Source organism: Curcuma longa, chromosome 10 (genome assembly GCF_044706935.1).
Source record: "Curcuma longa cultivar G26 ecotype Majalengka, Jawa Barat chromosome 10, ITB_CL_G26_1.1, whole genome shotgun sequence".
NCBI lineage: Eukaryota > Viridiplantae > Streptophyta > Magnoliopsida > Zingiberales > Zingiberaceae > Curcuma > Curcuma longa.
This window is the reverse complement of record NC_133870.1, coordinates 3727295-3799383: the sequence shown is the minus strand read 5'-3', so window position 1 is coordinate 3799383 and position 72089 is coordinate 3727295. Positions and strand designations below refer to the sequence as shown.

Here is a 72089-nt window from a genome sequence, read left to right as displayed (position 1 = left end):
TGTGTGTTTATTGTAGAAAGCTCTAATGATCAATCAAGTTTTTTGTATGCTTAAAATCCTACCAACATTTTTTTTCATAATTTGTTTGTTTACATGACAAAAGAGAAACATAATTTTGTTTCATAGACTAAATGGATCATGGAGCATAGGCAACATGAATAAGTGGGCCTCAATAGTGCATGGAGTCGTGGTAACATAGGCCTTTGTATGGTTCTTTAGGGAAAGCTAATGGCTCAAGTAAACATCTAACTCTCAGGTTAGTTTTCATGTCTTGGGGCATCCCAATGAAGGTGTGGGATAGATGGGGAGTTTGGAAATTGTGTTAATTGTTGATGATGATCGAGGGAAGAAATTGAGGAAAACAAGTGCAGGGAAAGCCTTTCGTGAATAAGGATATGTCGATTAAGAGATTTATGCTTGGAGGAAGCCGATAGAGAATGGAATGAGTAAACAAAAAGGTGAGTTCCTTTTAATTCTAACAAAGGATAATAGAGGATGTTGTTCGCGATATTAGAAACAATATGATACAATCAAACTTAATCAATAATGCATCTAGATCTAGTTATCAATCATCAATAAGGCTAAAAGCTAAAAATTGAAATAATGGCTAACCAAATGGCTCCTGAATCGAAAGCCAATGCCATTGTGTGTTTTCCTTGTCGTCGGAGATTCCTACAAGCGTGGAATGATCTTCTACAAGAATGGACAACAACCAAAGTCATTCTCAATGAGAAAGAGAGGAGGAGGAAGAAGGGTCAAACCTTCATCAAGATCATGCCCAAATCAATTTGACTGCTCCCTTTTATACTTGGCCCATCATGTCAGGACCAACCATATGAAGTCCATTTCTCATTAACAACCCACTAATGCTAATGAACTGAGTCAATAGATCTACACATTTAATCCACATCCATTTAATTTAAAGCTCCCTTCATGCTACAAGTATTAGATCACTTAATTAAGGTTTAATTCCTTAATGACAATTAGTTGTGTATGTGTTAATCAAGTGTAAGCCCATCTTATGGATATTTAAGCCCATCAGTGTGGACTTAATCATTCAATCTTCCACTTGAGTTATACTTGATTTCTTATACACCACACAACCCCTTAAATGAGTTCAACATGTCAAAATTTTATTGGTTAAATATCCTTTTAAACAATCTGGTCCATTAATTTAATTAGTATAGGACTGAATAAGTCAGAATTACTATAACTGTAACAAGACACAATAGTAATCACAATTCTATCATAATTTGACCATTCTGAATTCTTTTTTAATCGTCAGAAATTTTATGTCGATATGTTTAAACTTTGATGAACTGTGATTATTCTTGAATTATAATTCTACAGCTTTATTATTACAGTTGATCGTCAATGATCTGTCAATGCTCCTAATAATCTGTGACCCTATGATAAAGTTTCGCATCCATATCTCATGGTTGGAAACTTCATACCAGGCTATAAATTTTACCTCTATAGTGGAAGTAACTATTAGTGTCTGTTTGACGCTTTTCCATGACATAGTCCCTCCCAATAATATGAAGACATAACCTGAGGTGGACCTTCTACTATCTAAGCATCCACAAAATCGGAGTCTAAATATCCAATAATCTCTAGATGACTTGATCTCTGATAGATGAGTATGTAATCCTTTGTTCTTTGTAAATATCACATAACCCTCTTTACAACTTTCCAATGCTATGGTCCAGGTTACTCAAATAACTGCCTAACATCCTCATAATGTATGTAAGATCTAGACGTGTACATACCTAAGTATACATCAAACTCGCTACTGCCGATGCATAATGGAATTACTATATTTTTTAAGCTCAAGTTCATGATGCGGACATTGTTGTAAGTTAAATCTATCACCCTTTGACATATGAGTATCTCTAGGAGTGCAATTTTGCATGTTATACAGAAACGAGCACCTTTTCTATATAAGTCTTTTGTGAAAGTCCAAGTATGCACCTTGAATAATCACGAATAATCGTATGCCCAAGACAAATGATGTATCACCAAGATCCTTCATTTCAAATTCACTTGATAGAAATGACTTAGTTTTTAACAGTAGAACTCTTATTATTGCTTGCCAATAACATATCGTCCACATACAGAACAAGTATAATAAACTTGCTTCCACTGAACTTGATATACAAACATTGATCAATTGGATTCTCCTTGAAACAGTATGAAGAAATCACTTGATCAAACTTTCAGTACCATTGACAAGATGTCTGCTTTAACTCATAAATGGGCTTTCTTAATTTACATACTAGGTGCTTTGAATCTCCCAATTCAAAGTTTTTCAGTTGCACCATGTATATAGTTTCCTCAATGCTTCCATTGAGAAATGCAGTCTTTATGTCCATTTGATGGAGCTCTAAGTCATTATGAGTTACAAGTGTCATGATTATTCTAAGGAAGTCTTTCATTGAAATTGATGAAAAAGTCTCTTTGTAATCAATATCCTCCTTCTAAGTGAATCCCTTGGTGACAAGGTGAGCCTTATACTTTTCGACATTATCATGTGAATCCTGTTTGATTTTAAATATCTATTTGCAACTAACAAGTTTCACTCCTTTAGGCAATTCAACAAGTTCTCAAACATCGTTGTCCATCGTAGACTTCATCTCTTCCCTCATGGCTTCGACCCATTTATTTGGATGAAGACATTGTTTGACTTCTTGGAAAGATGTAGGATCATCTTCCAATCCAATGTCAAACTCATGCTCTTGGAGATAAACATAGTCATGTGACATCGTAGATCTCCTTTCTTTAATGGATCTCCTTCGTGGCACTTATCCTCGAGATGATTGGGAGTCGTGCTCAACTGTAAGAGGAAATACTATTAGAACCTTGCAAGCTAGAAGGGGGTGGTGGGGGGTTGAATAGCTCAAATCTCTTCGTCTTGAACTCAGACAATGAAAAACTTGAAGTGACATAAGCACGACACAAGCATAATGCTAACTCAGGTAATTTTACTTGGTATCTGCTTCCTTGAGGCAACTAATTCAAGGGTTCACTCCTAGCTATCTACTTCCACTAAACTTTCTTCTTCTCGGACAAAAATCGAAGGCGGAGAAACCTTCTTATAACATGATTACACAACCTTCACAGACCTCAGCAAATGAAAGAAACAACAAGAGAGAAGAAAAGAAAGAGATTATAGGTTTAGCTTAGTTCTCCTTCTCTTGGTTGCTTGAAGATGTTGCGAATGAAAGCTTCAAGTTGATGTTGAGAAGGAAAAGTGCAATGGAATAGTAACTTAGTTTGGTTGAAGAAACACCCTTTTAAACAGTGCTGAATCGATTGATATAACTCATTAATCGATTGCTGGTCGTTGACTATCTATTGAACGGTCATTGACTCCAGATCAACAATTGAGAGTTTCTTGATTTTGAATCCAAATCGATTGATGGTCATCACCAATCGATTGGTAGAGCCCAGTCGAATTGGCCAATCGATTTAGTAGGCTTCTGTTCGCTCGACAAACACTACCAATCGATTGCTAATGCATAATCGATCGGACAATCGATTGCTAATGCCTAATTGATTGGCCAATCGATTTGGCAAACTTTTATTCGCTTGAGAAAACTCTACCAATCGATTGAGACTCTGCCAATTGATTGCAACAATCGATTGGCAATGGCCAATCAACCTGCCTATCGATTTGGCAAGCCTCTATTCACTTGACATACTTTGCCAATAGATTGTTGGCAACCCTCAATCGAACATACCAATCGATTCGAGCACCTTCTGTTTGCTTGTAATTTCTTTTCAATTGATTGACATAACTTATCAATCGATTGATATAACAATTGAGTAAATCCAGAATTCTAGGTTTAACCCAATTGATTGTGCAAATCGATTGGTGTTGCAAAACTCAGAATTTGGATTTAGGGATTATCAATCGATTGCTATACCATAATAATCGATTGGTGAACCCTAAAATAGGATTTTTATTCCTAAACTCTCTAACCTAAACTTCTCTAACTTCGTTTCCCAATTATCTCATATCAGATGAACCTCATGTTCCCTGAACTTGTGTGCCTAGAGCTTCCTTGCATCTAGGTCTTCATCTACCTTTGCATCTGATCCTACAATCTGCTTGGGTTCTCATCTTTTTTCAAGAATCCATTCCTTGACCTTCTTGGACTTCCCTTACCTTACATCCAATCTTTCGACTTGTGAGGACTTCACTTATCCTGCCAAATCGATTGTCCAATGGCAAGCCTCTGTTCACTTGACATTCTTTATCAATTGATTGGTGGCAACCCTGAATCGAATAGACCAATCCATTCGAGCACCTTCTGTTTGCTCGTAATTTCTTTTTAATTGATTGACACAACTTACCAGTCGATTGATACAACAATTGAGAAAATCTAGAATTATGGGTTTAACCCAATCGTTTGGTGTTGCAAAACTCGAAATTTGGGTTTAGGGCTCACCCATCAATTGCTATACTATAACAATCGATTGGTGAACCCTAAAATATATTTTTTTATACCTAAACTCTCTAGCATAAGCTTCTCTAACCTCGTTTCCTAATTACCTCATGCCAGATGAACCTCATGTTCCCTAAATTTGAGTGCCTAGAGCTTCCTTAAGTCCGGGTCTTCATTTACCTTTGCATTTGATCCCGCAATCTGCTGGAGTTCTTATCTTTTGTCAAAAATCTGATCCTCGACCTTCTTGGACTTCTCTTATCTTGCATCCAATCTTCTGACCCGCAAGGACTTCACTTATCCTGCACACTCACGACACAAGTGAGATCCACCTTGTTAACCTAAACTTAAATAGTTGTTAATCATTGAAACTTCATGATTGCACCAACTCTCCCTTTTTGAAGTTTGACAACCTATTTAACTTTAGGCTAATTTTCAATATATTATAATATCAATATTATCAAAAAGTGTTAAGCAACAATATCAAACATGATAACAAGTATTAAAACAACAAAGTCATGTCATGATATCAACATAATAAGCATAAACTTAAATGCTCTATTCCTCCCCCTTTGCCAAATATCAAAATGAGGATAACAAGAAGGGGTGAGCAATACAATAATGATGGGGCACTCTCCCTTAACTTATGCATGCTTAAGATATAGGGTACACCCTTATAATTCATAAACACCAACACATTATCAAAGAAGGGGCACTCCCTCCTTAACTTATGCAATGATAGGGCACACCCCTAGAAATTACAAAAACAACCAAATAATCAACAATGGGGCACTCCCCTAGAAAAATATAAACTAACAAAGATAAAACCACAATGTAGTCAACAAACACAATGTATCCAAATAAACACTCAAAAACTAGAAACATCACATAATACTGATGTCAAGCATACAAAATGTGCCTACTACGAGGCAAGAATGGTTAGGTACAATATATCAAATGTCATAATAAAATCCACCATGTCGAACAACAAAATATAACAATAAACACACAATGTCCACCTCATAGTTGAGATCTAAAATGCACTAAACTATATCATCATCCATTGGAGGATCATCATCCGCTAGAGGAGGTGGCTGAGGAGGAGGTTAGGTAGTCCATGAGCACATCATATCAAGCAAGGAAGTAATACTCGTCTAGATGTCAATCTATCTTTGCTTAATATCCTCAAACTTTGTACGCATCTCAGCCCTCTGATGGTCACTATCCAGGCGCATCTCCTCAAATCGCATATCCATAGTTTCCTTGAGCTCAAGGATTTGAGACTGAAGATCATCAAATCGATTGTAAGAATCAAACTCAACATCACCCTCCCGATTAGCATTGGGTGTCGGTTCCTCATTCCTAAGTCGTTGTTTCACTCCCTCACCCAATTGACAACCATCAATCTACCTCATGATACCTCTATTTGGCTCCATTCTGGCTAAAGAAAATGGTTGTATAGTAATTTTGGTATACTTGGATGTCATTGGCTACAACTTGCTATGGGAAACGTCAATACCCAAGGATGCTAGCCACTCCGTGATAAGATTTCCAAATTATGGCATATGAATAATGCCTTGTATTGGTTTGATGAAATGAATTATGCAATTGTTCTTGATTGAGATTGCGATTTGGTGAGTCAGCAGGATAGAACAGTAGAGGTGATGAATGTTGAGTGTCTTGGAGAGACGAAAGACCCTAAAGGTACCTATGACACTTCGATGATAGTTAAGATGGGCACCAAGGGAGCTCAGCGTGGCCACTCCGACTCTCAAGTAAGAATAAGGATTTTGGAAAGATGAATAAACAATAGCTATAAACTGGAGAAAGAAGAAAGAAGAATTGAATCACCTCCCCTTTTGCATCTTGTTCCAGGGTTTATATAATTGCCTAAAAGAGCATCTCCACATCTACAATCCAGGGAGACCAAATCCGACAGCTGTTATCTGCTCCTCCATCAATTGCATGCCACATGTATGTAGAAGAGTATCAAGGGGATAAAGTCTGACATCCTTATGATTGTTCCTATATTTGCTCGTGGTGTCATGCTCCGGACTATTCACAATAACTGTCAATGAGTTCCTATAGGATGGCTAGGTTATGAAGGAATCATGAAGTCTGCATCTTTCATAATCAGGATGAATGAGTTGATGAAGGAGTCAAGGAGGTTGTGTCCTTTGTAGTTGGGGTGGCCAAGTCAATGAGGGAGTTGAGGAGGTTGTATCCTCTGAAGTTGGGATAGTTGATTCGATGATGGAGTGATCAAAGTATCTCGAATCAAACTGATGAGGTCGAGATTAACTATTGGATTTCCACGAGTCTCGACTATTGACTTACACTTAGGCTTGACTGTTGACTTGACTTTGCCATGTATGATTTCCTCTTCTTACTCTATCATCAATGAAACATATTTAATGCTACATTTATGTCAACAACGTGGCAAAATGTAGATAGCATAAAAGATGTGGAGGTTGAATAATAGCTAATGCATGAGTCACAATGGCAAGAATGTAATTCACAATAATTTTGTAGAGAGCATTGTCAACCACTAACATTTCAAGAGCAAAAAATGAGGTGATAGAAGCATTAGGTCCATCTGGTTGAGATCTTTTATAGAAATGCTTATACATGGAAGATTTGAAGATGTGCTCAAAAGGTGGAGATAATATATCATGCAACATATGATAGAAAACAAAGTCATTTGTAGAAGGAGGACATTCTAAATTTTTTTAGAAGATCTCAGGAGTAAAGTTCAAATTGCATTTAGCAATGCAAGTTCGATATTGTAAATCATTCCCATATGAATGTAAATTATTATGGAACTCAGACATTGACCTCTTATTTATGTCACTTTCATAATAAATAATTGACTCCAACTTATAGTATTGAATAATTCTGATGACATCCAAACAATTATCATGGAAGAACTTTTGGTCAATCGACCGAGTTGGAATGAGTTTGAATTTATACGTGTTGAATGCATGTTAAAGAGATGCATTCGAAAAGTGAGAATCAGTTAGCGGTTAAGGTCACCCTCACCAGATTTAACTTGCTTTTGCTTCTTTCTAAGGGTAATGAATGATAATGCACCAACAATGCATGAATATATATATATCCGTCGCTAATTCATAGATTTTTTTATTTTTTATTTTAAAATAGCGATGAAAATTTATAATTTTGTCGCTAATTAGCGACGGACATTTAAATTTATGTTGCTATTTTACGACGAAATTATAAATTTCTGTCGCAAAATTTAAATTTTCATGTCTGCCTGAACAGTGTAACCTAGATGGATTTTAGCGACGGAAATTTATTCTTCTGTCGCTATTTAGCGACAGATCCGTCGCAAATTAATTTATAGCGACGAAAATATATGTTGCATTGCAAACAATAGCGACAGAAATTTAAATATTGTTGGACTTTCCGAGCCGCAAAAATCGCTTTTGCGTTGCGGAAACCCCGGAAGTCCATGCCACCGGATCCGTGCGAAAAATATAAAACTATTTTTCTTGTACATATTTAGTTTACTCTACATCTACATGAAGAGATTTACCTTTGGTGCGTGCCCTTCGCGTATCCCGCTCGTCCAAAACGGTGCCGGATCTCAAGAACGTCAAGCGCCGCTCCTCTATTGGTATCCACACGGACAATATGGTGGAAAAATCGAAACACAAGGTGTGCTAGCACCTCTAGCAAGTTCCGACCAGTAGAGGATGAAGGAGAGGGAGAGAAGAAAAACTCTAAGGAGAGGAAGAAGAGCAAGTGAAAGAATGAATCAAAAACAACTCTTTCACCCCTAAAGAGTGGCCGGCCACTTTTCCTCATCAAAGCCATTTAATCCTAATTAAATGGCATCAATTGCCATGAGTTACAAACCACATTTGTAACCCCTATGAGGTGGCAACCTTTGATGATGTGGAGCATCATCATTGGCCACCACTTATGCCACCTCACCTCAAAGTCAAATGGTCAAGTCAAGCATTGACCATGAGGTGGCATAAGTCAAGTCAACATGGATGATGACATGGCAAAAGTCAAGTCAAACTTGATGATGATGTGGCACAAAGTCAAGTCAAACTTGACTCCCAAGTCAAGTCAAACTTGATTATAAAGTCCTCCTTCTCAAGTCAAGTCAAACTTGACTTCTAATCTCCCAAGGTTGATCAAATCAACTCAACTAGTCTAGTTTGGATTACACTTAACCCAACTTGATTCATCACATGAATCTAATCCTCTTGGTTCATCATATGAACCTTATCTCCACCTAATTGTCCTTTGTGTGTGACCCTATAGGTTCTTGTAACGTTGGCAATGCTCCTAAACTCATTTAGAAGCATAAGTAGTGAGCGGTATCTAGCAATACATCACTACTACCCAAGTTACAAGAATGTTGAGATCCAACATCACCTTTGTGACTATTAATTGTGACTCTTCACAATATGTGACAATGTCCTTCTATCCTTGATATCATGATTGATCAAACCGAGGCATAGACCGTGTCATCCTCTAATCAATCTATGTCTTGAACTCCAAGTAGACTCACTACAATCAAACGAGCTCAACATCACATGTTGACTCATTTGGGCATGGCCATGCACTTTAGTGGTCTCACTCTATCAAGAACTATGATATCACTCCCGTTATATGGGAGGGATAGATCCCATCTACATCACTCACATCCCTCCGCATAATTTGTTACATACCCAGTAATCGCCTTTATAGTCCACCCAGTTACGGGTGACGTTTGACGAAGCCAAAGTAAGTAACTCCTTATGTAGGGAACCATGGTGACTTCAGGTCCAAGGACTAATAGTCATACTAATAGCCACATGAGAAAGTATATGACACTCATATAACGATCCATGATACTTTCTCATGGCGGGTCATTCAGTATACATTCTCCAATGCATACCCATGTGTCAACTTGATATCTCATATCCATGACTTGTGAGATCAAGTCATCGTGTTGACCTACATGCTAGTCTCGTCGCATTAACATTGTCCTTGAATGTTAATACTTGACTAGGAATCATTTAGAGTAGTGTTCTCTATATCATCTCACTATCGATTCAACCAATCGATTGATATAGATATGAACGATCTACTCAAGGACATTATTATACTTAGTTATATGGCACGAATATCAAGTAAGTATAATAACCACAATAAAATACCTTTATAAAATGTAGAAATATGATACAATGAGTTCATACAACAATCATCAAATGATTAATTCTAGGGCTCTCACTAACATGGATGTCCTATCCGAATCTATCTCAAGGATCCATTGCGAAGTTGAGCTCCTTCAATGATTGGTCTTTTGACTTGTTGATATTTGAGGGCTCTAAATTTTAACTTCTTCTTTTCTCTAGCTCGTGCTTCTTCTGGTGGTTAATTTGATGAAAGGTAATCTCGCTATGATACCACTTGTCAGGACTCATATAAGCTAGAGGGGGGAGAAGATGAATAACTCTGATTGCTTCGTCTCAATCTCGTGTATGTAAATTTGAATGCACAGCGAACAACTTGAATTAAACTTGACATCACATGCACAGTACCCATATTTTACTTGGTTCGGCGCCTTGCAAGACAACTACTCCAAGGCCTAATCCTAGCGATGTATTCTACTAAACTTTCTCCTTCTTGGAAATCTCCCGAAGGTAGATAAGCCTTTTACAATAAATTTTCACAACAATAAAATAAGAATATGAAATACAAAAGTAAACTATTTTATAAGAATTTTGCTTTGGATGCTTTGTTGTTATTTGAAATTGTCTTTTGATGGTTCAGAAATGCAATAACACTTCATACTCAAATCTCCAAGAACCGACTCTAAAAATCTCCTCGAAATCCTTCTTTTATAGCCTTCAGGTCGGGACTGATTTTCACCTATCAGTTAATTGATCTACCCATCAGTCGATTGATTAACTGTAGATTCGAACATTACTTGATCTGTCAGTCCAACAATTCCATCTACCTTAGCATCAATTGATTATCCGTTATCATCAGTCGACTGTTACATAATTAATCAAATCTCACAGTCAAATTCAGAATTCTCTATTTGCTTGAATAGTGATATCAATCAATTGATACATTCTATCAGTCGATTGATTATAATCAATTGAGTTTTCCAGTCGAGTTCTGAAGATTTTGTTCACTGTCATAGTGCATTAGTCGACTAATCCAATCAATTAGTCAATTGTTACTGTAGCAAATTATTGTCCACATTTATTGTAGCAAATTACTATTCATAGGTATTGTAACTCAATTACTGTAGCAACCACCAAAAAAACACCTCGAACCCCAAATTTAAAATTTAGAGTCTATCGGTCGATCGATATACCCTATCAATTGACTAATACTTATGTTTCAGCTTTACCAAGGTTGAATTCTCATCTTATTTGGTATCCAATATAATTGACCCCAATCTACCAAGACTTCTTTTGCTTAGCATTGGGTCAATCTTGACCTGTCGAGACTTCTCGTTGCCTAGTATTCGGTCAACCTTGACCTATCGGAACTTCATCGTTGCTTAGCATTCGATCAACCTTGATCTGTCAGAACTTCATGCCTCATGTCAACTCTCTATTGGATTTCCGACCGTCAAGTGTTCTATTAACCGTGACTCACTTGGATTTTCTTCTTGCCAACTAACATATTGATCAAACATCAAAATTCGAACTCAAGTCACACTGAGCTTGGTCAATCAAACTTAGTCAACTTTAATCAGAAATCGATTACACTAATAATTATAAGTGATATAATTATGGTCAAATTTCAAGGAGAGTGAAAGTGAAACTGGATGACATTTGAAAGTTTTATACAACCAACCATCTCATATTTCAATGGTCATAATGACCATTATAGTATGCTCACGAAGAGGTTCTTAAGGTCCAAAAAATAGTGAATAATTGTGATTTTTGCAGTAGCAAAATTAACAGAAAGATTTGTGTTAATCAATGCACAAAAGATGGGGCATAAGAGGCTGAAATTGGAGGATCTTTCTCTTTCAAACTATTGATTAGTCTTTTTGAAAATCATTCTCTATAAAAATACCACCAAGCATATTTGGGATTCCATGAAGAAGTACCAAGGTACAACAAGGGCTAAAAGGTAGTAACTTCAAGTACTTCATTTGGAGCTTGAAATACTCTAAGTGAAAGTAGTAGAGTCAATGATGACAATTATTAAACAATATGGATCTTAGATGACAAGTCAAAAGATGTTCTCATGATTGATAGTAAAAGTTTCGATAGATCAATATTGACAGAATGTCAGATTAGTCATGGAAGTCCATGTGGATTAAGAAGTAAACACTTAATAAATGAAAAAACCAACAACAAATAGTTGACATAACGATGAAATTCAACTGATTATAAACATCAATTTAAGGGAGAGATTGTTGAGCTATGAGTTAGTGGATTAGTGCATACTCCATAATCAAAGGTTAATGAACTTTGACTTAGCTATGAAGTTAATGGATTAGTGTACATTTTATGAGTAGAATTTAGTGGATTAGTGATTGTGCTTCATACAACTTTTAATTATTTATTAGCTTATATATAGATGATTTATTTTAATAAAATGGAGCAAGAATTTATCTCTTGCTGCATTCTTTATATCCTCTTCTTTATAGTACTGTTATTGTACAATGGTATAAAATTTTATACATTTTTATTATCACCCCCATCTCTAGACTTTCTTCGTGCCACCGGCCAAACTGTGATTTTGATCAATGGTGGCATGCTCAGAAGAAAGAAAAACAAAAAACGGGGACCTTCTATCTATTAGTCAAACTGTTGTCATGTGCATAACCATGACTGTTTGGGTTATATATCTAGAGGGATTTTCAGAAAGTCGAGAACCCATCCTAGCAAACTCGTGCTAAGATTATACCCATCCTGGTTCAAGATTATCCTTGGTGAGACATGTTGGCGGTTTTCGTAACTACTCGGCGGTTTTCGTACCTCTAACCACCCACTACCACCACGCCTCTCTCCTCGCTTCCTCTCCCTATTAATGGGAGAGGAAGGCTCCCGGTGGGCTTACACATTATAGTCATCAAGCAGCATTTGGGCCACTAGACATTGTAGTTCCTCGAAAGCTATGATTTTTGTTTGTGCCCCATCTTTGATAGAACCATTGGAGATAGAATCACTAATGGGGATAACTCACAAAGCGAACATCCTACCAACCTCCATGGTCCATGATAGGGCGACCTCCTCTTCAGAAGTAGAGCTCTTCTTTGTTGCATTGTCTCCATTATATTGACAAATTAAGTTGTCTATCAATCGTTGAATCACCTTTAGGGTTTATCGTTCATCATAGGTATACTCTCTCTCTCTCCCTCTAATATGATATTACCCTATGTCATATGCTTTTGGTTTATCGTCAATTATCTCCTAAGATATATAAAATGACCTTTGACTCACAGTAGGAGCACTCTAAAACTTAAAGCCTGAGGAACTTTGAAAGCCTCAGAATTTTTGAAAGAAAAGAACGGGTGAAGAGATGAGAAAATTTGAGTAAAAGAACTATAGTTCCTTGTAGAAGGGTGAATGATCATATAAGCTAAGCTACTGAGGAGAGAGCAACCAAAGGATCACAAGTACGTTCTTCTGCATAAAATTATTCTAGCTCCTCTCTTTCCTCAGCCACTTGCTCGATCTCATCTCCTTTTTTTGTTTTTTGTTTTTTTATCTTATCAATTTCAGAATTGTTTCTGCATGCGGTTTTAATAATGGTAAAGATCATGCCACTTTATTCTGGATAGCATTGATACTTATTATATAATCTCAAATGAATATAAAGTAATCTATGAAACTCCTCTTTTCTCAGGATCCTCTCCTCTGATTGTCGCGTTGGGGACCGTCTGATTGCCACGGGCGGTGGACGATGAGGAGGGACCAGTACTGCAGCTGCAGCTCGATCGTTACATTTTCCCAGCTCCTTTTTCAGGTTTTCGGCAGCTTTTCTCCATCTCCAAATCTGGCATCCGATGATAACTCATGTGGGTTGCACTGTTGGCATTTTGGATCTTCGTCCCATGTCATGTGAGAAGTATACTCTAACATGCACATCATGTTTTTAATTAACAGATTTTGAATAAAATTTTCACAAAAGTTTGACAAAATTTGTATGTTCACCGGCACCGAATTTAAGAAAATTAAAGTTAATTTGACATTGATACGGTGAATAGGGAGATCTACATGGGGCAAGATCAAGTCAATAATCAAACATATGTGGAGGTCAAAGTCAAATATAAGTGGAGGTTAAAGCAGCCACCCGACTCCTCTTTCAGCTTAGTCACCCGATTTCTCTTTTAGTTCGGTCACCCATGAAACAAATTAAATAACGTCGGCGAATATTCTAGAACATGTGGCACTATGTGGGTAGTGAAGTGGTTATGTTGCTATTAAATCTAGTCTTGTAAATGCATCCCATCAAACATGTGGTGTCTAGTGAATGAAAAAGCAACTAACGGTTGTCGAATCTAGAGTGTTGTAGGCATCCTAAGCATTCCCGTCTACCTTGTCATCTTTAACCTCTCACCTCTAGTAGTTGCTCCTTACTGACTCACCTCGTCACGATCTTAGATAGGAATAAATTGGTGTTATCTGTGGGAAACGCCTGAGCTGAGATGTTGAGATGGTGGAACTAAGGAGAATTGTTGAGGTTCCTAATTCCGTAGAAGATTTAGCTCGTGGCAAGACTATCACCATGGCTAGGGAAGAGTTCCATGTGTGGGTGGATCAGGCCGTACAACGGATTCTATAAATGCTCCCCCCCCCATGAATCCGACTCCTTAAGAAGTACCCAATGCCTCGACTAAGGTGTCACTCATTCCCAATCAAGTGTCGAGGGGTCTAGCAAGCCCTTCCCCTACCGCCTTCACTAAGCAACGGAGTAAGGTCATGATCCCACCAAAAGAACATTCTAATGGATCGATGGTGGGAGAAACATCACCTCCAAACTAGAGTAAGGGCAAAGAAAGTATACCTATTGAGAACACGCCTTTTTTGAGTCACATCTTGAATGATGAACCGCCTCATAACTTTCAAGCACCACAGCTTGGGGATTATAACGGATCATTCGACCTCGAGGATCATTTGGATTGGTTTGAGAAAAATGTCATGCTGCATCAATATACAAATGTCATCAAGTGCAAAGTCTTTCTAACGACTCTATACAACCCCACTCATCGATGGTTTGACCAACTACCATTTGTGTCAATTCGAACATTCACCAACTTCAAGGTAGTATTTCTGCAGCACTTTGCTAGCAACAAGAGGTACCAGAAGACACCACTCAACCTGTTCGCCTTGAAATAGACCACTAAAGAAAGTCTGAGGGATTACATTCATTAGTTCAATAAATGGTCACGGGCGTACCCTCTGCTACCTCTGAAATGCTCATCAACGCTTTCTCTTAAGGTTTGCAAGGAGACTTCTTTCGATCTTTGGTGAAAAAGCCTGAGATAAATTTCAACCTTTTGTTGGGATGTGAACAGAAATATATCAATGTGGAAGAAGACTAAGATGCGAGGAAGAAGGAGGTCGTGGTACCAACATCAATGCTGGTTCGGTCTGAGCACAAGGCTCCTCCTCCACCTCTAAGACACAAGGAGCCATTTATGCCCCATCAATTGGTCCCGGCTCAAATAGGTGGGCGAGATGTTCAAACTATGGAAGCAATCTTGACTCCAAACCATTCCAATAGGTTGGATATCTAGAGGGAACGATATTGTTCTTTTCATTGTTCTCGAGGGCATTTCACCCATAAGTGTCACTAGTATGCCCAAGAACTCCACCATGCAACTGAGGAGTGTCTGCCTGGTCGGGAATCACTCCTAGGTTAGCCCAACAATCACCCATTCATTACTCTCGGGGTGAGAATGTAGGATTGTAAGAGCGATAGAGGGGGTAAATAGTGCGCTTCACTTTTTCACTCATTTTTGAAAATTTATTTTGAGTATGCAGCGAAAACAAAAAGCTCAAACACAAACTAAATAACACTTTTCTTTTTACCTAATTCACAACCTTTCGCTACTACTTAAAGGCTTACAGTTCTTGATTACTTTCGATGGGCAATCCACTAAATTAAAGGACTCTTTCTCACAACAAGAAAGAGTCTCGTCGTTTAGAAGAAGAAGAGCAGTAACATGTTTACCATTCCTAGAGAATGAATGCACAAAAGACGAAACAAAACTTTGCTACTAGTTACTGATTTTACTTGAGAACTTGAGCATAGTGTAAGTGTAGCATCTTAGCGTTGCAGCAGCGTCTTGGGAGTGCAGAGTATGTGAATAGCGGTTGCAGAATCGTTGTGAATGTTATTTCAAATGCTCTATTCGCGGGTGCTTTTATGGAGCAATCCCGCACCTGAATCCCCTTCCGGACGCCCCTACCATGGACTATCCAATATGCTGTAATTGTTAACTTAGCATCCCTGGGCGCATGGATCCTTTCAGACGCCTAGAATGCTGACGTGATGATTACTAGATCAGACTTGGCTTCACTGCATCTTATCCTTCTTCGGGCACCTAAATCTCTTTCAACGCCTGAAAGTTAAGGTGTCCCAGTCAATCGAGACTTGTCACCTCATCCGCCTCACTGGCCTGAAGAAACTCTATCTAGGTGCCCAAATCTGATAGGGGCATCTGGGCGTCTGGATCCAATAGGGGCGCCGAAAATCTAATTTTTTGAATTTCCTTTAAGTTCACTTTCCTACATTAGAGAGTTAGAATAATACAAATACAATGCAGGAATTTAAGTTTAGATAATTTTACAACTATATAGTCTTGACTTTGGATTTCTAATGAAATCCTAAATCAGACCGACATCTATTGTTCCCTTCAAGGGAATATGTCCTCATCTACTCCTCTCAGAAGAGTTTATCTTTTACCAAATATCCAGTTCTCCAAACCTATTTGGACTTCCTGCTCAGCTTTTGATCCTCTGGCCCCAGGACTTCCTTTCGATGTCTGGTCCTCACTGCCCCATTGACTTGCTAGATGTCTGATCCACTGACCCGCCCATGTTAATACCAATGGAATCAAAATATCTCCACAATGGTATGATATTGTCCACTTTGGGCCTAAACCCTCATGACTTTGTTCTTGGGCTCTCCCCAAAAGGCCTCATACCAATGGAGATACTTTCCATCCTTTTAACCCCATGATCTTTTCCATGTACTTTAGATGTGGGACTATGTTTGCACCCTTGCAACCCAACAATCCCCCCTCTCAAACAAAGGACCACAGGCCCCCCTCAACGTCGTTTTTGATGTCTAAATCCTCGATCCACCAGAACTTTTTACCCCTCGGTCCACCCGACCTACTAAGACTTCCCACCTAGCTGTAGCTAGGACTTTTTGCCCCTCGGTCCACCCGACCTACTAGGACTTCCCACCTAGTCGCAACTAGACTTTTTGACCCGACCTACTAGGACTTTTCACCTGGTGTCTGGTCCTCTTGATTCATACACGGGAGCACCCACTTCCTTTGTTTAAGGTTCAAACCACATGGTTATATCTGGATCATGGCTCATCCGGCGGTTAGTCTGGTGAAGAGCGGTCTCACTCTGATACCACTTGTTAGTACCAATGGAATCAAAATATCTCCATAATGGTATGATATTGTCCACTTTGGGCCTAAACCCTCATGGCTTTGTTTTTGGGCTCTCCCCAAAAGGCCTCATACCAATGGAGATACTTTCCATCCTTTTAACCTCATGATCTTTTCCATGTACTTTAGATGTGGGACTATGTTTGCATCCTTGCAACCCAACAGCCCAGACTTCCCACCTAGTGTCCTCGATCTGCCAAGACTTCCTTACCCAGTCCCACTAACCAGGACTTCTTGTCTAGCCTCCAACTAAGACTTGCCTTGCTTAGCCTCCAATCAGGGCTTGCCTTGTCTAGCCTCCAACTAGGACTTTCCTATGCTACCTGCATACTTAGATTAGCTCATGAGTATACACAACATAATCTTAACTTGAACCTTTTACCATTATCAAAATACAAATTCGATTATCTAGTGCTCCCTGCATCAATAATCTTCCCCTTTTTAGTTATGACAATTTGGTTCAAAGTTAAGTATTAAATATGAAAATTATTTCAAAAAATTATTTTAAAGTTTGAACATCCAACAACCACTCCCCCTTAATTCAGTCTCTCCTTCTAAAATTAAGGTGGTCTTGAATTTTAAAAACCACTTAAATTTTGAAATAATGTTACAAGACCTTTTATTTCCCCCTGAAGTTAATGTGGTCCTTAACTTAACTTTTGGAAATCACTTAGCTTTAAAAACTTAGTCTTAGCGTAAGATAATTTTGTGGCTTGAAAAACACTTTAACATTACTTAGAAGAGTAGTAGTTTGGAAAAAATATTTTACTTCGAAAAATACTTATGAAAAATATTTTACTTAACTTAAATGTTTTACTTTGAAAAACACATAAGAAAAATATTTTATTTTAAAAAACACTTATCTTAACTCTGAAGTTACTCTCCTTCTTTGATATAATCAAAAACAAGTTTAGTAGGGAGAATGTTTTATGAAAAAAATGTTTTAAGATATTAAAACAACTGAAAATTTTACACGAAGATTTGAAAAAGTTTTAGGATGCAACACTTGCAGTAATCAGTCAAAATTATGTAAATAACAACACTATCCATAATTAATTATATTGACAGTAAAGAAATTTATAGAGCCTATAATCCAAGCATAATGACTAAGTTTATAAAATATATGAAAATACAACATCTATGAAATTGCCCTTATCGGCATATCTAACTTGTGTTACTAGCTGACTATCAGAAGATAGTAATTTTTACTAAGTTAGTCAGGTTAAGTATAAGTTTCCAGCTAGTCAATTACTATGAAGGAACACTTAACTTGATCTATGTTAATTTATATTTTTAGCCCAAATTTATGGTGATACACTGACATAAACATCTAAAATTTAGACTTAACCCTATGCATTTTACACTATTTTAAGTGGCTCAGTACACAAGCAAGTTAATCCTAAGATACTTGTGAGATATTGACTACCTAAATATATAGGTTCATGCTTTTTATTGGAAGACCTAAGCTAAGTCCAGATTTCACTTAATTTTGAAAACATAGGTTTTGAAAATTAGGTTAAAAAAATATAAGTTTTGAAAACTCGATTTGAAAAACATAAGATAAAACAAAGAAAGAGTCTCGTATTTTACAAGAAGAGGAATTGTAACACGTTTATCGTTCCTAGAGAATGAATGCACAAAAGACAAAACAAAGTTTTGCTACTAGTTACCGACTTTATATGAGAACTTGAGCATAGTGTTGGTGTAGCGTCTTAGCTTTGCAGCAATATCTCGGGAACGTAGAGCACGTGAACAACAATTGCAGAATTGTTGTGAATATTATTTCGAAGGCTCTATTCGCAGGTGCTTTTATGGAGCAATCGTGGCTCCTGGATCCCCTTTCGGGTGCCTTCGCCGTGGGCTATTCAATCAGCTATAATCGCTGGCTTAGCATCTATAGGTGCCTAGATCTCTTCTGGACGTCTAGAATACTGACGTGGCGATTACCAGATTAGACTTGGCTCTGTTGTGTCTTATCCTTCTCCGAGTGTCTGGAAGCTGAGGTATCTCTGCCAATCGGGACTTGTCACCTCATCCACCTCGCTGGCCTGAAGAAATCCTATCCGGGCACTTGAATCTGATAGGGGCTCCCAGACCATCTAGGCGCCTAGATCCAATAGGGGTAATCGAAATTCAATTTTATGGATTTCCTTTAAGCTCACTTTCCTACATCATAGAATTAGAATAATATAAATATAATGTAGAAATTTAAGTTTAGACAGTTTTATAATTGTCTAATCTTGACTTTTAATTTTCAATGAAACTCTAAGTCAGACTGGCACCTACTATTCCCTTCAAGGGAACGCGTCCTTAACTACTCCTCTTAGGAGAGTTTGTCTGTTACCAAACATCCTGTCCTCCAGAACTATTTAGATTTCTTGCTCAGCATCCGATCCTCTGACCTCAAAACTTCCTTTCAATGTCCGATCTTCGCTGACTCATTGACCTGCTAGACGTCCGGTCCACTGACCCCCTAAACTCCCCACCTAGTGTCCTTGATCTATCAAGACATTCTTGCCCGATTTAACTGACCAGGACTTTTTGTCTAGCCTCCAACTAGGGCTTACCTTGCCTAGCCTTCAACTAGGACTTTCTTGTGCTATTTGCACATTTAGATTAGCTCATTAGTACACAACATAATCTTAACTTGAATTCCTTTTCCATGATCAAAATACAAGTTCGATTATTTAGTACTCCCTACACTAACAAAAAACTTGGAACACTAAGTCAACCATCGAAGGGAATCATCGAACCGTTGAATTGATCATCGAAGAGATGCACCTCTCCGCAAGAGGTCTTGGTCACGAGAGTTGGGTCAGCGCCGACAAACAAACGATATCAATAATGCTGGAAGAGATTCCCCTCGTCGAGGAGACACCAATATGATCTCAGGAGGCACGGTTGACGGAGATTCTAATTGAGCTCGGAAGACCCACGGTCGAAGGATCGAAAGTTAAGGGATCTGCACCAAATCTCGAGCAGAGACAAGCCCCTCGATCAACTTCAGCCCCCGAGATCTAGACGGGATAGATACTCCCTATGAGGATGTGCTGGTGATACAAGCTGTTATAGCTAATTACAATGTGGTTCAAGTCTTCATGGGCACCAAGAGCTCGGTCAATGTGCTCTTCAAAAAGACTTTTGACCAGATGCAGATAGACTGACATGAGTTATGACTCATCTCCACTATGTTGTTTGGATTCATAAGACATGAAGTGAAACCACTGGAACAAATTAATCTCTGATTGTTCTTGGGAGAAGAGCCCTTGAGGCGGACTCGGACCATTGTCTTCACAGTAGTCGATGCCCCATTTGGCTACAATATCATCCTAGGATAACCCACCTTGAGCTCATTCCAAGCAATGGTTTACATTTATTACCAGAAGATGAAGTTCCCCATGGACAATCAGGTGGGCAAGGTCAGAGGTGATCAGACGATCTCAAGGAAGTGCTATATTGAGGTAGTATGGGTTGACTCATGAAAAAGTCACAAAACCCAAGGAGCCGAAGTACAACTCATCCACGATGTCCCCGAGCTCGGCCTACTGAGGGTCATGAAGATGTGTCAATAATGTTTGAGCAACCAAACCAGACTACTTAGGTTGCAACCGATCTCCCTTCTAAGTTGAAGCAAAAGGTAATCACTTGTCTTTCTCACAATCAAGACGTCTTTGCATGGTCGTCTAAGGAAATCATAGGAATCTTGTCTACGGTCATGGAACACCGGCTCAACCTAATGCAGCCACCTCTTCTTTTCAAGCCAATCATAGGAGAGACTCTCTAGCTCTACTTAGCTACGACCGAGGGAGCTTGTAGGATCGAGTAAGAGCACTAGAGGGGGTGAATAGTATTATTTCGCATTTTCAAGCTTTTAAGAATTCTTGCGTAAAACACAACTATACGATGTAAGAAAGTGTAGCAGAAGGAATAAATATGAACAAGTTTATTTTTACTTGGTTCACAGCCACAGACTGCTACTCCAAGGCCACGATCAATGATCGTTTCTGATGGGCAATTCACTATAATAACTCCTCTCTTATGAGAAGGAGTTTGCTACAGTAACTTCGGAGTTTGCGATAGTACCAAGCGAACAGAAAGTTCAGAACTCAACTATGAGATTCGACTGATTAGACAACAATCAACTGATGGTAATGGGCAATCGATTGATGTCATTATTCAAGCGAACAAAATGTTTAGAACTCAACTATGAGATTCAACTTATTAGTTAATAGTCGACTGATGGTAATGGGTAGTCGACTGATACTGAGGTGGATGAAGTCGTTAAGCTGATAGGTCAGAGTAACTTTTGAATCTATAGTAGATCAATAGACTGACAGGTAAGTTCAGTCGACTGATATATGAAAATCAACTCAACAACAACCTATAAAAGAGGATTTTAAGGAAGATCAAAGGAGCCGATTTTTGGAGATTTGAGGACGAAGTGCTAGTGCATGTTTCGACTAACAAGAGGCATTTCAAAGCAACCAATAGTGATCAAAACCAATATTTATTAGTTTAATGTATTTTATTTAAATTGCTCATTTCTATTTGTATCTTTCTTTTTGTGTTGGTGTTGCTTGTGTAAAAATAGATTGCAAGAGTCTTTTCCACCTTTAGAAAGTGTTCAAGAAGGAGAAGAATAGTGGTGGTAGTCATTAGGACTAGACCTTGGACGTAATCACCTTAGGAGGTGGTGAACCAAGTAAAACCAACCTTGTCTGTATTGTCGATTTGTTCAAATTTTCGCTATGCAATCAACTCAACGCGATCGAAGTTATTCACACCCTCCTCCCCCTCTAGCTTGCACCAGTCCTAACAAAGGACAATTGACATTAGACGGTTAACGAAGTCATGTAGGCAAAGTCTCTTGGCAAGTGAAAGTATTGATAGGTCAAACTTGAGGAAGTCTCAAAGGGAAGACCTTTTTAGCAAAACAAGGAGGTCATGGGGGGTGTGATCCGTAGGAAAATCTAAGTGAGATGAGAGTTTATCTGACCTGTATTTTAGATTTTGGGAAGACTTAACTTAGGTGAAGATCCAACCTTAGAGTTGATCAAAGTCGATAATTTAGTTGATTGAAGGTTGATTTCAATTGACTATACAAAAAAATGATAAATCCCAGTTAGTCGCATTGACTCAATCCCTGGGGGTGACCGGCCCGGCCCCACGAAAGTTTTCCACCGGCCACCAGGGTAAATCGGGAAGCGCACGCAGCGGCCAACCCAGATGTCCAGCATCCTTTGATTGCGATCTCCATTTGGAGGAAAATTCCTGCAAATACATCGTAGTTGGGGATCGAACCGCGAGTGCCTGGGTGACAACCTGGATGTCCTACCACGGCACCATGGCCCCGGGGACAAAAACTGTAGTGGGTAAACTTTTTATAGTGATCGGTCCCACCGCCGAAACGGCTCCATATCAGAAAACCCCCTAAGGGACTTTTTATAGTGATCGATCCCCATTTGGACTATACAATCAACTTAAGTCAAGTTACCAATAAATAGAATGCTTCTACTTGTATGCAAGATTAATCAATTGATGGAACAACAAGAATCTAGGAAGAAGATTATTGATCTTACAAATTGATAGGATATATAAGCTATAGTAGTTCAATCAATTGGATAAAAAATTAATTGATTTAAATTTTTATCAAGGAGCAGAAATCGAGTGGATGCGGTGCAAATTGACTCAAGCACAAAGTAGCCACGAGATTAATCGATTGGGGTAAATTGACATTTGATTGATTAAGCAAAAAGTAGTAGACAAGGGAAGAAAGTAAGTGATAATAAGTCGAAGAAAAACTTCAATCTTGTAATTGTTTTTCATTATAATTAATTATATTACTCATTTATATCTTCTTGTTCATTTTTATAAAGTAAAAAATTCTAAAAATAACTCGCTGATGAATTATGTCATAGAATAAAAATTGAGAGTTTCTAACACGTAAAAACTAATATTTGTATTATTTGTGTTTATTTTATATATTTTCATTACGTATTAACATGCAAATCAATCAAAAATGATTTTACAAAAAATGTATTTCTCTCTACCCTCTCCTAATTTAGTCTTACTTAGTGATGAATACAACATAAATTTGTACCACTTAGAAAAAAACTTACAGAGAAAAAGGAAATCTTCTAAATAGAGTATCTCTTCAATAAAAAATAAAATTTGTCACTCCAACAATCTCATACGGTTGATTCCACGATCATCTATGATGAGATAAATCGAGAAGTTGCAGTTGACCACGACGGAGAAAGACATAAATCGAGATTCAACTCTTATCCACTTCAGCAAGTCTGTCTCATCATAACCAACTCAACTATGTTCTGGAGACTTCTAATTAAATAGAGTATATCACGTCACGTTAGATTATTAAGAAAAATATAGCAAAAGCATACATGAATATGTAATGACCAATTACTCCTTAGAATTGTGCAATTTGCTTTTGAGACCAACACATTTTCAAAAGAGATATCCTTTGGAAAAGTATATTTATTTGTAGTTGAGTCATTTAAGATTTTATCTTTAAATTTAGGTGTTAAATTATAGTATTAAACATATAAAAAAATATTAGATGCTCACATGATATGCAATATATATATATATATATATATAAATGAATCCACAATACATAAACTTTTATCACAGTGTTGTGCTCCTCTTAGCACTAGCAAGAATGGATATGTACTTTTAGAAAGCACTAATAAGGAAGACTTATAATTCAACAAAGAACTTGTTGCTTATCCACCTTAATAACATTAGATAGTGATATCTACATGCGAGTGACCTAATATACTAAGTAATTGATTATACTTTAACTAACCCAACAAATTGGCATCCTAAAACAAAAAAACAATGGGTTCTCTCCACCACATAAGTCCTAATTGTGTCATCAACGTTGACTCATTGAGTTTTGGGTGCCATTTTCTTATGATTAATGATTAGAAAATAAGAAGGAAACAACATTATGGCACATGTGTTTGGATAATCAAGCAATAGCATCAAATTCTGTTTGATGCATTTCACACTAACAAAACTCTTCCTCTATGAATCCATCTCTTTAAATGTCATCCATCTTTTTCTTTTGTCTATGATAAAACCTACCTGACTTTGGGCCATCATGACATGTATGAGGTGAAAAAACTTAACTCTAATTGATCATCAAGTAAAGGGTTTCTTGTATGTTAGGGTTGTCCCTCTATATCTTTATGGCACACACAAGGGGTGGATGATTTTCAAAAAGATACAATGGCTCTAAAAAGACATTGCTCAAGATCTTTAGGATGTCCTTTTAATTACCAATATGTTGCTTCTATAGACTATGAGAATATTCTTTGGCCAATCTCTTGTTTGAATGTGGTTAACTCTACTTGATTGCCACATATAGGACTATACCTATGGGGAAATCTAAAAGTCTTATAGTCTTTTAGAAAATTCTAAGATAATTTCCTACACATTATTACTCTTATTTCCTCAAATCTTGTAAGTTATCACCATAATTCTAGGTAGATGCGTGGTGTACAAAATCAAGTTGTCTCTCTTGCATTAATGACATTAATACCTTGACTTGACATCCTCTATTCCTCTATTATTGGAGATTGATTGCCACTCTGATCATCCTCATTCTTACGTGTGAAGAGATAGTTCTTATGCCCTCGGAATATAATTGAATTGGTTACGGCGGAGTAAAGTTACAGAAGAGGGCAAGGATTCGAATCTTGACAAAGCCGAGATAATACCCTCCTCCGTCGTTGTCAACTACAGCTTCTTGATTTACCTCCTCACAGATGATTGTGAGATCGATCGTATGAGACCGCTGAGATAATGAATTCCACCTTTAGTAGAAAAAAAGATATAGTTCTTATTAGCGACTTTGTCTTATAAGAGCTCGGTGAGCCCCTCTCAACATTCCGCCTCTTGCTATGGTAAAAGCCTTTCCTCCTACTTATTCTTTAGACGTAGTGAACTTTTGATTGCTTTCTAGAGTCTCTTTGCTTCTGCCGATTCTCTCTTTCTTGATAAATTCTAGTCAGTTTCATGGACTCAATCCCTCGGAGTGGCCAACCCGGTCCCACGGAAGTTTCCTACCACTAGGGTAAATCGGGAAGCGCATACGACGGCCAATCCAAATGTCCAACATCCTTCTGCAATTGGTCACGACGCAGAAGGGTATTGTCTGGCTTCGCCAGGATTCGAACCCTTACCCTCTTCTGCAAGTCTGCTACATCGTAACCAATTTAACTATGCCCCAAAGGCCGATTCTCTCTTTCTTGATATGTCTATGAAGAGCCATAGTGATGCTCATGCACAATTTGATGTCAGTCCATTTATGTATCATAAAAATAAACACAAAATAGGCCATTAAGGCAGACCCGCCCACGGGTCAGGTACTTACAGGTTGGGTCTAAATTGGACTCAGTCCGGATTCATAATTGGATCCAAACCGGACTCAGCCCGGACCCATAATCGAGTCAACGGATTGGTTATCCACTGACCTGATTAAACGGGCCGAAACTGGAATTGATTTGTCTGGGGCTGCGCTAGTTACGGTTCTAGTCCGAAATTAATCGTGAACCGTTGGCTAAGTTTTTTTTTTTTTAAATACTATCGGAAAACGGGAAGGTTCTACCCTTACGTGGCACTACGTGATCGTCTCGTGAGAACAGGTAACACTGTGCGATCGCTCGCACAAGGTGGCCTTGCCTGGAAGGCCAAGCGGCCTATCGCCTCACGCAGGGTAGCATTGTGCGGTCACCCACCTCGCGTAGCCACTATAACCGTCAAGTTGCATTAGGCCCGTTCGATTAGCGCGCCCTGCTAAGTAATTTAGATAGATTGGGTTAAAATTTTAACAATCCATTTTAAGATGGGTTGAGATGGATTGACCCGCCTAGGTCCGCGGCCCGCGTGGGTTAGTCCGTGGCGGACTTGGGTTGGCCCGCGGGTTGAAAAAGTTTATTTATTTATTTTAAATTTTAAAATTAAAGTAGAAAACTTAATAAATTAGTGGTTTTGATCCATTTAAATTATAATTCAAATTTTAAAATTATAATTTAAACTTAAAACTTTCAACTTAATCCATTTAAATTATAATTCAAACTTAAAATTTTTAATATTTTTTTATTTTTTAATAGGTCCGTGGGTTGGCCCGCCTAATCCGCGGCCCGTCCAACTCGCGGCCCGTCTTGAGTTGGGTTGGGTTGTAGATTTCCCAACCCGTCAAGTTGGTGGGTTGGCCCGTCCCGCCCCGTCATATGATGGACCCGTCATAGGTTGGTCCGCCTCGCCATGGATTGACTCGTTTGATAGCTCTAGTAGCCACTGACAAATTTGGTTGTTTTCCCCATCTATTTCTCTTCCTTAATTTCCGCGTGGATTTTTTTTTCTTTCTCTTCGTTCGCTTATAAGGATTTTTTTCCTTTCCTTCCTTAAATGTACCTCCGAGTAAACAACGCATTAGCACCCTCGAGTCGACCGGAGCAATGCAACTAGTCTCTTCGACGCTGGAGCAATTGACGAAAGATGTCGCCCCATAAGCAATCTACCAGCTCTTTTTTATTTTTATAAATTTATAACTTTTAAAATAATAATATAATAATTTTGAACTGTCGTTAACTTTAAATTAAATGATAAGTGATAGTTCTGAATCATGAATCGTAACTATCTTAAATGGCTAAGATTAAAAGTCAGATATTTTTAAAACCGTTGAATCATCAATTTTGAACCGTTGATTCCGAACAGTCATGAATTGAACTATAACTGATAGATCTGAATCATGAATCATAACCATCTTGAATAATTAAAATTAAGAATCAATATTCTTGGAATAGTTGAACCGAACCGACGATTCTAAATCGTTGATTTTAAATCGTGGTCTGGTCTACTGAGGCAAAGAAGGAATGACCGAGCTCTCAGCATCTTGTCTTGAAGTGAGAATTTAATTAATATTAAGCTATAGGGATTATATCTCTCAACACTTTATACCGAAGTGGGACTTCAATATTTATACATAGTTAAAGGCCGGTTGTTGGAAATATTTATGGAAGATAATAAAATTATAAAATTAAAATAATTAAATATATAAATTTAATTTTATATGAAAAGATGATCTGAATTAATAATCACTATCAAATAGAGAAGGATGAATTATTTCGGATGGCTAAATTTAGATTTGATTACGGAAGGTTTGACGGTTCGAAATGACTGAATGTGAGCTTTTAATTTCAACTGTTCAAGATGATTATGATTGATAATTTAGAACTGTCGATTACAGTTCAATTAATAATTGGCGATAGTTCAAAATTATTATTTTATTATTTAAAAATTATAAATTTATAAAAATAAAAAAAAGCCCATAGAATGCTTGTAGGGCGACATCTTTCGTCAATTGATCTAGCATCGGAGATATTAGCTGCATTGCTCCGATCAAGATTGTTAATGCACTGTTTACTCCGAGGTGCGGTTTGAGGAAGGAAAGGAAAAAAAAAAATCCTTAAAAATGAATGAAAAGAAAAGAAAAAAATCCACTCGAAAATTCTGCAGAAAGGAAGAGAAACAGATGGAAAAAAATTAACCAAGTCGGTCGGCAAGCCCTGAATGAGGTGGTAGGGTGGCTGTGCAAGAGAGCGTGACGGATTCATGGTTAACTTCAAGCCAGAATTGTAACTAGCTCGGCTGCAGACGAGTTGGTTTCAGTTTCGACCCATTTAACTTGGTCAACAGGTTGGGTTGAATTTAGACGACCCGACCTGTGGGCAAGTCTAGTTGAGCTGTCTGGAAGTCTGAACTGTCTTGTCTGGCCTAGTTAAACTGTCAAATGTTGAGCGCCGAGCTCGCCCCGAGCTCGTCGAGTGTCGAGCTCGCTGAATGGGAAGTTGAAATGTAGAGGCCTGTGTTTGACGCAGTGTCCATAAAATATATTCGTCTCCTCTGACTATGCTTCGAGGTCATGCTAGCTGGACATTTGTTTCTCAGAATACAACGGCACAACAACGTACACAATCAAACACTGATTCTTCCTGGCATACCAAGTGAGTACCCGAACGTTATTATCAAAAGGGCTATCAAGCAAAGATCACAGCGGATAGAAAGAACGAGGGGAACAAATGAAAGTGGATGTATTTTGCGTCTACCTTTCTGTTCAAGATCATGGCCTCTATATAGGAGCACAACCCATTGGCAATATTAAATGGTCTTTACCTGCTTGGCTTAAAATCTTAGCTACCGGCTATTAATGGTCGGCTGTTACGAATTCACCATTAATTATTTGATACATCCATTGCATACCTGAGTAGGTAGCAAAAGGAGGATTTAAGTGATAAAACATTAATTGATTCAAGTTTGACTAATACATCTCGCACACAAGTCACGTGAGTTAAGTACAATTCAAGCTTTGGATTTGCACCTTCTTTAGGACTGCATATGAAAGAGAATATCTCCTCATACATATTCACAAAATTTATTAATTGTAATTCAATATAAACCAAGGAGAGAAGATACACAAAAATAACAGATAGAAGAATATTTATATCAATGAATTAATCATCCTTTCAAAAAAAAAATTGCCTCAATTTTTTTACTGGATTTTGGGTTGGGCTATAGCCCAATATAGCTCTAGTATAAATCCGCTCTATTTTCAATACTCATTGCAATAAAAGATGAAATCCGTCATCTCAACGGTCTCACATAATCGATCTCATGACCATCTGTAAGAAAATAAATCGAGAAGTTATAGTTGACCACCGTGGGGAAGATATTTATTTCAACTTCGTTGAAATTCAACCCTTGCCCACTTGGAACAATATCTGACCCGCAATAGCCAACTCAATTCTACCCGGGGGCACTCACGATCCAAAGTTTTATGGTATTAATTATAGCATTTTGACATTTGATTGTGTTTAAGTTAGAAGATCTTTAGATCAATGTTTTATTTTAGGACTTGTAAGCATTGTTATAAGTATTTTTTTTCAAGTCCATAAGAGTTTTGTGTTAAGCTTTATTGAAGTGCTTAAAGGGATTATACTGGAAAGTAATGTGAAATTTCTGCCTCAATAAAGACATCAAGCTTAAAGATCACTTGAAGACAAACACAAATATAATTGTATTATTTTGGATTTTTTACTATATATATATATATATATATATATATATATATATATATATATAATATAAATATCTAATTCTTACAATTTGATTAATTTTGAAGGTGACTGACTCGACCTCTAGAAAATTTTCATCGACCACTAAAGTAAATTAAGAAGCACAAATGGATCTTGATAAATGGTTTAACATCATAAATTTTTCAAACTTCTCAAGCATAATATGCACTGGGTGAGATTTAAACCCTCGTTGTTGTTGAAGGAGTCCATCTCACCTCTTACAATCATACCCTTTGGAGGTTTTTTTAAATAGATTTATGTAAAGATGGATAACAATGTATAAATAAAGGTTTGCTACTTAAAAAGATATGCTATTGAGCCTAACTAACGTTTAGTAGTGTGTTGGGTCCAATTCTATTAGTTTAAGACGAACAAAGGCAACAATGAGGATAAAACGATCTTCAAGGATTTAGGTATCCTCAACATTTTGCCTGAGGCTTATAAAGCAACCTACTTCTTGGTAGGATGTCCTAAGCAAGATATTCCAAGTGTCAAACCACCAAGCTAGTTTGTAGGTCAACCTAGATGACAACTCTTGAGTGCATAACCTTTCATTTGAATTAAGAAAGGCTATCTAAGCCTTTTGATAGAAGGTTTTAGGCATCAGACCTTCTAAACTTTTGCTTGGTAGGCCTAGATAAATAGATCGTACAAGCCAATTTTCTATTTGGAATTAGGTTAACCTAGATGTTTGGTAAGTCGACTTAGACAAGCTAGGGTAACCTAGACAAATCTTAGGGTGACCAGAGATTGTAACATAGGATTCCCACACTTATGATTAAAAGAATTAGAGCAGTCTAATTTTTTGTTGGTCAACTTAATTCAATTTTACAAAGTACTTTAAGTAACATCTAGCTAGAGCACTATATAAAAGACTTTTAGTCGTCATTGGGTATACAAGGGAATGTGAAAAACTTATTCTAAGCTCTCATACTATTATGATATGCATCTACAACCAAAGAACTTGAAATTTCAATTCAAGGCTTCAATTGGCTTAAATGGTAGTGTTTAAAGGCAATATACTCTGATTTCTCTTTCATTGTTTTCACTTATATATAGGTTTCTTGGTACAATCGATATCTGATTAAAGTTGATCAGTTTGACTCAGCTTGAATTGACTCGAGTTGAAGTTTAATATTTAATCAATATGTCAATTGGTTGAATGAAAAATCTATATGGATTACAGTTGATCAGACACTTAGCGGTCAGAAGTCTAATAAGGAATTGGCAAGAGAAAAGTCCAAGTAGATCATGGTTGACTGGTCATTTAACGATCGAAAGTCCTACATTGGCAAGAGAAAAGTCCAAGTGAGTTATGGTTGACCGAATACTTGACAGTCGGAAGTCTAACAAGGAGTTGATAAAAGAAAAGTCTAAGTGGGTTGCAGTTGACTAGATATTTGACAGAAGTTCAATAGTCAGTTGACAAGGGTGAAGTTCTAACAGGTCAAGATTAACTGACAGATCTTGGTAGATTTTGATTGATCAGATGCAGTCAATGATAAAGTTTCAATAGGTCAAGGTTGATCAGAAGTTAGATAATAAGAAATTCCTAACAGTTCAAGATTGACCGAATATTGGACAAAAGAAGTTCTGATAGATTGAAGTCAATCAAATACTAGACAAAGATGAAACCCTAGTATGTTGAGGTTAATATGTACCATGAGAGCCCCTCAGCATAAGGGTATTTGGCACAAATAGTATTTTTCGACATCATGAACAATTATTTAAGATTTCTTCTACTGAATGTGGTTTAAGGTCTTTGTTACAGTATAGTCAATTGATAGGTTTGATCAATTGACTTTTCGATGCTGCATCAATGGATAGAAAGTTAGAATTTGATTGTGAATAATATTCTACTTCAGTAACAATCGATTAATCGGTTTAATCAATTGACTAATGGTGTTACTATAACAAATAGAAAGTTAGAAAATAGATTGTTCAACTCGATTAATCAATCAACTGTTAGGGATTAGCAGTCGACTGATGTTACTGTTCAAATGAACAAAGAGTTTAGAACTCGACTACATAATTCAACTGATGGTAATGGAAAATCAACTAATGCTAAGGTGGATGGAGTCGTTGAGCTGACAGGTCAAAACAATCGTCAAAACTGTAGGGGATCAATTGACTGTTGGAAGAAGGTAGTCAATTGATAAACGAAAATCAACCTAACAACAATCTTATAAAATGAGTTTCGAGGAAGATTGAAGGTGCATGTTCTTGAGGGTTTGGGAACTAAATGACTGCATTTTCATATCATCAAGAGATTATCCAAAGTAACAAGAAAGTATCCAAAGTAAATTCTTGTAAAATAGTTTATTTTCATTATATTTATTTTTGTATATTTGTATTCGTATTGTATTGTTTATAAGAACAAAAATTGTAAGAGACTCTTCCGCCTTCAAAAGATATCCGAGAAGGAGAAGAGATTAATTGTGGTAGAATGCTAGGACTAGGCCTTGAATGTAGCAGTCTTGTGAGGCTGTGAACCAAGAAAATCTTAGTGTTATACTTATGTTGTCGATTTGGCTTTAAATTTTCCATTGCACAACCTAACAATCCTAAAAAAGTTATTTACCCCTCCTTTAGTTCACACTGGTCCTAACAACGTTCAATAAAACATTATCAGGAAAGGGCATACCTTATAATAGAAACTTGTAATGATGAAGAGGAATCATTGATCATATCCTATTGTATATTGATACGTCCAAAATCCATCTACTCATTGGGCGTCGGTGACGAAGCTTTCTCCAATGACATGGATAGACCTGTCACAGTGTGAGGCGAACTGAGTAACCTCCATAGTCGACAATAATGCTCCTGCATAAATCAACACAGATCAAAGGGTGTCAAAGTTATTTGATAAAATCCCTCTGATAGTTAAGTTACTATATGTCGTTAGAGAGAATAAAGAAGAAAATGCATAGAAATCTCTCAATCCAAAGTCCGCTAAGGATTTGCTCACCTCAATATTCATACAAGAAATACCTATATAGATCGTGTCTGTCATCTCTTAGAAATCTAGAACTATCCCTTCATTATAGTGTCCAATCTTAGCACAATTATCATTTGCTTGGACATTGCAAGCTAGGGATCAGGATTATGGTCATGCTAGCTTGACCACTGTTGGTGTAACAGTTCGACTTAGGTAGACAAGTTCGAGCTGACTTAGAGTCCGAATGTCAAGTCATACAAGGAACTCAGACAGTCAAGTCACCTGAGTTAATGAGTCGAGGTGCTTAGAATATTGAATACTCCGGGTGCACGAGCTGTCAAGCACCTTGCATATGTGCTAATGCGGTTAGGGACCGCACACGCTTAATTGAGGTTGCCGACCTGGAAGGAACGATGGACTAGATAAAGAAAAATGAAGTTGCCAATATACACTTAGACAGACGGCAAAGAAGAAACCAAGATAGAACATAGATATCCCACCTGCTCACTGATGTCGAAACGAGTGGTACATGTTGATACAACTACTGGCATGAACTATTCTGAAAGTCTGCTGAAAATGATAGAAACCGATTAGAAAACTAAGTTTAATGAATTCAGAAGAACAGGAATGGGAGCACTAAGTTTAAGTGAAGATGAAAACAATACTACACGATTAAGATGAAGATAATTGAGAATGTGTTTTTTTTTTTTTTACTTTTTAAAGTTTTCAAGTGATCGACTGACCGAGCACCAATTGGACAAAAGGTTAATCTCTTCCAGACTCTTCTGGAATTTGCTTTTATTTTTTTACCTAATTATAGTTATATATTGCTAATAATTTATTATTAATAAAAATAATAATATGGATTTGCCAATCATTTAAATTCCTCTATTTTTCTCTCTCTATCTCTAGATGACTTCTTCTATTATTTGAAGCCGCTTCCTCTTCTGTTTCCTTTTCTCATCTGCGTTCTTTCTTTCTTTCTTGCTCCTTACTCTACCATGAGGCCCGGTCCAGCCCCCTTCCGGCCGGCTCAACCCGGCAACGTGAACCGGCCTCGCCGCCGGCCAGACCTAACGCTGCCCCTCCCGCAGCGCGACTCCTTCCTAGCGGTTCCCCTTCCCCTACCGCCCCCCTCCGCCCCCTCCACCGTCGGAGCCTCTTCCGCCGCCACCTCCCTCGCCCCTCCCTGCTCCTCGTCCTCCCAGCCGCCTAGCTTCTCCGACCTCGAGCGCCTCCGCCGGATCGGCAGCGGCAGCGGCGGCACCGTTTGGATGGTCCGGCACCGCCCCACCGGCCGCGACTACGCCCTCAAGGTCATCTATGGCAACCACGAGGAGGCGGTACGACGCCAGATCCTGCAAGAGATCAAGATCCTCCGAACTGCTGACAACCCCTTCGTGGTCCGGTGCCTCGCCATGTATGACCACGGCGGCGAGATCCAGATCCTGCTCGAGTTCATGGACGGCGGCTCTCTGGAGGGCTGCCGCATCGCCTCCGAGCCCTTCCTGGCCGAAGTCGCGCGCCAGGTTCTCGCGGGCCTCGCCTACCTCCACCGGAGGAGGATCGTCCACCGCGACATCAAGCCCTCCAATCTTCTCATCGACTCCGGCCGCCGCGTCAAGATCGCCGACTTCGGCGTCAGCCGCATCCTGGCGCAGACCATGGACCCCTGCAACTCCTCCGTCGGCACCATCGCCTATATGAGCCCCGAGAGGATCAACACCGATCTCAACCACGGCGTTTACGACGGCTACGCCGGCGACATCTGGAGCTTCGGCCTCAGCATCCTCGAGTTCTACCTCGGCCGCTTCCCCTTCGGCGAGAACCTCGGGCGGCAGGGCGACTGGGCCTCTCTCATGTGCGCCATCTGCTACGCTGATCCTCCACAGGCGCCGCCCACCGCCTCGCCCGACTTCCGAGACTTCATCTCCCGCTGCCTCCAGAAGGATCCTGCGCAGCGCCTCAAGGCCATCCAACTCCTCCAGCACCCTTTCATCACAAACAACCAGCCTTCCTCCTTGACCTCATCCGCCCACCCATGATCCAATCTGACCGGGGCCGGCGGGGACACATCAAACCCCAAGACGCAGCGACGGGAGGTCTCCGCCGGTGGGCAAAGAACATAGACGCCATTTTTACCCGACCCGACCTTCCTTGCTAGCTGTTCTATCGCACCAAACACAGCCGATAGAAGAGGAAAGGTGCCATTTTTATCCTGTTTTAAGCTAGCATTTTGTTTCCTCTTTCTTTTAATTTCTTTGATCTCGAGTTCCTAAGCAATGGATTTTCTACCAAAAATAATTCCACTCGATCTCTGTTTACATCACCATGGCCTGCCTTTTCGTTCTTGTACTGAAACATTCATCGCGTGTGCTTTCCTTTTCTTCTTTCCTTGGATTTGGTCGGTTGGGTTTGCGATAGATTTACTCGGAATCAAGAGAGAAGCGTATGTGCATTTGAAAGAAGGTGGGGGAGAGTGTGGATGGATGATGATACTAAAAAGGCAGCTCTGGTCATGTGATGGAGTCTCATATTTGTAGCGTTGTGCTGCAACAGAGCTCATGGCTCCTGCCATGCATGATGCCTCACAAGGATGGTGATCTGAGAACAAATTGGTACAATTGCATGCTTCACAGGGATGCATGGCTGTATTCCTGAGGAGGGAAAGAAAGATAAAGATGTTTAGCGTGTTGTGTGGCATGCTTCACGATACGAAAGAAGATGCAAAAGGCGCCATATTCGTACTGTCGACGGAGGGTGGTGGTGTATGGCTGACAATGGTGGTGGTGGTGGTGGTGATCGATGAGGATGAATCATGAATGATGGGGTGAGAGAGATTGTAGAAACAGTGATAAGACGATGCATGCTCTGCCAGTTTGCCTCTTGTTTTGGGGAGTTGATTTATCGGACAAGAGCTGCGTGCAACAGTCTGGCCACCAACAGTTTCTGCTACTGTTGTTCTTGGATGTTTGACAAGGCCAGAATCATGGGATGGGTGGCCAGAATCATGGGATGTGTGCCTCTGCTGGGTCTGTTATTGGTAAATGCCATACTGAGTGAGTTGAAAAGACAAACCTTCTTTGGCCTTTTAAGGTGCTGCTGGTATTTAAATACGAAAGCTCTTTCATGCCCACTCATCAGATGAAGAAAATGGGAAGAGATCCTCCATGCTTGTAAAAGAATATCAACCTTGCAAAAGAGAAAAATAAAGTTCTAATAATTTATAGGATCAATAAGATAAAACAACTCAGGTTATGTGGATTTTATTTCGTCATTAACTTCTATGCCAAGTTATATATCTATTCATTTACTTTTTAAATTTATCTTATTAAATAAAATACTTTTATCTCTATTTCTCATGTTTCAGTTAGACGTGCAACTAACTACACTATATGTTCACGTAAAATAACGATCTGCGTCTTATTTCACTGTCTAGCAAAGATCTACTTGGAATTCTGAAGGCAAATTACAAGTTCTTATTTGCTCAATTGACTAATTTTATTTTTACAAAAAAAAAACTAATTTTAAATCGACTTTATTCAAAGCAGAAATGGGGGAAATTGCCTTCTCCATATACTATTTAATTAAGAAGTTCAAGACAAACACCCAACACTAGATATTCTATGATGATTCTTGATGAATCTCTGAGAAATAAATGATTTCTACTACAAACAAATGCACCATTGAGAAGCCAGGATTCAAAATAGTTTTTAGCACATCATTCCAGAATAACATCATGATAACAATAACACCAAAAAACACAACAAATTTGGAAATAAGCATCAACGAGTACAGACACCTATTTTCTTTCCCAATGGTAAATATGGTGACGAACATTTCAATTTTCATCTAAATTTTAGATTTGGCATAGTCACCACCTTGCCTTGATGAATTTACATGCTTTCAAGGACGTAATATCCAAAAGGAACTTAATGTACAAGTATTTATCATTAATCGACAAATTTTGAGGAAGAAAAAAGATAGGAAGGATTAAACAGGGCTTTTATCGATTGCAGCACTGTGTTGCAATCATACAAAAGGTCAACTTCTAAATGCACCACCACACGAGTATGTTTTGACAAAAGGACGCTATATAAGCCATACAATAGAATGGAACTACATATGAACAAAGTGGAACGAATGTACAAAATTGGCTGTGCTTCAATGTGGTAATGATCACCAATTTCTAAAAGAAAAAAAAACATCAAAATTGAAGGGGTTAGACGAGGAAATTGTCTATCATATGGAAGATCACATCTGCACCATCAGAATTTAACCAGTAGCTCTTCACCTGCATCTTAGAATATACAGAATATCAACTATACGGACAAGAACACAAAGTCGCAATATTGGAAATGATGCAATTAATACATACAGTATTAATAAAACACAAGGAAAATTTTCACTCTACACTTGCGTAACCTGAATTGATGATAAGGACACAAATTAATAAACAAAGTTCAGTTTAGCAAACATTACAATAAAAGCGTCTCTTCAAGGGAAAGAAAGGATGAATTAAGCAGAACAGAGAAACAGAGATTATCACTATAGAAGTGTAGCAAGCTCCTATAGGTGATAAAGCATGAAAGCAGTTGGAGTTATTTTTAGATAGAAATCCACAAGTAACAAGGACAAGATACCAGAATTATGAAGTGACAGCAACCTAAGAATAGTATTCCTGACATTTCTTTTGTCATTTATATACTTGAAATCAGAATTCAGAGTGATGCAATGGCATATATCCTGAAAATCCTAAGGTTTCAAACTTGCGAAAAAAACCATGAATTGATGATCTACTGAGGCTGCCCAAATTGCAGAATAAACAAAGTGAAGTCGAGTTTCTAGTGTCAAGATATTAATATAGTGGAAGCGTCAAGACACACTCTTGATTCAGGAAATTATTTTTAATCAGATATTGTTAGTAAAGCGAATGGCAAACAAAGTAGTAAAATCCATGCCTGGATCGTATTGTGTGCAACATATCTTTGTCTGCTTTTCTGAAAGCTAACATCAACACGCTCCCAGGGTACTTGTGCAAGCCCTCTAATCATCTCCTCTGCAGCAACACACAAATCTAGGCATTGACTTTCAATACACGGGAATAAAAAACAATAATTTTTTTTATGGAATAGAATCATATTTTGGTCAAAACATGATTCAATGCCATAGAGATTCATCAACTTTCATGTTCATACGTAAGCATTACTTCACTTTCTTAATGATACCCCCATAATTTACACCTATTTTTGTACTAAGATTGCGTAAAATTATATTTCAGTCCTTTCAATAAAACATATTACAAGCAATCACATTCAGTATCCAAAATTGTGTGCAAGTTGTAGGGATATCTTTAATGAGTATCAATAAAACATTAGGTGGTAGGTGGGAGCTAGGTTGTCAGAATCATTAAAATAAAATTAAAATAGAGAAGATAAATAAATTAAATTAAGAATGACTAATATTAAACAATTGTATCAGTAATCAATCAAAACAAAACAAGTTTACAATCAAAAACACACCAGTCATAATTGATAAGTAAGCACTAAACACGTAAAGACAATAAAATAATTCATATTTCACATCACAACTAAGAAAACAAAACTAAATGCAACAATTTGTAACCACAAATCCAAATTGCAAGAAAATGCATAACGAGTTTATAATTAGTATCCTGCTAATTTAGAAAATGTATATTTGTTAATCTGTATGTAGAGGCGTTAACATTACTAGTGATGACACTACAGGAATCGTGAAGTTGATAGCATATCTTCAACATTTTTAAACTAAGAATTTGGGTAATGTGAAGCATTTTCTTAGCAAAAAGATTGCCATGAGACATTTATATCTCACAATGAAATTATGTGGTTAATATGCTTTAAGAATCTCATACACTAGATTCTATACATGACATTCTCATGAATCTAAATGTCGTACCAATGCAAGGATAAGAGTCATTATCTAATCTAGGTAGTACTAGAAATTACTTAGTAAATTGAACTATTTTATTATTATACTTGACATCTCATTTATGGCGAGTGCAATCAACCAATTTCTTGAGTCTCCATATCAAGATCATTGAGAGACAACTATAACCATTGCTGGATATTTTAAGAATACCCTAGGCAAGGGTCATCTATATCGCTATTGAGGTCATCTTTAGATCATAGGATATGCTAATAATATAGATTAGGCAAGTTTTCCTAAACATAGCTGGTCCACATCAAAAAAATTTCCTTTTAGGATTGAATATGATCACTTGGAAAAGAAAAAAGGTAAACTGTGGTGGTCAGATTAACTGCAGAAAAAAACATAGAGTAAAACCTCTTGCCACATATGAACTTATCCAGTATGACTGAGCTGGGGATTTTTCCAACTAAAGCAATAAAGCAAGACTGATAATCAAGTTGTCATATATATTCTTTTTCATCTAATCTTTCATGAGAGGATCAAAACATAGAGATGGATTGTCACGATGTTAAAGAAAAGATGCAACCAGAAGAGATTATTACATTATTTGATAATTTCATTGAACTAGTAGAGTTGTTAACTTCGAAACATGAGCAAATCTTCCAACAGCAGTGCTCATGTCAGTTTCAAGGTTAAGTTGATGAGAATCTACATAAATATAACAATGTTTTTGAAATGGATATTTTAATATGATAGTTAGAAGCCAACTTGATGCGAGAAAATTATAACTATAGATAACCTAAAACATGTATAACAATCAAAATGGCATGGGAAACATAGATGAACTTAATCTCCATATATACTAAGCTTAAGGGTATATAAGAAAGAATGCATACAACTGGTAATAACAAATTTTAGACAAAAGGATCAAATATAGGCCTTCCCCTTTCATTACCTTCTAGCTCATCTTTTGGAGCCTCAATAGGCATCTCATTATGAGTATTTATTTTATCTCCTTTGTCCACATAAACAATGTGAGGATAGTTCTTGTCCGCTACAAGAAGATGATGCTGAAAGGAGCAGATGAAATAGAATACCATCAAGTACAAAGAGAAATGTCAAGATTGATTTAAAGAATATCATTCAAAAGTAATTAAAAGATTAAAGGTATTACTTTTGGTAATTCACGTTGATGCCGAATTGATGATGTTCTCCATCCTACCATATCTTTTTAAAAGGTTAAGCATTGATACACTGGCGAACTATGTATAAAGGTGGGAAAAAGAATGGGTAAAACTGATGGTGACTAATAGGATACGATCAAAATTTGCATTGGCATAAGCAACTCGTCGTTTAAAACAGCGCAAAGCTGACCTGATAAGAAAAAAGAACTCAATACCACAAATTTGAAACTTGTACCTTTAGAACATAGAGACAAAATGAAGAAGTCAAACCGGAATTTTATATCATCACAATCATCAACCATGCGTAGGAGAAGTGGCAGCTTTCCATCATCTTTATCTGTTAGGAATAGATGTTTCCCAGTCCTCCCAACTATGAAATGTGCAGTTTCAGATGCCCTTTGTTCAAGAAATGGAAGCCCACATAGAAAAGGAAGCTGGAATGCGGAATTAACAGCGATGTAAATATGAACACACAAAATACAAAACACAGAGTAACTGGAGGAGAATGTTAACTGATATGTAGAAGGCGATGCCCAATAATACAATTTACTATAAGCAAGAAGATAACCTACTTGTTTATGCCCTCTCGAACCTAAATGTGGCGAGGCAAATGTTATAAAGTTCATAGGTTCCAACCCTGCTATTCTTCCTAGCATGCAGATGTCTTTGACTTTACTTTCTTCAGTAGTTCCACGAGAACATTCCGCACTGGTTACAGGTTCATAAAGCCTTCCTATAGCATATCTAGCTACCAAGCCACCCAAAGAGTGAGCAACAAATGAAATCTTGCGAACACCCCCTCTTTGCTTAACAACTGTTTTAACCTACAATCAAAAAACAAGGATCACATATTTCATATAGGAAATTGACAAGTTGTACAATTCACAGTTTGCCTGGTAGGTCATGGGAAAATCATCACATGAAATATGCAGATGGAAGTGAACCAAGAATAACACTAGTTTTCACAAGTGAAGAGGGAATCCGAAAATAACTGTTAGATAAATAATTACCTCTTCAGCTAGCCTATCACCCATCAAATCAACCCCATCAAATGTTAGTCTAGAAGAATTGCATCCACTGCCTGGATGAAAGACAAAAGGCAAATCAATTACTCTCATTAAGATATAGAAATGCTGATAAGAAATGGCAAAGCTAAGACATCAGTTTTTGAACAGCATGTTTATTTTGATAGATCCAAATCAAAACACATGACGAGCATACATTTGCATTTGCTTATGTTTAAGTAACATATCGCCACCACCATTGATCTCCTTTTAGTTAATAGTACCTGAATGCAAACAATTGCATTTGCAATACCACCATTGATCCTCATGATTGCTAATTATGTATTTTCTAGTTCATACTTCACATTCTAGATATACAGTAGTTGGGTGTTTAATGTTGCAGGATTTTGGTTTTGCTAACTGTAAAGGCTATAGCTAACTTCAAATTGTTTTAATGAAAAAAAATTCATATTCCATAGCTGAAATCTTAGTGATGCTCCTAATAAGGTTCGCTCAACATTAATCTAGCATGCCTCTGATTTCGACAGGATTCAAAGCATCTGAGACTAAGCCTATCTGTAAAGGAGATTAGATCTGGATCAAAGATAGATTGTGCAATAGTTGATCAAATCCTCACTCCTTTAAGTTAGCCTACCCCCAAAAAGAAAAAAAAGAATGAATCAAAAAATGGGCTAGTTAGGGGTGAAAAAATATCTTATCAGTAGAATGTATGAGGGTCGACATGAAGGAGATCAATGTTGGCCCATTAGAAGGTGATATGTTGTCTTGTTGGATTCTAGGGGTTTGGCAGATAAAATTATGGAAGAAGCTAAGGAATCAAGATAGTTTTGCCATGTTATAGACTTTTGGGATTGGGTGGATCAAGTCATGTAGCACCAAAATGAACCCTCAAATCACAGAAAATTGGGATGAATTCAATGAAGCACAAGGATTATTTGAAACCAGAATGTTTAATACAAAGAGAACTTTTATAGACCCAATATCAACTAAACTAGAAAAGAAATACTATCAAGTGGGAAACATAATAATCTTAATAGCTTCTACCAAATCATAAGATACTCAATAAACTACTACCAATTTTAAAGAATTCCTATGAAATAAAAAGCTATCAATCCTTCAGCATCTAAAATAGGATAATAACAAAATTAACTACAAATTCAAAATTAAAATTTAATCATTGTTCATATCATTGTTGCCCACCTAATAGAATTTGACACCTTCTACATCTTTCTTGGGTTACTTTTCCAAGAGAAGGAAGAACAATTGTTTCACCAATTCAATGATGTTTCTTCATTATTTTTCCTTTTTGGACATTTATTCCAATAAGCAAGAAATCAATTCACTTTGCTACTCATTTTGTGCTTTAACTTTGTGTCCTTCCTTTTAGATCATCTTTTCCAACAAACAAAAGAATGTCTCAATCACAAGATGGGAAAGTGACAATGGTAAAGAGCAAATTTGGAAAAGTACAACCTTTAACAAATGGAGACTAAATTTCTCCTAACAAATTAGCATATCTTGCAATTTGAAAATTAAACTAGTATTGAAAAATTACATAAGCAATCAAAATATATTTTTCTCACAATGTCATTAAATAAATCAAGCATGAAGGTTTCTAAACTAGATCACATGTGACAATTCAAATTTATGGATTCAAGCAAATAATTTATCGTATCATTAGGTACGTTATAATAAACATTCCTCAATATAATTTTGTTCCTACACAGATATATCTCTCATATGCAACATGGAGCACTTAGTATAGTAGATATGAGCAAATAAGGAAACTAACGCAAAAAGATGACAAAATTTGAAGTAGTAACTATAAAAGAAAAAATACAAGTGAAAGTATTAGTCAATATGTCAATTTTTAAGTTGATATCTTGCATTCATAGTTTATCATGTTCATGTCATTTAGTTTTCCTTTTCTCTTCTTTGAATATGATGAATGAGTTATAATTGTGAGTTTAAATTCTCATCATCATCACGCTGATTGTTGTCTTAAGACTTAAGTCAACAAAAGGTTCTTCTAATATGGCATCATCAAGGGATTCATCTAAGTTGTCATTAGGGGCTCTTCTAAAATATTATTTGAAAACTTTCTTAAGATCAAGTTATTCAGAGGCTTTCAGCTCAGCTCTTTCATTTCAAATAAAAGTTCTTTAATTGTAGGTATACTAGAAGTTTTGGATGTTGTCTTCAAATTTCGACTAATTAAGGAAAAATACTGTGTTTACATACTTATTAGGCATCTTTTAAAATACAGCGGGACATATTTTTTTCAGCAATTTTTTTTTCATTTCATGACGTGATAAGTTCTTGTGTGAATTGGTATCCAATGGTCTTTGACATATCACTAATATTTCCTAGCAAATTCACTAAGTATTGATTTGACATTATACCCATTCAATGGAGGTCATCTTATAAAAGTCAAAATACTATCTATTTCCGTTAACCAATCAAGAAATGCATCAAGATATATTTCCCATCAAAAACAAGGTCTTTATCCAGATATGTTTAGGCTTATAGTGATTATTATTTTCAGAAATGTTAGTTGAGCTTGGGATAATGACATTGTGAATTATGTATATGATTTTCCTAGATTTAAATGCATGAAGAAAACATCCAGTAAACTTATTAGAATTATTCGTTCTGGTTTTTATAAATCTAAGCTTATCTTCCATAGGGTAGTGGTATTTATGTATCTCATCTCTCAAGTATTTGGTGGTAGTTATGGCATTTCTTCTCATCATGTCGATTTTAAAATATTGTGGGTCATGATGCTTATAAAGTAAAGTAAAGCAATGCAATGAATATAATGTGGGAAAATAGGATGGATGATAAATAAATTAAAATACAAGTAAAAAATGATGCCAACGGTGTAATTATTTTCTTTGATGGATGACAATCAAACAAATAAAAAATTAATAAACATAGTGATATTGTTATTTTTTGCAATGAATGATGATTTTAAAAAATTGTGAGAAAAATCCACTGATATAAGGATTTATATTTAGACAATTTTTAGAGATGAAATGCATTTATACCAAAATGATGCAAACCAGTTAAAAGTTAAAGTTGTAATGTGATTCATGTCGTGCTCATCAGGGGTTAAAGTTGTCATGTGATTCATGTCATGTCAAGCTCATATGATGAGATGGGTTGCACTTGATATCTTTCCCTCTAGCAATGAGGAAACCTTCTTCCATAGGTGTTGTAGTGATTCCCAACCATGTATTAGATTCCACAAAAATGAAGAGACCCTTAACTTTCCTCCACCTTTCTTAAGAATCCAACAATATTTTTTTTTCTTTTGTATTTTCATTAACTGGCTTGTTACTATTTTTTTTCATTATTTTCTTTCGCAGACAACTTTTCACACCTTTTTTTAATCATGGATGAAGCCTCATCATGAAAGCAGCCTTGTTTGGCTTCTTGCAACCGAAGACACAAAGATGGGAGTTGATAGCTTTGATTGCAACAAAGAGGGGCTCCAACTCTTGTGACCGATAAATATCATGTCGAAGAGGTCACTGAAGGGCTGCTTGAGATGGAGTTTGAGAAGGCAAAAGATGAGGGGAGTGATGCAATGCCATCATCGGATCAGTGGTTGGTGCTGTCAAAAAAAGCATAGGTAAGAACTCGTTGTCTACTGTTGACCGTATAAGAAGTTTAAAGGCAAGGTTGATAGCAGTGAAGGGTGTAGGTTCTACCAACATTGGGGAAGAGGAGCATAGCTCTCTATGCACCAAGGCAAGATCTTGAGAGGTAGGGCATGATATGTGGGCGTTCAATGGCAACAAGTGTAGTCACCAGTGTAGTGCAGTAGGCGAGGAAGTTGGTGTCACAAGAGTTGCAGCCTCAAGCGCTAGTAGGCACCAATGGATGGACGCAACCACCCGTGGGTGCAATTGCATGCAAGTGCGATGATAGAACACAAAGAGCAGATCTTGGTCATTGTCATCTTGAGCAGATCCTTCTTCATTGTCAACCTGCACTAAGGCAAGATCTTGAGAGGCAGGGCATGATATGTGAGTGCTCAACAGCAACAAGTTTAATCACCAGTGTAGTGCAGTAGGCAAGGAAGTTGGCGTCACAAGAGGTGTGTCCTCAAGTGCTAGTGGATGCCAATGGATGGATGCAATCATTTGTGGATGCAGTTGCATGCAAGTGTGGTGATAGAACACAAGGAGCGGATCCTTGTTCATTGTCAGCTTGCACATAGCTTCCAGGCACAACTGTGAAATAGATATTTTGTTTTTGGCAGAAAATCAAAAGAGCGTCCTTTTTATCTATATCGTTAAAAGGGTGTCCCTCTTTCAAAATTTATCAAAAGCAGCACCCTACCCATAATTTAATTCTAAAATACCCTTATTCACTCCACCTTGCAGCTGCTTAGAGCTGCTTTAACCAAAAACTATTCTATGGCAACTCCACATGTTTGATATATATGTTCAACTTGAGGGGGAGTGTTGTGAAGCAGGGTAGATAAGTCTTTTTCTTCTTATGGATTAAGTAAAGCAATGCAATGAATATAATGTGGGAAAATAGGATGGATGATAAATAAATTAAAATACAAGTAAAAAATGATGCCAACGGTGTAATTATTTTCTTTGATGGATGACAATCAAACAAATAAAAAATTAATAAACATAGTGATATTGTTATTTTTTGCAATGAATGATGATTTTAAAAAATTGTGAGAAAAATCCACTGATATAAGGATTTATATTTAGACAATTTTTAGAGAGGAAATGCATTTATACCAAAATGATGCAAACCAGTTAAAAGTTAAAGTTGTAATGTGATTCATGTCGTGCTCATCAGGGGTTAAAGTTGTCATGTGATTCATGTCATGTCAAGCTCATATGATGAGATGGGTTGCACTTGATATCTTTCCCTCTAGCAATGAGGAAACCTTCTTCCATAGGTGTTGTAGTGATTCCCAACCATGTATTAGATTCCACAAAAATGAAGAGACCCTTAACTTTCCTCCACCTTTCTTAAGAATCCAACAATATTTTTTTTCTTTTGTATTTTCATTAACTGGCTTGTTACTATTTTTTTTCATTATTTTCTTTCGCAGACAACTTTTCACACCTTTTTTTAATCATGGGTGAAGCCTCATCATGAAAGCAGCCTTGTTTGGCTTCTTGCAACCGAAGACACAAAGATGGGAGTTGATAGCTTTGATTGCAACAAAGAGGGGTTCCAACTCTTGTGACCGATAAATATCATGTCGAAGAGGTCACTGAAGGGCTGCTTGAGATGGAGTTTGAGAAGGCAAAAGATGAGGGGAGTGATGCAATGCCATCATCGGATCAGTGGTTGGTGCTGTCAAAAAAAGCATAGGTAAGAACTCGTTGTCTACTGTTGACCGTATAAGAAGTTTAAAGGCAAGGTTGATAGCAGTGAAGGGTGTAGGTTCTACCAACATTGGGGAAGAGGAGCATAGCTCTCTATGCACCAAGGCAAGATCTTGAGAGGTAGGGCATGATATGTGGGCGTTCAATGGCAACAAGTGTAGTCACCAGTGTAGTGCAGTAGGCGAGGAAGTTGGTGTCACAAGAGTTGCAGCCTCAAGCGCTAGTAGGCACCAATGGATGGACGCAACCACCCGTGGGTGCAATTGCATGCAAGTGCGATGATAGAACACAAAGAGCAGATCTTGGTCATTGTCATCTTGAGCAGATCCTTCTTCATTGTCAACCTGCACTAAGGCAAGATCTTGAGAGGCAGGGCATGATATGTGAGTGTTCAACAGCAACAAGTGTAATCACCAGTGTAGTGCAGTAGGCAAGGAAGTTGGCGTCACAAGAGGTGTGTCCTCAAGTGCTAGTGGATGCCAATGGATGGATGCAATCATTTGTGGATGCAGTTGCATGCAAGTGTGGTGATAGAACACAAGGAGCGGATCCTTGTTCATTGTCAGCTTGCACATAGCTTCCAGGCACAACTGTGAAATAGATATTTTGTTTTTGGCAGAAAATCAAAAGAGCGTCCTTTTTATCTATATCGTTAAAAGGGTGTCCCTCTTTCAAAATTTATCAAAAGCAGCATCCTACCCATAATTTAATTCTAAAATACCCTTATACACTCCACCTTGCAGCTGCTTAGAGCTGCTTTAACCAAAAACTATTCTAGGCAACTCCACCTTGGATCAGCTTTGTATGAAGGAGCTCCAAGGTGGTGTATTTTGTACAAAGCAACTTTAATGTAAAGTGTAGAGGGGTATTTTGGGCAAAAAAACATAGGTGGGCATTGTTTTGATAATTTTTAAAAGAGGTGCACCCTTTTGACGATATGGATAAAAAGATGCTCTTCTGATTTTTGCCCTTTTTTCTCTTGGTGGTTGTGAATGGATTTTCATGAAGGTAGTAGATGGGTGGATGCACAATAATGCATTGAAAATCCACAAACAGATGACAAATGGTCGAGAATTAAGCACTACAGTTGAAACTGAGCTCCAATACCAACTGATGCAACACCAAAAAATGAACCCTCAAATCACATAGTTATAAATTTGTCCTTCATAGGGCAAAATATTGCTCCATAGTTAAAAGTTCTAGAATCCATAGTTTGAACATCCTAGAGAGGAGAGAATCATAGTCATCATCCTCCCTGAATGATATACCATCCTTCTTGTTTCTTCCTTGGTTTATAATGGAATCTTCTACGCTGGTGGTATTTTCTGTAAGAAGTATAATTCATGGCATACTTCTTTAAAAAATGCTTAAGGCTCATGATCATGAAGTCATTGAAACATGGTGTTCTACTACTAGATCACAACATGTGATGTATTTTATGGTATTTGAGCATAAAAGTGATACTTGCACAAATGGAATAGGAGGATGATGGCTAGATAAGATACACAAGGAGTGAATGTCATGTGATCAACTAAGATGGTAACTTAAAAACTTCTCTACAATTTAATCTCAACTTACAGGCTTAGTAAATGCCTAACTATTCTTTTCTAGACTTAGATAAGTGTAAGCCATGCAGTACCAAAATTGAACTCAAGTCCAGAAAAAACTCAAGTCCACAAAAAAATAGGAAATAAACTAAAAGATCGTACAGGGCATGACAAAATCTGACACGGATGAAAAGTCATGAAAGAAAATAACAGAAACTACTTTCTAAATTCACATGTAGTTGTTTGCTTTTCCATTCAATTATTTCATCATTTTTACTTTTGATTTACCAAACACAAGTTAATGTATATATTTTTGATGATTAAACGACTTTTAACTCCACCGAGTGTTTCATGAATCAGCCTCTGCCTAATATTTCAAACTTCATATCAAATAAAACAAGGGATAGGAAGAATCAAACGATTAGCAAATCGGGAAGTCAATGGGAAAAAAAAAAGTTCAATAGCAAAACTCACGGTGGACTATAACTTTATCCGGAAGTTTTTTGACCAGCTGTTCAGCAGCAAACTTCCAGTCTTCGGCGCTGCAACCAATCGGAAGAAAGTGAAAATTTCTCCGCGGATGGGACTACAGAAAGATATCGAAAGAGGCAGGAATTGCAAGAAGGAGTCGAGTTACCTCCCGACCAAGCCATTAACCATCACAACTAGATGCTCGGGAAAACCCCCCTGCTGCGCGGCCGACTCGGCGTCCCATAGGTCCTCCCCGCCGCGGACTGACTCCGCCTCCATCTTTTTCCCCTTAGACACGGGATCCGTGAAGCAGGAAGTCATCCAGCGGAGGGAACCAGCCTTTTCACCGACGGTACCCGGCTCCCGCCTAGTGGATCGCCGCCGGAACCCTAATCTCTCGCCAAATCCGCCTCTGGGGCGACGGATCCGGGGCACCCCAAAGTCGAGCCTCGACGACCGGAGCATGGCGTCAGCGGTGAGCATCCGTGGCCGGCACGCGGGCTTCCGGCGATCAAGAGAGAGAGAGAGAGAGTTTATCTTTCCGTTGGCTCGCCGCAGTGATGCAATGGAGATATTTTTGTTAACTCCTCCGACATCCGTTCGTTTTTAACGGCCGTGAAGTCTGCTTTCTGGACGCGCATCACGCGCCTGGAGCCGACTTTGGATTGAGGCCGCGCCGCGTCTCCTTGAGGCGATGCTGGGCCAAAGCAAAAGAAGTCTCCGGGAAGTATGTTGAGACGACGACAACACTACTATTAAATCTTATCTCACCTTGACGTCGACGTGACTATATAAATTCAAATATATCTCCAATTACTTATATAATTAAATAAATTTTATTTTATTTTATTATTATTAATTAAATTTTATTTATTTTTTCTTTTTCATTTAATTTATATGTATTATAATTTTATATTATCTTAATTATAATATTTATTGATCATCTAGATATATATCTATATCATCTTAAACGTGTCTTTTATAATTTTTTATTAATAGGTATAATTTTAATTTTCTTTTTAATATTTTTATATATTATTTTATCCATATCCATTCTTATATGTCTGAAATATCCACTTTAACATTTTTATTTTTGTAATTCTTATATCTTATGTTCATGTGCTCGAGTCATAATCTAACATTCAGTTCCATACAATATAATAGGTCTAGTCATTTTTTGTGTAAAATTTTTCTTTAAATCTTAAAGGTATTTTACGTTCACAGAGGACATTTGATATTTTTCTCTATTTCAACTATCATATTTGTATTATATGTAAAAAAATCTTTCTCAATTCCCCTATTCTTTTATAAAAATGATCCTAAATATTTAAAACTTTCAATTATAAATAATTCATCATCTCTTATCTTAACAATTGTCTCATTACGTATTGTTAATTATTTAAATTCCATATACTCTGTCTTTACTCTACTAAGGCTAAAATATTTCACTTCTAGCATTTCTCGTCAAGATTTGAGTTTAACATTTACTCCTTCACGTGTCTCATCTATCAAATAATATTATCTATAAATAATATACATCACAATACTGTATCTTGAATGTGTCTAGTAAGTTTATCCATTATTAGTATAGAAAGATAAGAACTTAGAATTAAGCCTCGATATAATTCTATCTTTATAGAAAATATTTTGATTAATCTGCTTATAGTTTTCACTCTTATTATCACATCCTCATACATATCATTAATTAGTTAAATATACGATATACTAACTCCTCTCTTTTCTAGAATTATTTATATAATTTTTTTAGGACTCTATCATAAATTTTTTTTAGGTTGACAAATATCATGTGTAAGTCTTGTTTTTGTTCTCATTACTTTTTAATTAGTTGCCTGAGAAAATGTATAACTTCTATTGTCGACCTTCCCACCATAAATACAAATTAATTTTTGATCATCGTGGTCTCCTTCCTTAGTTTTTTTTTCTATTACTCTTTTTTAAAATTTCATGATATGACTCATTAGTTTAATGACTCTATAGTTTGCATAATTTTGTATGTCTCTTTTATTCTTATATAAGAGAATTAGAGCACTTACCTTTGATCAGACATTTTTTAAATTTTCAATATCAAATTGAATAACTTTGTAAGTCATTAAATATCTTATTTTTCAAGATACTTTCATATTTCTATCGAGAAATCATTTGGTCCAACTACTTTTTTATTTTCATCTAATTTAAAAGTTTACTCAAGTAGTATAGAGAAATTCGATTAAATCAAAATGTAAAAAATCAATTAAAGTTTGCCCAATAAATCGAATGATAAAAATATATAATTAATTCAAACGGTTATTGAATTAACTAAATTTGTTTAATAGTTGATTGATTTACAATATCAATTAATTATTTATTGTTCAATAGGAATATAAAGTATTCCAGAGTCTAAAATCAGGAGTTCGAAATAATTAATTATTGATACAATCGATCCTTAAGATTGATTAGATTGACCAAACTCGAGTTGACTTAAGTTGAAATTTTAATATTTAATTAATATATTAGTTAGTTGAATAAAATATCAAGTAGGTCAAGATTGATCGAATACTTGACAGTCAATGAATATTTTAAGTTGGTTGAGCGAAGAGTCAAATAAATCAAGATTGATAGAATACTTAACAAATAGGAAAAGTCTAAGTGAATCATGATTAAACAGATACTTGATAGTCGGAAGTCCAACACGGAGATGACAAGAGGAAAGTCTAAATGGGTTATAAAGGGTTGGACATCTGACATAAAAAAGTAAAGTCCAAACCGATCAAGATTGATTGAACACTTAGCATGAGATGGAGTAATAACAAGTGGATCATGGAGAGGATCAAATACTTGACATATGGATAAAAGCCCTAATAGGTCGGTGACAATAGGTGGGATAGCGATTATCCCGCGAGTTGTATTAATTTCGTTAATCGACTACGAACACTGAAAATCAATCGTCTAAAACTTATTGATTCAAAAGAATATCAGAACATAGAAAAATAAACGACACTATCGAAAATATTATTAAACTAAAATTTTCAACCATAATCCTATTTAAATAGTCTAAGAAATAAGAAAAAATTATAAAAGTAAAAAAGAAAAAGTAAAAAAAATAAAATCAAACTCACGTTTAGAAAAGAAAACTAAAAAATAATAAAATCTAAACTAATTTTTAGAAAAGAAAATTAATCCTAAAAATTTAAAATAAAAAAAAATTAAAAGAGCAAATCTAGAATTTTGACAACCTAGTTTGAGTGAACCATAGTGTCGCAAGCCGACTGTGCCAACCCCATCAAGAGGCCACGGGTTAGTCATCTTTCTTGTTGGTAGTCTCAATCGTCCTTTTTTAAGGCTCAGAAGGGAGGTTGGTAGCCTCGATTTCTTCTCATCACAGCTCGAAGGGGGAATATAGCTATATCAGAGGGCATAAACTAGTTATGTTGCTGGATGCTCCTGCATCAGACTCCATGAGTTAAAAAGAACTCGTCCTCTAGTTCAAGATTATGCCTTTAAGATCAAAAGTCCTCAAGTGTTGATGAATTAAAAGTCGTCTCATAAGCGGTAGAACGGTAGAAAGATCCTCTGACATTAACTCAGTCAAATCTCTAGGCAGTTATTATACTTTTGATGGAACATACATTGCATCCTCAGATAATCTGTCATCTAGAATCTAACAAATGACCAAAATCATACAATCATCACCATAAAGTACCTCATCATATATTAACTTCATGCTGAATAAATTGAGATGTCGGATTAATGCAAGGTGAGATGATGGAGATTAGGGCTTCGTTGATAGATGAATCAGGCTACTGATTACCATCTAATAAAGTGGGCTTCTGGTCTTCGATCAACACTTCATTTAGGTCTATCTCATATTCGTCAGCATCGTCATAAACTAAATCACCAAATATTTTGATCTTATCATCGTCTCCAGCGCCTCTTGTGATCGGATGGTCAAAAGAGTAGGATTGGTCGTATGTGATGTTGTCGAAGTCCGCGTCTTCATGGTTGTCTCCGCTGCCATAGGAGGAAGGGGAACATAGAGGCGCTATGGAGTTAGCATTCTCTCAAAATTATAGTTGGCAGGGCGGTTGATCCTTAATCCCTCAAAACCAAACTTATGTTTCAACATCTCTCCTCGATTGGAAATTAAAAATTTTTCAAAAAGGGAATAAAGGAACTTACGACTTTTACGATCTTACGCTACTAGACGTTGAGAAAACTTTATGGCTTGTCTCTGTAGATCTTAAAGTATTTCATCTTGAGTGCTATAATCACAATGCAAGGCTTTCTCAGAAAGAATCTAAGAGCTCTGATACCAACTGACGCTGGACGGGGATAGCGATTATTCTGCGAATTGTATTAATTTCATTGATCGACTACAAATATCAAAAATCAATCGTCTAAAATCTTTTGATTCGAAAGAATATCAAAAGATAGAAAAATAAATAGTATTGTCAAAAATATTATTAAACTAAAGCTTTCTTTTATAAGAACTCTAATCTTGTTTAGATAGTCTAAGAAATAAGAAAATGTTACATTAAAAAAAAGAAAAAGTAAAAAAAAATTAAAAAGATAAAATCTAAACTCATGTTAAAAGAAAATTAGATCTAAACTAATTTTTAGAATAAAAAATTTAATCCTAAAAATTTAAAACAATTAAAAAAATTAAAATAATTAAAATACCAAATCTAGAGTTTTGACGACCCGATTCGAGTGAATCATAGTGTCGCAATCTGACCGTGCCAACCACGTCAGGAGGCCACGGGTTAGCCATCTTTCTTGTTGGTAGTCTCGATCGTCCTTCTTTAAGGCTCAAAAGGGAGGCCGATAGCCTCAATTTCTTCTCATCATAGCTTAAGGGGAATATAGCTGTATCGGAGGACATAAACTAGTAGTGCTACTAGATGCTCTTCCATCAGTCGAGAAGGACTGGATGTTAAGATAGTATGAAAAGTCTTAACATGTCATGAAAGACTGGATGTTAAGCGTGTGAAGTTCCAACATGTCAGGATTGATCGGATATTAGGCAAAGAAAATCCTAGCAGGTCAAGGTGGATCGAATGCTGAGCAAATGAAATTATGGTAGGTTAAGGTCCACCGAATACCAAGAAAGATGGGAATTCAATCTTGAAAAGGATAAAATGGGACTAGCAGTCGATTGCTTGGTAGTAGCAATCGACTAGCAAAGTCTAAACTCCGAATTCAGTGCCAAGAGGTTTAGGTGAATGAAAATGGGCTCCGAGTGCTCGGTTGCACACGAGAGATGCTGAGTCCTAACTCCTTCGTGCTCAGCAACCCACTCAAACTCCAGTTGCTCAGGCAAGACGTTCACCAAGTTGGAACTCGAGAACCTACTCTAGCTCAGGACTCAAAGTAGGCATTTGGCCAAGTTGGCACTTGAACAAGTTGGCACTTGGGCATGGGACTCAGAGTCGGTCGAGTGTTCAGGGTGCTCGGGCACTTGCGAGAGTCAGCTCATGGGAATCCATTCGAACTTAGGGTGCTCAGGAGCGTGATGGTGATTCAGGCTGCTCGAACACGCTACACACTAAGCAATCGCCCATGAGGGAACACATTGAAATCATGACTTAAGTGTTTGGGGGTTCGGGTGCACGGTAGTTGGCACACAAGAACCCACTTGATCTCCGACTTCGACGTTTATCCGCGACCTCAACTGCCTCAAGCTCAGGCTCAACATTTTGTCGCAACCTCAACCTACTCGGGATTCAACTAATTAAGCAACAACCAACTGATGATAATGGGCAATCGACTGATGCCATTGTTTAAGTGAATAAAATATTCAAAACTCGATTGCCTGATTCAATTGATTAGGCAACAGTCAACTGATGAATAATAGATAGTTCACTGATGCTGAGGTAGATGGAGTTGTTGAGCTAATAAGTCAAAGTAACATTTGAATATATAGTGGATCAATCGACTGATGGGTAAAATCAGTCGACTAATAGACAAAAATTAGCTCAACATCAACCCTATAAAAGAGGATTTCGAGGAAGATCAAGTCAGTCGGTTCTTAGAGGTTTGAGGACGAAATGTTGGTGCATTTTCGGACCAACAATAGGCATTCCAAAGCAACTAACAGCTATCAAAAGCAAGATTCATTATTGTAATGCATTTTATTTGCATTACTCATTTCTGTTTGTATCTTTCTTTTGTGTTTGTGTTGCTTGTGTAAAAACACATTATAAGAGGTTTTTCGCCTCCAGAAGATGTTTGAGAAGGAGAAGGATAGTGATTGCAGTTTGCTAGGATTAGGTCTTGAAGTAGTCACCTTGGAAGGTGGTGAACCAAGTAAAACTTTGGTGTTGTGCCTCGGGTGTCGAATTTGTTTGAAGTTTCCACTATGCATTCAATCGATGCGAAAGGAACTATTCACCCCTCTAGCTTACATGAGTTCAAACAAGTGATATTAGACCAAGACCACTCTTTATTGGACTAACTGTCGGAAGGAGCACAAAGCTAGAGGAAGAAGAAGAAGAAGGCATGATTTTGAGCTTATCAATAGTAGCAGGTCATCGAATTGTTGCCGAAAGAAGCCAACACCAAAGGGAGCTCGGATTTTGGAATTAATAATCCCTGGGATGGTTTTAGGTACGACATCCGAGTACCTCCACCTTTCAAAATAAGAAGCTTCAAGTATTGGAATAAAGAATGGAGAATTTCTTGATGATGGAGTGATGACTTAGGGTTTCTATGATTTAAACTGATTCAATTTTGGGCTTTTACATTAAAATAAATTATAAAATGGATTGATTTGATCTTAATTGTCCTATATTGCATAATCTGAGGTTTGATTCTAATTTTCATGATTTTATGGCAATTTTTGGCATTAATTTGATTTTTATTGATTTTAGGGTTAAATTGGATCCGACTCGAGCTTAACCGCGGTCAAATCAAGTCAAATTTGTCAAACCGATCAAGCCAACACGGAGGAAACGACTTGGATCGAGCTTGATCAAAATTTTACAATTTTTTGGAAACCCTAGGAAGCCCTAAACCCAAGATCAAGCCCCACCGTCGGATTCAAAACGGATGGTCCAGATCATCAGATTAATCAGATATTTAATCAAAACTTTAATCGGTGAACAGTTCGGCTGGCCGTCACTGTTCACCTTCGTTCCCGCGAGCGTTCCCTGCCCCGCGACGTATCAATCGGGCCAGCTCCTTCCAATTTTTCTATTTCCATTGCAATTCTCCATCCTTGAGAAGCTTCAATCCGGTTGATTGGGTATAAATCGGCGACCGGACGGCGCACGACGGCAAGGGGTTCTTCCGGCGGCGCCACCCTGTTTTCTTGGTTTTCCGGCGACCAGCTGCACAATACGAGGCCGCGGTTCATGGAGGGGTTCTCATAGGATTGCGGAACACGCTTGGACCAACAGCAACACCATCGGAGCACGAAGAAGGAGGAACTCCGGTTTTCGCCATCTGAAACTTGTCTGCACAGCGTCGGTTTCGTTCGGAGAGGGTTTTTCCGGGTGTTTCGAGGTGCTGGCAGCGAGCAAGACACACAAGCGACCGTCTTCAAGCTTCCAAGGGCTCCAAGAGCTTGTTGACACCGAGCTGAGGAGAATTGAAGGAGAAGGGAAGATTGGATGACCGTCTTCGTTACTGCAATTCTGAATTTCGCGTTTTCTGCATTTCTGCATTTTCCTTGTTCTTTGTTAACTTAAATTCTGATTTCGTTACCCACATTAGACCTTGTGAATTTAGTTTTTAGCTCAATGCTTCAGTTTTGTTTTGATTTGTTTTGTTTTAGAGCCTCAGTAGCTTGGTTGTAAGCCTTCGAATGGGTTACTGAAATTCTCAGTCTGCTCATTCACTGTTGCGTGCCACACAAAAACTTCCCGTGCCAATCCAAGCCGATTGTATCAGAGTGAGTTGAGTTGGTTTAGGCTAAGAATTCTCAATGCATTTTTGGTTTTAGCCATTAAGTTCACCTGAATTGAATCGATTGGGTTTGTATGGTTTGCATCATTAGAACAGAAACTCATTTAGTTTGCAATTAGGCTATGTTAGATAGTTAGGATATCTATACTGCATTTAGGATTTCTAAACTTCACATTCGATCTATGAATTTGGAATTCAACAACACTAGACTTCAATTTTGAATTTTAGAATTATCCTGATTGGCATTTCATTTTATTTCATGCTTAATCATATGAATTTCAAATTGGTTGTTTCGACTTGATTTTAGTTGCATTTTATTGGATTATTGCATTTTCATTTGCATTTCATTTGAAAACCCCCAAAAACCCCATTTTAATAGAAAACCCCAAAAATACGACACACGATAAGCTCAATTCATTCAACTTTCTACTAGCCCTTGGAAAAACACGACTCGAGGCCCCTATACTTCATTTATTTGAATTTATTATGGATTTTCGATAAAATCTATAAATTTCAATTTGAAGCCCTATCGTGACACCTAGTTTGGGGCTTTTCATGGAGATAGAAAATTAGTTTGCCTTAATGGAAGGATTTAAAGCTCCAAGAAAAAAAAGGAAAACTTTTGCAAAAGAGTAAACGGATTAAGGAGCAAGTTCAAAATTTTGAGGCAAATAAAAAGGTAACTAAATTATTAGCAAATATTTTACCTAATAATATTTTTGTGTAAAATATGTGAATATCAATATGTCAAGGAATTGTGGATGAAGCTAATAAAGCTTCATGAAAATCTAACCTCAATGCCAAGTGAAAACGAATTCAAAGAGGGAGACTCATTAGATCAAGAACTTGAAAATTTAGAGGTTGAGAGGTGCTCAACATTTGAGGAGAATATTGAAGAAGTATCCACCTCAAGAATTGAGGAGGAGTGACCATTGACACTGGAGTGAGAGAAACCCTCAATATCTGAAAGCGATAGGGAGGAAGATTGTGCCACCTCAACAAGCTTGGAGAGCCCAACTTGAGTAGGTATAACAATTTCAATCGTTAAAAATAAAGATCACATTATTTATTTTGAGTGTAGAGAAAATTGGCATTATAAGAGTAAGTGCCTAAGATTGATCAAGAAGAAGGTTCAATTGACACCAATGGCAAAGGAGAAGCTAAAGGAGGTCGGATCCTTGATACAAAAGGGCAAAGAGTACATTGTGTACTTTACATGAAACCAATATAGACATTACCAGAACCACTGCCCAAGAGGGAGAAAATAGATTAAGGACAAAGGAGGAAACTCAAGTTTAGGGGAGATCCTAAAGCAAATTCTAAGGTATCATTTCATAATGGAATTCTTTCATAGCATGATAAAAAAACATGGTAGACCTAAATTTTATGAATTTAGAACTTGTTACAATGAAGATAGGAAACATGATAATTCTAAAGATAATTATAGATCATATCGTGCTAGAACAACCTTACCTAAAGATAGGAAGGTAGAAAATAATCTAGACAATAACATAAAGAAATTTAGACATATGCCTAGGAAGAAAATGATCAAGGAAGAAATAAAAAATCAAGGATAAATAATTTAGAGGTTGAAAATCAAGTTTAGAGATCAAGACTAAATCATTAAGGCCCTTAGGAAGATGAAAAATATGTCTCGGGGTGATCAATTGCACGTGAGAGATACTGAGTCCTAACTGCTTCATGCTTAGCAACCCACTCGGGTTGCTTAGGCAAGGCGTTCATCGAGTTGGACTCGAGAACCCACTCAAGCTCATGACTCAAAGTCAACATTCGACCAAGTTGGCACTCAGGAACCCACTCGGGCTTGCAGCTCAAAGTTGGTCGGGTGTTTGAACTCATGCGGGAGTCGCCTCATAGGAACCCACTCGGACTCAAATGCTCGAGACTCATGCTGCTCAGGCACGCAAGGCACTCAGGCAGTCGACCTTGAGGGAACAGACCGAAATCATGAAGTAGGTGTTTGGGGGTTCGGGCACGCTAGAGTCGGCACACAAGAACCCACTCAGGCTCGAGTTTCGATAGTTGGCTGACTCGAGCTTCGACGTCAACCATGACCTCAATAGCCACAGGCTCAAGCTTCGACGTTCTGTCACGACCTCAACCCACTCAAGATTCGACTGATTAGGTAATAGTCGACTAATGGTAATGAGAAGTCGACTGATGTCATTATTCAAACGAATAAAATGTTTAAAACTCAATTGTGCGATTCGATTGATTAGGCAACAACCGGTTGATGGTAATGATCAATCGATTGATGCTAAGGTGGATGGAGTCGTTGAGATGATAGGTCAGAATAACGTTTGAATCTATAGTGGATCAATCTATTGATGGGTAAAATCAGTCGATTGATAGGCGAAAATCAGCCTGATAGCAACCCTATAAAAGAGGATTTCGAGGAAGATCGAACAACTCAGTTCTTGGAGGTTTAAGGATGAAGTATTAGTGCATTTTCGGACCAACAAGAAACATTTCAAAATAACCAACATATCACAAACAAGATTCATTATTGTAAAGCATTTTATTTGCATTGGTCATTTTTATTTGTATTTTTTTGTATTTTATTGCTTATGTAAAAAATAAATTGTAAGAGACTTCCTCATCTCCGAAGATGTCCAAGAAGGAGAGGATAGTGATGATAGTTTACTAGAACTAGATCTTAAAGTAGTGATTTTGGAAGGCGGTGAACTAAGTAAAATCTTGATATTACGCATGTATCATCAAATTTATTTAAAGTTTTCACTGCAAATTCAATCGAGATGAAAGAAATTATTCATCCTTTTCTAGCTTACATGAGTCCTCACATTAATGACATATCAATCGATTACTGTTGAATAGTTGAGATCGTGGATCTAAGTATAGATTTAATTAAAATAAAATTTTAAAAATTAAAATTGAACTGAAAAAATTGAATAACCGATACTTGTTAAAAAAATTAAAACTTTAAATTAACTGAACTAAACTTCTAAATTCAATCAGTTCTAAGTGGTGCACTCGTGACCAAACTTGGGTAGTAGGAGCTAACTCAGACATAAACTTTTGATGATATATTTTACCTTTCGCATTAAAAAAGCCGTATACCGGGGCGCTCTGTGACAGGGGCAGACCTTGACCGGGCGAGATTCCGAGGGGTTTCCTAATACATAGTTGAATTCCTATGAGGAATAGTTAGCGGTCATTCGTTATTGGGGAGAGATCTGTAAAAGGATATCCTATGACAGGGGATAGGGTTCATTTAGTATTTCCGGGGCGCCTGAGTGACACGGGCAGACCTGAACCGGGCTTCTAGAACCGTTTCAAACCAATAACGAATCACGTAAGAACACCAATGATTTAATTCGAGGATACCTGACGAGGTTGAATTGGATAATTTGGTTGACATTCCTACAATTGAACAGTTATTGAGGAAAGGTAGAGGATCCAAGTCGATTAATCCATTATCTTGAGGAGTCTGAAATCCTTAGGATCGCTTCACCCATCAGTGTCACAGTCGATCCCTTTCTCTGCCTTCTAGGATAAAGCACTTTAGAACACTCCCATCTCCCCCACACAACTCATGATCAACATTCTCTCCACCTTTTTGTGCTAGATTTAGTAAGTAGTTCCACGGTCCCTGTGGATTCGATCTTTTTATTACTTGGCGACATTCCGGTCCTTGCGGAAGGCTATCAGGTATAAGTGAAAAGAGATCCTAAAACCAGGCCAAGGTTTGACTCATTCAAGATATCCTAGCTCACTTCCTATGAAGATAAGAAAAGAAATAGTCCTAGGATATTAACTACAAGCATTAATCACCTTCATCTTAACAAATTGCTACTGTTCTTGCAAGAAAGACAAACAAGAGATGTCTTGGTGATCAATGACATGTTAATCTACCATGCATAAAGCAAAATTCAAAGCAAATTGCGAAAGTAAATTTCAAAGCAAATTACAAAAATAAATTGCAACCTAAGTAAAGAAAGTAAATTTCAAAATAAATTGCAACTATTTACACTATTTACATTTTTTTGGTTCCCCCAGACTTGAACTTTTCTACCTCCTTCAAGGGCCTGGAGGAGGTTGTGGAGGACGAGACCCAAGAGGAAAGTTAGGAAGTCTTGGTAAGTTGCCTAAATGTTCATGGTATTGATAAAGTGCGGCAACTTGTTGGCGTGTAAGTTCCATGAGACTTCCTAAATTCCTCTTCTTTATACCACTCCTCGTATTATGACCCTTGGAGGTGTGGCCTCTTAACAAAGGGAGACTTAGCACAACGAAGCTAAGGGAAACGTCTTAAGCTAGTGCAAGGAAGAGCACGAGGCTTGTGGAAGACGTTTGAAGGCTTGCGTCAAGGCTAAGGGCTGAAGAAGAAGCTGAAAGGGTGGTTTCAGCTTTACAGTCGACTGGCACTGTTCATGCAGTCAACTGATGGTTGATCAAAAGCACACATAGAGGTTTTAGCTTGATCAGTCGACTGATATTGTTCGTCAGTCGACTGGTGGTCGAACAAAAAGTTTGGTTGACTCGATCAGTCGACTGGTACCAGTCGACTAGTGATGGTGCAGTCGACTGATAAACAACCGTTGAGCTGCCAGCTAGACAATTAAATGCAAATCAAAGAGTCGTTGAAGCCTATCAGCCGACTGGCCCTTGGAACAGTCGACTGATATTCAGAATTATATAAAAATAAAGTTCGACGGCAGAGTTTGACACAGTTCACTTTTCTACATTCTTGCACAATCTCAATCATTGTAAACCTGTTTTCTTCTTCCTCAAACTTCACTCTATATCTTGTGAAAGGAAGAAGTTGATTCTGCAAGGGTTTCTTCGCCTTCAAAGTGATCTTTGAAAAGGAGGGATTTTCATAGTGGAAAGGTGTTCAGTGTGTGTGGATCCTTGGATTAGTCACCTCATAGAGATGGATACCAAGTAAATCAACGGGTTAGCGATTGTAATCTTTTCTTTGCTTTTTTTTTGCTTCCGCTAACGATTTCGCAAGAAAGTTCAGAAAAATCGCTATTCACCCCCCTCTAGCGAACGCATCGGTCCCAACAGTTCTTTCCACCGTTGACTCCATGAATGCAATGGGCCTTACTAGAGGGGCCCGTAATGCCTCTGCTGGAAATTGTGGTCTTCGTGTGGGGATCTGAGGGAGCTCCGCAGATCGTGTTTGTATCATGGAGGGCGGAGCTGGAACGAAGGGCTGTTTTTGTGAAGCAGCTTGAACCGCAGCCGCCAATAGGCGGTTGAGTTCTTCTTCCATTAAGGCGAAGAGGGCTGGTCTTGGGGGATCATCCATGGACACGTCTCAAAGCAGGAAAAAAAAAGTTCCCATAGACGACACCAAAATATGTTCCTGTTGAAATCGCCTAGTGGATGCGTCACCCACCACGCAACACCACGATGGATGTTGTTAGGAGAAAGAAGATGATGAACTCCGGGACCGACAAACACCAACACCGTGAAAAGGAAGGCCAGGGGTGTCTCTGACTCGACCACTCCCACACTCAAATCAGTTACGGGGGAGGAAAAAGAAGAAAACAACAAGTCGCAAGAAGAAGCGAGTGCATATGGTATTGTGTACCTGTGTATAATAGGGGGGTTATATAGACGGATAGGGGAGAGAATTATATCAGCTTATCTTATTATTAATTAAGAAAAATATCAACGTAGTAGATTTTTTCAGAGTTGTCTTTCATTATTAAGGAGAATATCATTGTGTTAGAGGAATATCTTGTTAGGGTATGAAAAATATCTTATCGTGATTATCCACGATCGTTAGTCATTCCGCATGTCTAATCCTATCTCATAATTGTTTGGTGGCAGTGACGTGACTGTCTGACAGATTGAATTTGATTGTGACCATCTGAGAGATTTGACGGGCGAAAAGAGAAGGATCAGACACGGCTTGAGTGTAGGAGCAACGAGCTTGGTAGAGAGATGGATCAGGGTTAGATGAGTGAGTGGTCGAATAAGGATTCTGGGTGAGTCGAACGCGTCCGATTAAGTCTAGTCAATCAGTCCAGTCAACTGTGACGACCGAGTCTACCTTCGCCTATGTCACGTGTCCGAACAAGTCACCTTCTTTTATCTGACGTGTCCTAATTTAAGACTAATCTTTACGGACCCGATCATAATACCCATAACAATATATATTTGTAGCTATTCATTAGTCATTTACCTGTGCATTTGGGCTAGGCATGAATCCTAAATATATCGAGATGGATAAAATCATAGTATGTGCATTTATCTTCTTTGCCTTGATGTTTTGTGAGTTTTTGCTTTTTCTGAGCTAACTAAAACACTGAGAAAGAGATGAAAAATATAATAGAACTTCATTAGCGATAAGGCACAGCTTGTAATTCAAGCTAAATAGCAAGTAGCTAGCATGATATATTATAAAAAGGGCTCTCAGATTATTATCTTTTTTAATTTTTCTTTTTTCCTATAGGTCCCGACACCCCCTTACTAATCCGAGAATCTTTGGAATATACATGAATTTGATGATCAAATTCCCATGTTGAATTGTTGATAAATCTCTTTTTCAGAATTTATCCTATCCTCCATAAGAGTAATATCACACAACATTTTATATATATCATAAAATTTTGATTAATTCAGTTTTCAATTGAATTAATTGATATTTTATCAATTTGATTTATTTAATTTTTATTAAAAATTTTAATTAGTTCAGTTAATTCAAAAAAATTAATTTATTTGATTTTTAATTAATTCTATTCAATTGGATTCAATTGAATTTTAACTGAATACTAACTCTAAACATATATTTTCAACGTTACTGTTATAAACCATGACTTAGCACTGAATAATCTTGCCTCTTGGTGAACCTAACTCGAACAAAGTGTAATATAATACATGTCACACCCACTATGGTATTTTTTTTTTTACTTCTTGATGATTGAGAGATTTTGCATTGTATATATAAGGAATCATCATGATCTGCGCGTCTGCGGCTCCCCGGCTTCTTCTGCTTCTGCCTTGCTCTCGTCCTCATGCTTGACAGCTCTTCCCGCCCCATCCTCTCCTCCTCTCTTTCTTTCCTCCAATTCCAGTGCTTCCTCCATCACCTCCTCCTACACCTTCATTTTATCCTTAGCTTGTATATCCCTTCCGTTATCTCGTGATCTGCAAGCCTATAAACGTTCTACACTGCCTCATCCATGAACGGAGAATCCATAAGAGGTTGTGCTTTGTTCGCCAAAGGCGGCGGCGGCCTCCCTCGTACGCCCAGCTTCTCCGCCCTCGTGCACTCTAACTCTCTCATCAAGTCCACGAGCGAGGAGGATTTCCACGGCCGAACCAGCAGCCGTTCCCTAGCCAACCCTGGCTATTTCTCCGACCACAGCTCCCACACCGACAAGCAGCCCTCTTCTGCCGACAGCTCCCCCTTACAAATGTCCCCTTGGAACCACCAACCCGACCCTAACCCATTCTTCGACCCCGCCAATGCTTCTCCTCCGCCCCCTACCGACCTCTTCCCCGCCGGCTCCGGCCTCGTCGCCTCCCTCGTCCGCGAGGAGGACCACATTTACTCCCTCGCTGCCGTCGGCGACCTCCTCTACACCGGCTCCGACAGCAAGAACATCCGTGTGTGGAAGAACCAAAAGGAGTTCTCCGGCTTCAAGGCCGCAAGTGGCTTCGTGAAGGCCATCGTCATCTCCAACGACCACTGCGTCTTCACCGGCCACCAGGATGGCAAGGTTCGCGTTTGGAAGGCTTCACCGAAAGACCCGCGTATTCACAAACACGTCGGAACACTCCCACGCTTCAAGGACTTGATCAAGTGCTCCTTCAACCCAAGTAACTATGTGGAAGCCGCCCACAAGCGCCACCACCAACGCTCTTCAGCCCTTTGGATTCGCCATCATGATGCTGTGTCCTGCCTCTGCCTCAGCGAGGATCAATCCCTAATTTATTCCGGCTCTTGGGACCGCACGCTCAAAGTGTGGCGTGTCGAGGACATGCGTTGCATCGAATCGATCAACGCCCACGATGACGCTATCAACGCTGTCGCCGTGGGGTTTGACACAATGGTCTTGACTGGATCAGCTGACGGCACGGTGAAGGTGTGGAAGCGAGAACAACTGCCGAAGCCAATGGGAAACAAGAAGGGGAACGGGAAGAAACCAGTCTTGCTAACGAGGCATGAGCCATATGCGACACTAGTAAGGCAGGAAATGGCAATAACGGCACTTGTGGTGAACTCTGCGGCTGGAATGGTGTATGCGGGATCATCGGACGGTGGCGTTAGCTGGTGGGACCATAGAGGTGTGGGCGGCGATGCAGGCAGCGGAGGTGTGATCCGAGGGCACAAGGTGGCAGTGCTGTGCCTAGCGGCGGCAGGGAGCCTGGTGTTTAGCGGCTCTGCCGACAAGACATTATGCGTGTGGCGGCGGGAGGCAGGCGGCGTCCATGTGTGCCTGTCAGTGTTGACGGGGCACACAGGGCCAGTGAAGTGCTTGGCGGTGGAGGCAAACCAAGAAAATAGCAAGTCAAACGGGAGGTGGGTGGTATACTCGGGGAGTCTGGATAAGTCAGTGAAGGTGTGGAAGATCGCCGATAACGCCGATTCGGACTGTAGATCTTCGGCGGCGACAACACAGTGGGACTTGGAGACTGCTTTGCCCTGCCAAATAAACACGCCTAACTACGACATGTACTGACGATTAACATTAATGTATCTTATTAATTCTATATATTATATATATATATATATATATATATATATAATGTCCTTTCATCTGTGTGTATGTATCATCACCTGATTCTACTGCCGTAGAGAATGGATCATAGGCGGCCGACGGTTGTACAAAATTTAAATAACTATGAACCCAGAGAGAAATAAATTTTCCCTTGTTGTGGCTTGCATGGACGACGAACGATTTTCTTAATTATTGTACGTAGTTAACGAGTATATATAGTAAAAGGCTTTGATGTAACGCTTGATAGGTTACATTGTGCTTTGTTGAATCCCAACCCTAATCCTCAGGCTCTCCCTTAGCGGATATACACACACGAGAGTATGTCAAATCCTTGATATATTTCCTCTCAGGTTCTCCCTTAGCGGATATATACACACACGAGAGTAAGTATATATTTCCTACATTTGATATATTTCGTACATTTGATTTTTATAATGAATCAACAACAAATGTTGTAACGTGATTTTAAAATCCTGATCGTAGAAGAAGTCAGTTGATTGTGAAGAGCCCCATCACAAATTTGTGACGGGAATATGTTGTGACAAGTAGCTATAAAAATATAGTTAATTGGTAATAATTTTAGTGATGAAAATTTTTCATATTGATTTGTCATTAATTTATAACGAATTTGACGATAAAAATAATTTAGTTATGGATTTTTTATCGTCGTCAATTTGACGACGAATCTATTTTGGCGACAAATCAAAAAGTTGTCATAAACTTTGACGATGAATTTCTGATTCGTCGCCAAATTTAATAATAAATGTATAATTCATCGTCAATTTGATGATGAATTTATGATTCGTCGATAAATTGATGCACGAATTTAGAATTCGTTATCAAAAAATCCTAACTTAGTTTCGTGATCCGACTTTCTTTCCTATTCGCGATCTGAGTTTTTTTCCCTCTCGGCGATTGTGACGTTCTTTCCCTCTTGAGTTTCTTCCCCGTTCCGACGTTCTTTCCCTCCGATCCTGCGTTCTTTCCCCCTGGTCCGGTGATCTTTCCCTAGATCCAGCGATCTTTGCCCTAATCCTGACGAATTCGACAATCTTTCCTCGATCCTGACGAATCCGACGACGGCAACAGAAACTTGGTAAAGTTCTCCCCTCTAGCTCTCTTTTCCCTTCCACTCTTCTCCCCTCTCCCTACTAGCGGTCGATTAGGCTGGCCGGCCGTCGCTAAGGCCGACAGGCATGCCGTTTTGCCTAACCAATCGGCCGACGGGTCAAGAGGAATAACTTTGTAGTTTTTTTAGGTTATTTATCTTCCAATATATGCTGATTTAGGTTAATTGACTTCATAGGAATAACTTTGTGGTTAATTAACTTATAATTAGTATTTGGTTCACTGCTAATTTAGGTTATTGATCTTTCTCCTTTATGCATTATCACTCTCAACCTAAATGCTTTCAAGTGCAACCAATTTTGTTGTTGATAGTCAAGATCATGTATTTTTTCCCTCCTAGCAGCCAATATATTTAACTCAAATAGTTGATCAATTATTTCAATGTTTTCGCTATTTGATGGTTACATAAGCTAAATCCATCATTATAGTAATGCCCTACTCTTCACATATCCTACACGATATCTAGTATTAGTTTGCAATTTACATCATGAGCTATAGTTGACTAGATAAATAAAAAACTATAATTTCAATGTCTTTTCTAGGGTTTAACTTGATCCAGTTGAGCCACCTTGATCTCATGCATGTTCAGCATTAACTCTATATTAAATCCCATGGTAGCTAATAAGAATATGACAGTTTGATTACTATACTGATTAATTAGATATGATAAGACCTCCGATTTACAGGTTCGTGGTCGGTGGGAACACTTCAATGAACGAGCAAGAGCAAGGATTGAGTCCATGAGACTGATTGGGATTTATCATTTTTTTTTAGATATGATAAGGCAAGTAGAGTCTAGCACCATTAAATGCCTTCAACTACCAACTCTCTTAACAAGAGTTGACTAAGAAGCTCTAAGAGAAGACCTCAGATTGAACAAAAACTCTCTTGTTGATGATTTCAGCACTGTTATTCTGAATACTAAATACATATTGTTGAAGTCAAATTGAAGATCGATAAGCAGCCCCTTGTGACTAGGCCGGCAGAGTCATGCTACAACCGATTGAATGGCTCTTGATATCTAAGGCAACGATAATGTGAATTAGGGAGTTAGATGGGTTGCATTCCTAGGATGCATTGAGATAAATACGTAGGTTGAACTACGTCTTCTCTCTCAAGATACATGCTTTTCTCTCAAGGCAAACGTAGAGTAACTCTCCTTGTGTACGCACAATGTAGGTTCGATATATCGAAATGAGCATAGAAAGGGACATATATCTTTCTTTTTCGCATATGTCCGGTCTAACAACATTGGCGAAGAGTAAGATTTGAGATATGACACACTTTCATTGGTTGGTAGAGAGTTGGGCTCTTTTCGCATACATATATGCTGATTCATCTTCCTTTTTTTTTCATATTTATGTCGCTTCTATTGTCTTAAAACAATGCAAAATATTAAGTAGGATTACTGGTCCAATTGATCATGCATTCATTTGACCACCTTTGTCTTATCACCAAGTTTCAACTCCTAACCCTAACCACCATGTGCACTTTGACTTTGTTGAGGATGTTCATTCAAATCACTTCCTCTTATTTATTAACTCCTTAATTTTCTCACTGATCAGAAGTTTAGTTAAAGTTTGAATCCAATTTGCACAATGCAATCACATTTAAATTTTATATGATAAATAAAGTATTATTATTGAACTCATCTAACCATATGAACTCACCTCATAAATAGAGTATTATGAGGTGAGCCGTGTGCGATGGTCGCTGAGGTGAGCCGCATCCCGCATGTGATCACCCGCTGAGGTGAGCCGCGCACGGACGTTTGGTGAGCCTTAACCATTCAGTCCCACCTGAATTAGCAATCACTTGTTATTTCTTGAGTTTTTGAATACATACATGGAGATCGGGAAGAGATGATGAGGGTATTATTGATCTCAATTCGAACTCGTTCTCAATTTTGAACATCCTAGTCGACCAAGTGGATAATATAAGCAGAGATATTTAACTGGTCAAGAATAATGTGCAGTCCAGACATATATTTTACTGAATTGTCCAAAAGTCCTACCATATTTCGAGTTAGTATATATTTCATATTTTTTAAAGTAAATTTAATTTTAATCTGTCACATTTATATGACTCGTTGCTTACTTAATTGTCTATATACTATCTTATTATTAAATACTGATGATTATCTATTAATACACTGTAGTTTTTGTATAAGTCATTACAAGTAACACTATTTAGGTATTTGGTGTTGCATCAGTTTTGATTTGTTAGCAAATATAGTAAATTTTTCATGTTCCTCATTATGTAACAAATATTTATTACTTTATCTCCTAATAATTTTGGTTGACAGTTTCGACGTAGTGGCCATAGACGGAGTACTTTTGGCCAGCGGCACCTGACACTGTATCTACGCATCACCCTGATTCGACAGGACCATCTCATGCACTTTCACCGAATTCATCTCCATTGTAGTCTCCAGTACTTTCGGCCAGACAGTCCGCTGTTGAGTTGCAAGATATTCAATAGATATAATCCCCTCATGTAGATTCATAAGTATTTAAAAATTTAGTATTTTTTAAACTACTTTCTTAATTATCTAACAATGTTTGTTTGAAATTTTATGACAAATTTCAAAATTTTATACGTGTTATTCGCGAGATTAATAAAATAGTGAATAATCATTGGGGAGGAGATCAATAACATATACCAGCACTCCAACACTTACAAAAGAGTTATGGTGAAATGAGTTTAAGGTATATATCCCCTTCAGTTGATATATCAAATTAAAATAAATATATAATTAATTTTTTTCAATTTTAGTGGGCATTCAATTGGGAGCCATCTAAAGAATTGGAAATAAAGAGAATCTTTAAGAAAAAAATATGGAGATCACATTTGGTATGTACTCAATCATGCAAAGACTAGGTGAAAAAGCCACCCTACATCACTGAAGAAAATTGGGTTAGAATCATCGACTTTGGCAAACCGAGAAGAGTAAACAAATGAGTCACCAGAATAAAACAAATCAAACATATAATTTTGGAGACTCATCTGCGACATATACAAAAGGCTCAAAAAATATTGATGAGCATGTTGGGTTGCAAGGGTGCAAATATAGTCCCACATCTAAAACATATGGAAAAGATCATGAGTTTAAAAGGATGGAAGATATTTTCATTGGGATGAGGCCTTTTGGAGGATTAAGACAAAGTCATGAGGGATTAGGCCCAAAGTGAACAATATCATGCCATTGTGGAGATATTTTGATTCCATTAGTATTAACAAGTGGTATCAGAGCGAGGCCGCTCTTCACCGGACTAACCATCGACGAAAGAGTCATGATCCAGATCTAACCATGTGGGTTGAACCTTAAAAACAAAGGAAGTGGATGCTCCCGTATCTGAATCAAGAAGAGGACCAGACACCTGGCAGAAAGTTCTAGTTGCGGCTAGGCAGGAAGTCCTAGTAGGTCAGGTGGACTGAGAGGCAGAAAGTCCTGGTGGATCTAGGATTCGGACATCAAACAGAGGCTTTCCGTTTGAGAGGGGGCCTGTGGTCCTTTGTTTGAGGGGGGATTGTTGAGTTTTAAGGGTGCAAACATAGTCCCACATCTTAAACACATGGAAAAGATCATGAGTTTAAAAGGATGGAAGATATTTCCATTGAGATGAGGCCTTTTGGGGAAAACCCAAGAACAAAGTCATGAGGGCTTAAGCCCAAAGTGGACAGAGGACAGGAAATCCTAGTAGGTCGGGTGGACCGAGGGGCAAGAAGTCCTACTAGGTCAGGTGGACCGAGGGGCAGAAAGTCCTAGTGGGTCGAGGATTCGAACATCAAAATGGATACTTTCTGTTTGAGGGGGGCCTGTGGTTCTTTATTTGAGGGGGAGATTATTTATTAAATGCAAGGATGCAAACATAATCTCACATCTAAAACACATGGAAAAGATCATGGAGTTTAAAAGGATGGAAGATATCTGTATTGGGATGAGATCTTTTGGAGAGAGCCCAAGAACAAAGTCACGAGGGTTTAGACCCAAAGTGGACAATATCATACCATTGTGGAGATATTTTGATTCCATCAGTACTAACAGAACATACACGCAGATTGATAATTTTTTTATAAACACTAAGTTATTAATTTATTTTAAACTCTTATATTATTTCTAACAATGTATTTTTAGACTAAGGAAATAAAGAAAGAGCAACTATTCATAGACACTTTTATCCGCATGTTTCAAAAGAAAGATAAGATTTGGAGCGGGAATAGAGCTAGAGCTATTAAGATTTGGATTAAACTTGAATCTTAATTTCTAACTTAATTAGATTCTAATAGTTATGTACCTACTCTATCTAACTTATTAAATGTGTTTTTATTATAATACAGGAGAAATATAATGATCTAGAGCTAGCACAGATAAGTTCAAGTGCTAGTGATAACAATTATGGATTTGAGCCCTCTATGGAAATGATCTGAATATCTGACTGGAGGCGAGTGGGGTTCCAAAGGAGGGAAGGATATTGGAAATAAATTCTTTAAGCAGAATTCATCGAGTTGCTGGTACATCTTCTTCCACCCTACCAAGAGTAAGGGCACAAATAGAAAGCTTAACTGAAGAGGTTAGCAATTTGAAGGGCATAATATTGCAAAGGAATAAAGAAATGAGAGAAATACGCCGACAGTAGAATTTATAATATGACATTTTCAGTTAGGCTCGCTCGGAGTCACCCTCTTGGTTCTGGTGATAATGATGATGATGATGATTCTTCATAATCCTAATTATGTATAATTTTAATTTTTCTCAAAATTAGTGTCACTCCATATTTTTTATTTCATTTGTAAATCTTTTATTTTTTATTATTAATTAGTATTATTATTTTGGGTTGGAATAGGATTGGTGAGATCAAGGATGGCGGTGAAGTAATATTTACATATTATAGTTAATTTATTCAAAATGATAATTTTTATCTTTTATTTTTTTATGTAGGAAAAAAAGAAGTATGGACAGATCAGAAAGTGGAGCAGAAAGTATCTTCCGAGGATGATGATATTTTTTGTATTTGGTCGTCTTTTTGAGACTTTGATATGAGATGTTTTGATTTGGATATGTTGATATGTTCTTGGATATGTTTAATTTGTTTGTTTTAACTTGTATTATGATGACTTGTTTGTTTAGAATGATGTTGGAATAACTTGTTTGCTTAGATTAATGTTGGATATGATGTTGTAATAACTTGTTTGTTTAGAATGATATTGGATATATTGAATGATGTTGAATTGTTTGTTTGTTTTGAATGATATTGGATTGTTAAATATGGATTGATTGAAGATTGTTTTAGAATGTTGTTGTTAATTATTGTTTATATGTAAAGTTGGAGAATGAAACAGGGTTATGTTAGTTTATATAAATATGGTTGGAGAATGAAACAGGTAGTTGCTGGGAAAAATTTTAAATTTTGCGATGAATACGATTTCGTTGCAAAATTCTCGCAAAATACTGTATATCAAAACTTTGGTGATGAAAATAGAATTTCGTTGTCAACTTGACGATAAAAACTAGCTTTGGCGACGAAATAATTTTTCATCGCCAAATCTAGCTCATCGGCAATTTGCGATGAAAACAGTTTTCATTGTCAAGTTGCAACGAATTTAGCGATAAAAATTGAATTCGTCGTAAAATTAATGACGAATAAATATTTTTTCATCGTCAATTTTGTCATCAAATAATTTTGTAATAATTGTTTTTAAAATTCATCACAAAATTCATCATAAAATATCTAAATTTTTATAGTGGTTCAGCAACTTCTTATAATGCTGTGCAAGGGTGAAGCCAAACCTTAGTGATTTAAGATTAAGTTATGGAACTCTAAGAAATATTAGTTAATTTTTATAATCCAATTGAAATATTTAAAACAAATTTAAAATTTCTCAAGAGTAATCATAAGTTTAAAATTATAATGCTGAGAAGGAAATAAATCATTATAACAACACTTGAAGAATTTAAAAAATCCCAAATTAGCACTTCAACAATAAAAGAAAATAAATTGGAGAATAAAGTGAAGAAATTAAAAAATAATCCCAAATTCGCATTTCAACAATAAAAGGAAATAAATAGAAATAAATTTGAGAATAAAGTGAATAATTTAAAATAATCCCAAATTGGCACTTATAGAAAATAAATTGAAGAATAAAAGGACTATAATAATTAGAGATTTAATTTATTTTTTATTTGATAATCAGTATTTTTTATTTAGATAATAAATAAAAAATTAATTATAATCCCTATTAAATTATTATTATTTTCCTTACTTAACACATTTATTTTCATATTTATTAGTCGTCAAATTTATAAAAGAAGTAACTCTCCTATTATAATTATCTTGAATTAATTTAAAAAATTATTGTATTTTTTCGTCCGTCAAATTGTCTTTAGAAATTTCTAATTAATTTCTTGAAAATTAAACTAATCTTTGGAATGTTTTTTCAAATCCTACTGATATAAGCTAATTGGAAGAAAAGTAAAAAAAAAAAAAACATTCAAACCATCCTTACATTGGGCCCCAATCATCCAAAAAAAGGAACTAAAATTAACTATGATTGTTAATTAGGGTAGCAACCCAGTTAAAGTCGAATTTAATATGAAGATCAGCAACTTCACTTGAATGCTCTTTACTCTGTCAAATTTTGAAGTTTTGATAGCCGTCATTGA

At 37.5% G+C, this 72089-nt stretch overlaps 3 protein-coding genes across 6 annotated transcripts; 2 read left to right on the top strand and 1 right to left on the bottom strand.

The window, feature by feature from the left end:
- The first annotated feature begins 33173 nt into the window (after window positions 1–33173).
- Window positions 33174–35102, top strand: LOC141836210 (mitogen-activated protein kinase kinase 5-like). The gene has a single exon (XM_074723646.1). It carries the CDS (start codon window positions 33174–33176, stop codon window positions 34215–34217), a length of 1044 nt encoding a protein of 347 aa, XP_074579747.1. The 3' UTR covers window positions 34218–35102.
- A 762-nt stretch (window positions 35103–35864) lies between these two features.
- On the bottom strand, window positions 35865–48353 carry LOC141835751 (putative lipase ROG1). Of its 4 annotated transcripts, XM_074723128.1 has the most exons (11): window positions 47842–48353; window positions 47679–47746; window positions 40277–40347; window positions 39839–40090; window positions 39537–39700; window positions 39401–39456; window positions 39257–39309; window positions 39038–39152; window positions 37134–37231; window positions 36551–36597; window positions 36410–36466 (listed from the first exon to the last, which is right to left on the bottom strand). In XM_074723128.1, exons 1-10 carry the CDS (start codon window positions 48156–48158, stop codon window positions 36583–36585), a joined length of 1209 nt encoding a protein of 402 aa, XP_074579229.1. In that variant the 5' UTR covers window positions 48159–48353; the 3' UTR covers window positions 36410–36466; window positions 36551–36582. The 4 variants fall into 4 exon arrangements, 3 of the variants coding, with proteins under 3 accessions (XP_074579228.1, XP_074579227.1, XP_074579229.1); XM_074723127.1 differs by having other exon boundaries at window positions 35865–36597; XM_074723126.1 differs by lacking the exon at window positions 36551–36597 and having other exon boundaries at window positions 35865–36466; window positions 47842–48352.
- A 14402-nt stretch (window positions 48354–62755) lies between these two features.
- On the top strand, window positions 62756–64258 carry LOC141836108 (protein JINGUBANG-like). The gene has a single exon (XM_074723519.1). It carries the CDS (start codon window positions 62756–62758, stop codon window positions 64256–64258), a length of 1503 nt encoding a protein of 500 aa, XP_074579620.1.
- The last annotated feature ends 7831 nt before the right edge of the window (window positions 64259–72089 follow it).

What these genes read in the sequence shown, in the direction of transcription:
- LOC141836210 (XM_074723646.1), top strand. Translation starts at nt 33,174, where the DNA reads ATGAGGCCCGGTCCAGCCCCCTTCCGGCCGGCTCAACCCGGCAACGTG.
- LOC141835751 (XM_074723126.1), bottom strand. Translation starts at nt 48,158, where the DNA reads ATGCTCACCGCTGACGCCATGCTCCGGTCGTCGAGGCTCGACTTTGGG. An exon ending in GTTAATGGCTTGGTCGGGAG is followed by an intron (nt 47,747 to 47,841) that starts GTAACTCGACTC and finishes GATTGGTTGCAG; the next exon opens with CGCCGAAGACTGGAAGTTTG. An exon ending in GTTCGAGAGGGCATAAACAA is followed by an intron (nt 39,701 to 39,838) that starts GTAGGTTATCTT and finishes TCCGCATTCCAG; the next exon opens with CTTCCTTTTCTATGTGGGCT.
- LOC141836108 (XM_074723519.1), top strand. Translation starts at nt 62,756, where the DNA reads ATGAACGGAGAATCCATAAGAGGTTGTGCTTTGTTCGCCAAAGGCGGC.